A 72,089-nucleotide genomic window follows, 5' to 3' on the forward strand; every position below is an offset into this window, starting at 1 on the left:
TGCAAAGTATGCAGTTTTATCTCTGTCCACACCCTACACACAGCTTGGTAACTAAGTTTCCCTTATTAATGGTCACTTAAAAGACATTTAAAAATCACCACGCTTTTTCCTTGTCAGACAGTAACTTACCTGCCAGCACTGTATTTCAGTTATAGTTTGCAATTATTTCCCATTGCATAACTTTATGGTACAAAGCTTAAAGTCTTTGTCCTTCATATACAGAACTATGCTCCTTTTTAAAACTGAAGTGACTTCATGCCAAGAAGCATGAAGCTTCATTGATTTGAATTGGCATATAGATCAACTGTTGCAATAACAACCTCAGCATTTTAAAAATCAGTAACAAGAAACTTTTTTCTTAAAAGTATTCTACTACTCTGATCCCATACTCTACTAGCACACCCAGCAGTTTCACTGAAGAGTTAATAAAAAGAATGTTATCAGAAAAATATCATTGAAGTTTTAAATATATCTCGATAGAAATATGCATTTTCCAAACATCTCCACACACGTAATAGCCACTTACAATTGAGTTCACTCTCACAAAGCATAACTGCTAATGCATTTTATTATTGTAAGAACAATTTGTATGACTAATTCAAAAATCACACAAGCTTGCAATAAACCCGATATCTATTTTTAGAATAGCATTAACTTAAAATCCAAGCCTACTGTGAAGTCAGACTTAAAATTAGTTCATGTTTTTTTGCTATGTGGAACTTTTATTTTGAAGTGATTTAGTCTATCCTAATAACACCCAGCTTTTGGGTCTGCGTACCACATGAGAACCTATCACCTCCTGGACTGCACCCCAACTACACTGGGTAGCTACATTCCAATTATGACATCATTTAACTGAAACAGGTTCTGGTTCTTGGCATATATAATTACAACAGTATATCCCTGTTTGGTTTTTTTCCTTTTTGGGACTGTGAAAGTAACGCTATCACTCCATCAAACACTAACAGTTTTGATAAAGCCACAGTTTCAAACATAAAAATACATCCCAACAAGTAAACAAACACCAGAGAACAATTAGTCCGATAAGTGAATCAGCAGAAACCTAGCCCAAGGTTTCAGCCATCCACCGGCGCCCCAGTATGTGTAATCTATGGAAAATGAACCAACCCAACTCACCAGTTAAGTTAGCAACTTAATGGGACTTAAGTCTCCCCAGACAGTTTTGTTACCAGGAGGAAGACAGCCCAGAATACCTGCTGTCCCTGCCCGGTAGTTTCGCTTTCTGCTGCGGAGCGCGTGGCTCTGCAGCCGCCAAGTTTGCAGGAATGACCTACGACGCCTTTTTCTCCCCCCCCGCCCCCACCTGAGGAGGGGCCAACCGCGCCGCTGGCACTTGCCGCAGCCACCTGACATCGCTCCGTTCCGGCATGAGGACGAGCTAAAAATAATACACATCCGGGCCTACGCTGCCCGGGCCCAGGCGTCGCCCCAGGCCGCCCTCTCTAGACCCGCCGGGCAGCGCGGGCTGGCCAGGCCGAGGAGGCTCAACCTGGCCAGCTCCCCCAAATCCCATAAAGAGGAGAACCCGAAAGCACCCATGGCGCTAGGGAAGGAAGGGCAGGGACAAGGACAAGCCCTCACCCCGCTGCGCCTCCGCCCTGGGGCCAGAAGAAACGGGTAGCACACCCGGCAGGGCCGGACCCGCTCCATGTCAGGGCGAGGAAGGGCACCCCCTCCCCCGTCCTTTGCACACGGCGAAGGCCGAGGCCGCACTCACCTGCGGCGGGATCTACCGGCGCGCCCCCTCCCAGCCAGCGCTGCCCTCCGCCCACCTCCCTAAGCCTGCCCCAGCTACTGGGAAGAGTTTTAATGCTCCTAACGCGGCGCACCCCTAAAGGGCGAGCCAGGCCACGCGCACACACACCCGCAGACCCGCCACCCCCCAAACGCGCTCGCTGCCCCGCGCGTCCGCACCGAGAGCGGAAGGACAGTGGCGAGGCACAGTACAGCACCTCACCTCCCCCCAGCCCACAGAGCCCTCCAAGCTCTCGAGTGAGCTCCACCGCCGCACCGGAAGCACAAGCGAAGAGGAAGCGTCCGCGGCTGTTACCACACACCAGGCGTTGTCCGGAAAGCGGGGTGTTGAGACTATCCGGGCGGTGGCAGCGGCGGTACGCCCGCGGCGGATCGCGGAGTGGAGGCTGCTGTGGCCGGGCAGTGGGCAGCGGGCGGGGGTGTGGTGGCTGTCACTCGGCTGGTGAGTGAGCGCGTTCTTCTGCCGCTGGGGCTGTGTGTGCTGGGTGGCGGCGGTTCTGGTTTATTACTTGAGCGCAGCTTTCTGCTGCTCCTTTTCGGCGCGCGTGTCAGGCTGGAGGTGGCAGCTGCGCGGCGGAGCTCCTGTGCTGGAGCGTGAGGGGGCTGCTGGCCGTTAACGGTGGCCCGGGCCGGGTTCACGCCGCGCGGGGGCTGCCGCGGCGGTGTTCCGTTAGCGCCTGAGGGGGGGCGGCTTCGCCCGCTGCGGCGGGGAGTGGGGGCTTTTGGGAACCGAGATGCCTTCCCGCCGGTGGGAGAACTTCGGAGCAGGCGAAACAGAGCTCGGAACACCTGCAGGTGCTCCGTCATCCATCGTCTCCTCTTCTGTCTGCCGGCAGCGACGGGGAGAAGGCGGTTGCCGCCTCCGCGGAGCCGCGGCGTCCCAAGCCCCGCTCGTCGGCGGCCGTGCCTGAGAGGGAGCACTCGGTTTTCGAGTTAGTCTGTGGTGAATGTTGTAGTGGGAGTTCTAAAAACCCGGCAGTGGTGGATGGGGGATGCCGGGCAGGTCTTCGTGGCTTTTCTGGTCCCTTTCTACCCGCGGCCGTGATTTTGCGCGGTTTCTGTCGCGTGTGGCGCGCTTGTCTGCCAGTTTGCTCGGTGATCTGCAGGATGCATGCGTGTCCGGAGCGTTTGCTCTTTCGGGTGTTCGAAAAAATAAAGTAAACTTATGTTTACTTAATTTTTGAGGTAATTGTGTTACCGGTGAGCTTTCAGATTTGAAGTTTTAAGTTATATTTTAAATTAGTTCAGTTGTTAAAGTGTTAACTCGGTTTTGGATTTGTATCTGTGTTAAAACTCGCTTCTTTTTTGAAATACTGAAAAGTGCTACCTAAACTTAAGACGCACAAATTCCAATGCGAACACGTGAATGAACAGCAAAAATGTTAAACTTGTCAAACGCTGGCTGTAACTTCCCGCAGTGCTGCAGTGGCAAAGTGGGAAGAAGACTGACGTCTGTTGGGACAGATCTTGTGCACGTATCCGTGTACGTTACCTTCACTTAGGTGAGCAAGAACGTCGGCTAGGAAGAAAGAAGGAAAAGAGAAAGGCACCTGCGTTGTTACACTTTATTATGTGCACTGAATTTTCTTCTCTCCACACCACCTTGTTTTGTTTTAATCAGGTCCATGTGTGATCTCATATCAGATAACTCCACACCTTTTAGCATTAAAGGGCTACTTAAAACCTGCATGGTGTGTATGAATTGTGTATTATTAATCTCCTGCAATCTCAAATTTCCCATTTCTTGTTGGTTTTGATGTGATCAGTAGTTTAGTCTAACGGAAAATGATGCCATTCTGCTTAGGTAAGAGACGTTTACCAAAATTCATAGCATAGACTGAGCCAAACATATCTAAGGTATTTTATCCTTTCAGTGAAATTAGTTTGTTTTAGCATAAATCTATAAAGCTGTAGTCCTGCAGGTGCTAAAATGTAAAATAGTCTGTGTTATTCACCTTCTTCAATTTTGTGATATTTTCCCAGATTGTGTCTTGTGGGTTTGTTGTTGTTCTTGTCGTGTTGAGGGTTTTTTGTTTGTTTCGGGATGGCAGGGGGATTTGTGGTGTTCTTTTTGGTTGGTTGGTCTTTTTATTTATTTATTTTTTCTTAAAGCAGACCAGATTCATATTTTCCTATTTTATGACCATTGTATTTTTGAGAATTGTGGATTGGCTTAGTGTGGTGAGGAGTAATTGCCAAGGAAAGAAGGGAGGAAGTAGGAGTGGTTGATCTTTAAGGTACGGGTTGTCTACAGAGTTACACGGGGGAACTGAAGAAGGTAGTACAAGGTGAAGGCTTATGGCAATGTTAAGCTTGCTGTTAAATGAAGTCATGAATTCCGAAACTTAACTTCACAAGACTGTCTATCCTGCATGTTCACATTCTCAAATTGAGTTTTAGTTTGAGTTTTCAAATTAGCTTTGACTTTGTCTCCCTATTTACTGTTTTCAGTAAATGATTTGCTCACATGTATGTGAAAGTATTCATGAAGTTGTCACTCATCTACTTTCATATTTATTGATGAAACCACACAATACACTGTGTCTCTCTGCCTCCTGCATGCCTTAGCTACAGTGCTGCTGCCTCCAGTTGATTAAAAAATGGACTGAGATTAATGCACTTCTGAGCTGCTAAGTGATGTTTCCTCTGGGAGCATGCTGGTGGGGTTTTGTGTTCGTAAGACTTGCGTCTCGTTACCTCTTCTCATCTCTTCTGTCATATGGAAGAATGTGTATGCATACATATGTAGTCTAGCAGAGTTCTAGGAGCACTACATTATTGTAGCAGCTCTTGAAATTTATTCTGTAGATGTAAATGTCATGTTTATGCACAGTTTGTCTTCTAATCTTACCTGTTTCAGAATATACTAGTGGACAGGGGTTAGTGCTGGTAGGATTCTTCATATCAAGATCTAGCTACTTTTAACTCACTAAAGACCTTTTCAACTAACATAACTAGTTTTTTTCCTTTTTCCCCCTTGAAATTTCAGATTTGTTTTTTGGTTGCTCATCATCCATGAAGACACATTTTTTGTCATGGCTGAATAACTTTTAAAATTATTTTTGACAATCCATGTTCTCTGTAGGCAGTACCTTATTCTGTCTTTGTAAAACACAAGCTGAATACAAATTAATATAGGGTATATCTGTCTTATACAGAGTCTTTAGGCTGTCCTCAATTAATGTTTTGTGTTCAAAAATAATGTTAAAAATTGGTGTGTAAACATGGCTTTAAAAAGTCTAGTTTTCTTTTTATATACTTGCATATCGGTATATCTGGTTGCACATCAGTATAATGGACAGATGGTAGGGAGAGACATCTATATAGTCAATTGTGAATAGTGAGAACTCTGTATTTTTATTCAGATAAATTAAAGACCATTGGAGAAAAGTTAAATTTGGAAACATCTTTTAAATTCTTGAGTTTAATTCATGTCTTCTGAGTACTGGCTGTCTTGTGAACTGGATGACAAAAGGTATTGGAACTTGGTGAGGGGAAGATATAATGTAATGTATTCCTGCAGGAGAGAAGGAAATACTTGCTGAATTGTGAATCATTGACTTGACAGAACACCTTTTTCTTTAAATGTCTTCATAAAATTGTGCTGGATATAATGACGCTGGCCATTTCATGACAAAAAAAGATAATCCCACAATTCAACAATAACTGTAAAGTTTTGGAGTTAATTTCCCACTTCACTTGGTATTTAAAGCAGTACAAAATGACAGGGATGTAAGTAACTTGCATCAGTAACGGTAGGAATATTTTTTTATATATAGTGTAAATACCTTAATACAGTCATTAGTAAGGGGATCTGTGTTGGAGAAGATCTCTTAACACCGCCATACTGTGAGAATTCAAGTAGGATGAGTTTCTACATGAAATACCTTAAGTTTCCTGATTCACTGTAGAATAATACATCGTCTCTCTTCACTTTCTGTCCCCTAAATACTATTTCTAAAAACATAATTGCATATCGCACTAAATATAAATGTATATAAGATAATCTGTGTGTTTGCTAATTGATAAAGCTACACAACATTATCATTTTAAAACCAAAAGCTTAAATTTCTTTTTTTTTTTCTGTTAATCTTGTACACATGCACACACTCAGTTTCTGCTGATGCTTCAGCCTATCCAGAATCAGATTCTCACTGGAAGTTGTCTGGTAACACTGCATTTGGAAGCACAAACCCTCCTTGTAGCATAGTCACTGCCTGACCTCATTTGGGTATGCAACAGTACTGTTCTGTTCTGCTTTTTGGTGTTTTGAGTAGTGCTGAATAGCATCTCGTTTGCTGGCCTTAATGTATGCATGATAGAGAATTGGTCTTATGTGGTATGATTAAAATACCAACTGTAAGGTCATGTTCTGCTTTGTTTAGTATGCTTCAAAGTGAATGATTATGTAGACTGCAGACTGTGGCTAATGTGATAAAAGCTGTGTGAGTTATCTGCTTCCTTTCTGGTCTTTTAGAGTCATTGCAAAGCAGCTGTAGCTATGAGATGGGAGAAGAGAAAATTTCCTATTGATACAAGCTAATGAGTTAAATATGCATCTGGCTTTAGGTTAATAAGATTTGACCTCCTGTGTTGCAAAGGATTTTTTGTTTAGTTGAGTGTCTAAATATTATAATTCTTGAGAAATACTTTTTTAGACCTTGAGACTATTCTTTTGAGAAGAATCATTAATAGCAAGTAACATACTGTCTAGAAGAAGAAAGTTAAAACCATGTGGCTGTGTTCAGTTTTAACCAAATAACTAGCCTATTAATTGAAATATGTTTCCACGGATTTATGTAATTGAGCCCTGCAGTCTTTCACCATTACCATTACATCTAAACAAATAATTGCTTAATAATGTAAAGAATTTCTAATGTGTTGTGTGTCTGACAATTCTAAACCTATGATGACTTAATGAAGCTAATGGATACTCGCTGCTTCTAGGAAGATTAATTCTGTTAGAATTGAAACTGAAATTGTACTGTGTGTGCAGTGGGATTTCTTAAATACAAAAAAATAGGCACTTGTTAGATAGGAGTGATTTCTCCAGACCTTGGAAGAACTTCAGTTCCCATGCTTTTCTATTTTCATCTATTTTTGTCATCCATGTTTCTGTATGAGCAGTGGGCGTGGGGATAAAGACAGGCTAAGATAATTGGGGCTGTTCAGCCTGGAAAAAAAGAAGGCTTTAGAGAGACCTTGTAGCAGCCTTCCGGTATCTGAAGGGGGCCTACTCGGATGCTGGAGGGGGATGCTTCATCAGGGACTGCAGCAACAGGACAGACAGCCCGTCTGAACTCTTCGTAATCACTTAGATAGTGGAGATTGCCTCCTTCCTTGACAGTATAGCAAAATGTCATTTTCCAGTCACTGTAACTGTGTCTGTGGTAACGTTTGCTGCCCCAGTTTTTCCCCATACATCTCAGTTATGTAATTTGTGGCTAGAAAGAAAACAGGTTTAAAGATTTTTTTGACTTTGATTTTATTTTTATTTTATTTGGTACACTGAAACTGCCCTTTTGAATGCTTTTCTTTCCAGATTTAAATTTAAGCAGTTCTTGGAGCACTTCATTGTTGTGTACTTCACATAGCAATTTGAGTTCACTGAAGCAACTCATGTTTTGTTTCTTGGGTATCCAAAAGAAGCATTTGCTCTGGTTTCTGTACGTATTTAAAGCTGTTAATCAAAACCGAAAACGACATGTACAGCTTATTGTAGCATCAGGTTTTCAACTTGAGATCCTGTTGGTGTAAGGAAAAATGCCTAGGTACGTACCTGATTTTCTGTAAGTATATGTAAAGTCTGTAAGTGAATGATAACCTTTTCATCTGCAAAGAGAAATATGAGAAGTGGGAGGAAAAAGAGAGGGAAGCCAAGTTATTTTTACTGTAAATATGTCAGTTTATTGACTTGAAATTTCAGATTTATTCAAAAAAGCAAGAGGAGGAAACGGTAATGTCTGCCAAAAACAGAGTAATTAGTGGGAGTGGAAAGATGTCTAATGATTCTCACAAGTACTAAAGAGGAATAAACTAGTCTCTTATTAAACTGGATATGGACTTTTAAAACACTGTAGTAATTCTGTTTTGTCTTTAAAAGCATGTGCACTTACATATGGTGAATAAAAACCTCTTCATTAAAGTAACATTGTTTGTTCACAGTAACGTTAAAGGCAGCGGGTGTTTTTCATAGTAAAAACTCAAAGCTGACTCCACACTTCTGAAATAAAGGTTCAGATAATATCTGGCAAACTTTTTGTTTTAGTTGAAGATGACGGAAGAGACTTTTAGTTTAAAACTTAATGTGCTTGCTACACATGCACTGTCTAGTGTGAAAAGATATTGCTTCATGACCACATGCACTGTGGAACCATCTTTTTCCCTTGCCCTGTGACTCTGGCTGTTACTAGTCTAGTCACAGAATGCACAAACATGTCTGTTCTCCCAGTTCTTTCTATCCAAAGAAGCTATTAGTGAAGGTGTATGATCTCATTTTCATCCTGCAGGAAAGTTGACTTCTAAGTATCACAGGTGGGGAATACGTGTTGTCCATAACCCATAGTAGTGAAAAAGACGTTTTGCCTTCAATTAGGTTATTCGTCTGTATCAGAACTGAGCCTTCCCTCTTCATCTGCTCACTTGTTTTATCTGTCTCCTTCAGTGCCCAGCCCTTGCCATAAGATCTCCCTGCCCATGCTCTAGCGTTTCCTCTGCTGTGCCCATGGTGCTCTGTGCTCCCGCAGTGTGTACATATGGATCTTTGCTTCTTTTAATCTCCAGGCTACATTGCCTGCCTCCTTACTTCTGCCATCTGAATATGCCATTCCAAGGAAGTAGAACCGTGAGAAGTAACAATTGTGGCTTTCTGTTTTGAAGTAAGCCATAGTTCTATTGCTACCAGATCAAACAGAATATAACAGTAGTCTGTGAAATATCCCACCCTACATGAACTTGTCCAGAAGTGGTTTGGGTTTGGTTTTGTAGTTTGTTTGGTAGTTTATGTTGTTATTTGTGTTAGGTTTTTTTGAGCTTTGTTTGATTGTTTTAAGCCAGAAACAAGAGAATTGCTAATATATAACTTCTTCCCTCATTTCCCCCTGCCTGTCATGTGACAAACTCAGGTGGCTCAGGTGTGTAAAGAGCACGTCTAAATAGGTATTGGGAATTCCACAAGACCTGAGGTAACATCCCTAATAGAAGGGTAATGCCAGATAGGAGACTAATCAGCCTGAAACAATGTTTGCAATGCTTTGTAGCTCTAACTGTTCTGGTTCTTCCTGGGAACAAGTTCTGAAGTGTCATGTGCCGTGCATGCCTGAATGCAGCTCCTCAATTCACTCTCACCTGTGTGATCATTGCATGCAACAACTATACTTGTTCTCAATTTGCTGTAGGAGAGTGCCTTTGATTAGTTCTGCCCAGCATCTCTGAGGCATAACAAATGCCATGGTAGCACAAAAATCTGTGTGGATTTTAGAGCTTTTTAGAGTCTCCACTTTGCAAAAGCTACTTGGATCATCTGTAGCTGGCAGTTTCATCTGCTCTCCCTACAGCGCATGTGTTGAAAGAAAGCAGGATATTAGGTTTACAAGTAGATACCAAGAAAAACAAATTTCAGAAAAACAGGCAAGCAGGAATGTCTAATTATGGGGAATATGGAGCAGCAGGGCATACACAGGTGATGTCTATGAAAGTAAGAAACAAATTGACTGAAAGTAGATATATTTTGAGGGGATGATATGCATGAAGTGAAAAAATGCCATTGGTAATTTTTCATACAAGAATGCAAGGGAGGAAAATGTGCATACAATATCAGAGCTTAGTACATTTGTGAATTTGAAATAACTGATAGCAGGTCTCCATATATAAAGTGACAGCAAAATAGCCTTCAGCTTCAAGAGCTGAAGCTTTCACTCAGTCACAGTGAAAACAAGTTCTTGAAGTGATGGAAGCATATTTCTCAATGACAACACTTGGATATATTGTCTTTGGAAGCAGAAGAAAGCAACACGTTTTCAAGTCTGCATATAAAAATTGTTACAAGGAACTTGGTCTTAAACAGTATCATCTTCACCTGTAGTAAAAAACATATGGAGGCACATGTATGATAATATGAGTTCCCACAATCTGTCATTTCAGGATGGATAGAGTCTAATTGAATTGATATTCACCATCCTTTCCTAATCCTTATCTATGTAAATAGCATATCTTTGAATTATTACTTAATTCCTTAATTAAAAGGCTTTAGAAGAATCTCTAGTAATATTGCCAAAGCACTATGAAACACCAACAGAATTAATTTTTGCTTTCAAAAACTCTAGGATTATCTTGGGAGCTCAGAGAGGGTAACACCAATGAATAAAACAGTTTTAAAGAAATAATGAAAAAACCTTACTTGGTTTTAGGTCCTTTGGTAGTGGACAAGTCATTTGATCTATACTTAACCTGTGTTTTTCTATCAGACTCTTCCTACTCATAAAATAAAATCCAGTGATGAGTATGTGTCATCTGGCTATTAGTTTGTTAAAAGGTGAAGGTCTATTTGAATGTGATTAATACTTTTAACAACCATAATGTTTTGTGTACAAGCCATATAAGCAACTAGGTGGTCACATCATTCATCAGGCATGGCAGTCTGTGCTATCCTGGAGCAGTTTTGGTATAGATTTTCAGACATACTGGATCATTCATATTACTTTAAGGGTAAATGGTAGCATTTATCATAGACTGCCTATTTTTATTTTGTGAATATTTCAATCCAGTGTTTTTATGCTTAAAGGGAGTAGATCTGAAGTCAGTCTGCTGAACAAAACCAGCAATTTGGAACTGCTTTGCAGAGCTCACTTGAGTCAATGTGCTCTTGCTCGTTCACTTTAAATATTTATTATGGAGACTTTTTTTGCATATTTAAATTGCTACTAGTTTTATTTTCTTATGTTTTACCTGGTTGACTAGAGAAATAGTTTTCTTTTTTTCTATCTTCTAGATTATACAAAATATAGCTAATTAAGTCATGCTATGCTTTCTCCCTAGAGTCAAAGTATAATGTTCAGCTGGCCAACTTGCACGAGTCATTAATTTAGAAGACAAGCTATGGTAATTGGTGTCTTTATGCAGGCAATGGAAATGCTTAGGGAAATCGCTCATTTTAGAGTGTTTTATTTCTTTTTTTTTTTTTAGTTGTTTTACTATATTTCTAGGCCTGAGTAGTGTTTGGTTATGGCTGTGAAACAGAATCACCTGAGATTAACTATTTCCGTGGGAATGTGCTGATTTTTTTTTTCTTGGTTTTGAGTAAAAATCTGAATATTTTCATTCTGGAAAAATACAGAATTTTAACACTTAATCTTGGGCTAATATGCATGCGTGCAGATTTCATGTGTGCAAAATATGATAGAATTAAAGCCTTTCTATTTACCTTAATGGGTTTTGGACTATAAGTATATTGTACTGTGATGTCCTCTGTTCCACAGTGGAAACTTCTTAAATACTTAAATACTTAATTCTGTGTTCAGTAACTCATATGCAAAATGGACCACTTCTACACATAGTGTTTAAAATTTAATAGTTCTGAAGATGAGCAAGGACACTTTTTTGTGTGTTTTTGGTGGGGTGGGTGGGTTGGATTTTTGGTGGGTTGGTTTGGGTTTTAATTTACTGGTTTAGGTGTTTTTATTGGTTTGTTTTTCTTAATGTTTTGATTTGGGGCTGGTTTTGTTGTTTGCTTGGGTGTTTTTTTCTTGTGGTATTTTTTGTTGGCTCTTTTTGTTTGTTTTGTTTTAGGGTGTGGTTGGTTGGTTTTTTTTTGTTTGTTTGTTTTTGTGGTTTTTTGTGTTTTTTTTTTTTTTTACCCCGGAATATTTGCCTCCTGTTCAGGCACCAAAATAGAGGCCTCTTTTATCTCACATGCTTGTCTGCTCCAGTTTGCTCTCTGCTGAGCCCTGGTGTGCTGCACTTCCAGAAATCCAGCCCTAAATTTTGACATTATATATAAGAACAAAAAGAGAACATGTTCACAGGAAACATGCATTTGAGTTAAATTCAAATAGATTTTGCCATTTTGGCTCAATTTTATAAAATATGAGAAGTATAATATTGTTCATAGCTTCAGTTACTTAAAAATGGTAATCTCAACTTTTATGAAGTGAGACTGACCATGTTTATTAATATTTCCTGCAGGCATACAATGACTTGGCCCTGGCCTAATTGGGTTGTGTGATTAACTTTATTCCCCTCAAGGACTGAGCTACTAAACATGAAAAATTTTCTGAGCAGCTCAAAATATTTTTGCAATATTAGTTCAAGCCAAAGTGAAAAAAAAATACCAATTTTCAGGCCTTTTAAATAATATAAAAGATTCATAGTGAAGAGAACTTGATTCCTAGTGGGGCTTATATGCCAGCCATAAAACTCATAAAATGGTGACTGCTTCTGTTTCATACCTGACACGGTGCAGAGATTTGAACCTTACTTGCTTTAGTAAAGGCTTACTGAGCTTTACCAAAGAATCCTAAAATTACTGAACCAAAAGAGATTTTGAGATTTACCTTTATCTCTTTTCCCTTAACAGTTGTTCTATTTTGCATAGAACATAGGTTAAGTGCATGTTTATATAGTCTCTTCTTCTGGCTTTCCCTCTCATGCATCTTCCATGTGAGAACACTCCATTCATTAAGGTCCTTCTCAGCACTTTCAGTATTTAAGCAGTACATAGTTTCATGGCTCTTAAAATTGGGCCATAAAATGTGTAAGGTTGGAGATGTATGTGTGTATGTATACCTGTATGTATATGTTTAACATGCATACCTGTATGTTATGTTCTGTTTTTCAGAACGTGGATAATGGAGAAAATGTGTGCTGCATAGGAGGAACTTTGAAACTCACTCCTCTAGTTCATCTACTTTCCTAAGTTACAGCCAGCACTCTCCTGACTGCTGACGTGCTTGTCTAAGCTTCTCAAAGCAGCATAGTGGATACGGGTAGATCTTGAGATCTCCCCAAGCAGCTTGTTCCAGAGCTTCATTGTCTTTGCCAGCAAAATGCTGTCAGTAGAAGTCCAGTGTGACATTTTGTCACTACAATTTGAGACTTTTCTTGTCCCATCTACTATGTGTACACAATCAGAATAGTATTTTAATTTCTTTTCTTTGTTCTCCCTGCATCACTGATATTCAAGAGACTGAAATAAAACATCCCCCAACTGGCAAAAATCAAGCTTTTAAATCCACTTTGCTTTCATATGTGCCTTCCTCAACTGTCATCATTGTTATTCCTTTAAAAAAATAAGCATCTGATTAAAGAATTCATAGCTGGACTGGTGTCACAGTCAAGCTTAGGAGAAGATTACTTAGACAGAAAATACCTCTGTTTTTTGAAAGATACTGTTTGAGAACATAAGCTTTTATTTCACAGTAACCAGCTTGACCTCTTTGACAATTCATTAGCAACATCATAAACTCAAAGACACTGAGACATCCACCATTTGATTGGGACTTTACAGGGAAAAATTTCTGGTATGCATTCCTGGGTAAAGGAATCCCAGCAATTGTTGGAGTGGCAAATTGCTTATGTCAAAAAGCAGGTGAATATGGTTGCTGTTCTCTTTCTGAAACAATTCAGTGAAAAGATGGTGGTGAGATCTGTGAAAATCTTAACAACCTGAACATTTCAAGGTAATTACTGCTATAATTAGGTAATGTCATGATGTAACTCCTTAGGAACAGGTTAAACTCGTAAAACCCTTGAAACAGGTACAAGGAAATGTTTAATAAGGCCACAGTAAATAAATTTTTCCTAATGCAGACTCACTGAATGGGATTGTAAGCAGTGTTAGGGAGGTGTAAGAGGTTAAGGATCAGCTGTGGCCATTCAGGCTTGTAATTACAGCTGTGATAAGTGTGTTTTCAAGTCTTGCTGTACTGAGAGTTTTCTTAATCCATTATTTTACTAGGCCTTTCTTTGCCCCTCCTAGTACATTGTAATAATTCCTGAAACCCCATGAATCATGGAAAAACAAATGTTAGTCTATTAATTTCTGGTGATGTAGAGACATAAATTTAAGTTTTACCTATGCAAGTGCGTGGTTATGTCTGACATCAATGTTGTAGTAGATGCAGTATGCAATCCAATATTACAACTCTATACAACTGGAATATTTAAAGTCTAGCTTTTTAATATATCATTGGGGCAAAAAATATGTAGTGAACTTGTAGCCCATTATTATTAATAGTCTTGGTTGCTGCAGACTTTGGAAGCTAGAAAAGACGTATCCCATGTTTAATGTTTGCTGCAGTTGGCTTCCCTATATTTTTATGAAAACAAGGATGAAGCTGATGTCCCAACTGATTAGTTTGCTCTTTAACTCATGCAGAAATCCATGCTATTGAATGTCAAACAGGATTGGACACTTGATACAATTGAACTGCTTCCACCTGTGCACAGGCAGTTTCAAACAAGTCTGTGAGCATTGCTCTTCAGTTAAGAAAGCCTGTATATTCTGCCTTGAATGACTTTGAACAAAGAAGCATACTTAAAAAGAACTTCAGATGGATAATTTAATACTTCAAGTGATGTGATGTTTTCCCTTTAAATTCTACCACCATGCCTACTTATCTCCCTTTAAGAGCTGGGCTAGCCGTGATTTTAAACAGTACCGCATGTATCACAGGGATACACCTCCTTATTATGAGACAGAAAGGTGGCTGCAGTACACAGTCTAGTTTCTACAAGGTGTACAGTTGATCTCAGTGTGCTCCTTCAAGGATTAACATGTGATTAGAGATCAGCATTTGCCCATTTACACATTGGGATAATGTTATGTGGTGAATAAAAAAATGTTCATGTTTTGGTCAACATTTCTCATACAGCTGCACCAGCTTCAGGAGGTCTGAATGAGGCAAGCATCCTGGTTGATTGTTGGTTAATGAGTTAGATGCTGAGATATACTGATTGAAAATTTTTCCTGCTGTGGCTGTGTTAATGGACCTGGTTGGCACAAACTAGGTGTAAATTCCTTGCTTTGAGGTACAGCTGTCCGTCTCGCTTATTTAATAACTTAATTTAGATGTAACAATTGGATAACCTGTGGAAAGCTTGAAAACTGGGATCTTAGGAAGGCACAGGAATTCAGGTTAGCTTATTTAGTTTTCAAAGCCACGCTTATTAAAAAGATTAACCTATTTTTTAATAAGAATGTATATATTACCCATCAGTGTAAAATCTTAGGAGCGCATGACTCATAGCTTATAATACAAAAAATGGGAGTAGTATTATAGTATTGCTAACAAAAGGTAGAATTAATATCAACATACTACAGGAAATCATAGAGGAAACACCTAAGACTTAGTGGAAAACAGTCTCTTTTTGGGAGGGGCACACAATGAGGTTTCAACCCTCATTTTTCATCCTGGGTGGGGGAAATGACTTGATTACTTTCTATAAAGTATTGGAGTTTTTGAATGATAAAAACCTGTTCAAAAATTTTAAAAGTAAACCAAGCCAAAACCAAACCCCCACAAAAACAAAACCAACCAAAAAAAAAAATTTGACCCCCCTCTACACCATACCACAAATGTGTTCATACAGCCACAGGGGGATTTGTGTAGATGTGAGCCAGTGACCGACAGAAGTGGACTGTTTATTTGGTGCTTCATGTCTGCTCCTGTTCGTGTGAATTGCTTTAGCATTTAGAATAAGATCTAACAGGATACAGACTTCTCTGGGTGGGAGAATAAGCAAGATTATGACAAATTCAGCTCCCTACATGTGGTGTTTTAATGGCTTATCATTGAGTGGATACTTGAAACAGCATCATTTCTTATAAACACAAACCAATGAAGCTTGAAAGCTTGAACAGTGATCTGCAGAAGTGTGCTTCAAGCCCAGATTCCACCTTCCAAGCACAGCTTGAATAATGGACTGTGAACTGAGCTGTTTTGTTCATGGTGAGCCAAGAGGGATATATCAACAGCTACAGGTCTCCGAGGCCACAGTAAACAAAAGTATTAGAACAAAAATGTGAATATTCTTTGCAAGTGAAATGAGTCTTGTTTTTTTTTCTCCGAGGAAGCTATATTTCTTTGGTTGTTGCATATCTTCTGTTGTAGATAAAATACCTGCACAGCGGGGGTTCGTTTTTTTTTTTTTTTCCTTCTCTTTCTTTTTCCAACTTTCCCATTTATCCCTTGAAAACTGCTGCTGTTCCAAATATTCTTTCTGAACAATTTCAGTAACACATGCAAGGAGCAGAGGTTGCTTCTTGTCTTTCTACTCTGCCAGCTCATCCCATTTGGACAGTATGAGGCTACTACTGTTTCCTTTTTTTTTGTGCCTTAAGCTGCCAAGTTGATGGATGCTTATGAAGAAGCAAGGAGGAGGAAGGACTTGAATGATGATGTGGAGAAAATGTGAGGATTTAAGTGTCAATCCTGTACACTATGTCACACTAGCTGTTTTTTTCTCCTGTGCAGACATGGTATGAGCTGATCAGTTGCCTGTATTGGTGTCTGTAATCAGTGCTAAATGTTTCTCTGATACAGATTTTGATGAAATATACTTGCATATTGACTCCATTTTGCTGGCTCAGGACTAAACACTGAGTCCTGTTTCTCATCCTTTTGTCTCTGAAGTTTTTGTGGAAGACCAGCTTTACAGGCTGTTTTCATTTTGATTTTTGCATCAACTGTGGCTCTCTTGGTCAGGCTAAGCACACTTGCCAAAACAGCTCTTTCAACTAGTGTCAAAACGAATCTTTCATCAGTCCTGTCCAGCTTCAGCTGCTGTGCCAGGACACCTCTGTTAACTGCTGGTAATGGCCTGGCTAGCTCTGCCAGCATGGTCCCCTGGCCAGCTCCAGGGCAGCTGCCAGTGTTGAAGGTGCCAGGGCTGCCCGGGTGGCTGGGGAGCTCTGCTGGCACACTGCTGTGCTCAGGAGCTGGTGTGGGCCAGCGTTTAATACTGTTCTGTTGCTGGCTGTCAGGACTATGGCTGTCATGACAGTTTGTCTGATATATGCAGTTATTTCTGAGAGTAATTGTAGCTGCCTGGAAGCTCACCAATGGCTGCAGCTGCTGCAGTCTTGCATCTTCTGTGTGGAAATGGACTATGAAGCTGAAAAGTGTTAGAGAACCAAGGTCTGTGCATCACAAATAACAAACCTTGCAATGATGAATTGCCATTTGCAATTAATCAGGGTATGATATTTACTTTAAATCCTGGAGTTAATTGTTATTTCTTTTTCTAAAGTAATCTGTACTGTAAGAAACTAATTCTGATCTAAGTAGTGTTAATGTAAGAGAATAATAGCTCTCCTGGCAATAGTGACAATCCCCAAATGTAAATGCAGACCAGTGTCAATTGCAACTCTGAAGCCAATATTGTTTTGTAGGAAAGCAAGCTGTTTTGTATATTACACTTGCATTCAGTTTATGAAGTGATAGACTCCTTTTCTGAAATCCTGATACATTTTAATTGCCTTTCTTCATCTTCTTGACATACTTATACTATAGCCTGATTTTTTTTTTTCCTGAAGTCCTTGCAAAGGAAGCTGAACAATGGATTGAAAAATTTAACTTCTGCTTTGAACTTTGAAAATACTGTTTCACAGCTAATATATACCTTGTCTATTTAGTTATTCTGGGATGATATAAAACCTATCATTCTTCATTGCATTTTGTTAAAGACATTTAAAAATTTTCCTGAGCTGGTTGGTAGGCTTTTGAAATGCATTCAGCAAGTCTCTTCCAAAGAGACACAATTTTAAGGTACCTTTGATGCAGTATTCCTGATTCCTGCAAATCACTGAATAGCAAAGGGCTTCTTTTTTTGTTTATTCCTAAGTAGTTGCATCCTTTGATCCTTTAACTTTTGAAGATTTAAAATTGGCTGTAAGAGCTTGTATAATGCCAGGCAAACTATATAGTCTAATGTTTCATATCTCAAGTGACTTCATGATAAATACGGAGTTGCGAGAAAGTATATGGCTCTTAAAACGTTGTTCCAAACTCATTTACTGTAAATGCTTTCACAAAATGTATTTTTAATATTTTTTTGGTTCTGCTGAAACTGCAGTAGAATGCCTTACAGCAATATCTGTGACATAAGTGACAGCTTTCATCACTTATAAAACCATGCTTCAGTACATGCAGTAACGTCGCCTTTAGACTTAAACTCCAATGATTGCATCTGGCAGTTGCATATGGTGAAACTTAGCTACTGCCCTTTTAATTAAATTATACTTGGGAGCTTGCTGATCAACTAAATCTCACTGTAAGATAACAGAAATGTGACTTACTGTAAGCAAGAGAATTTGCAGTACATGCATGAGCAGGCAAGAAGTTATTCTTGCATCTAAAGTAACTTATTGCATTGTGCCAACTCTGCTACTTCTGATAGAAAATGACTTCTACAGAATTGGATCACACCGTTCCTTTCCCAAACAGCCCTAAGGAAATCTGAGGGAGGAAAAATAACGCTACTGTCACATTTAGGATATCTTCACTACATGGTGTTGGCCTTTTCACTGAAAATGAAAAAAAATAAATCCAAAAGTAGAGCTTGTCAGAATTGGTTCTTGTGAGCTTCTAAGACCAGACTTCACCTTCTGTGTCTACACATTGTCCTTCCATAGTAAAATCAGGTCAACATCTTCACCACAAGACCAACATGCATGAAAGTGACCTCATTGAGTAGTGTACAGGACTGACAACCAACAAACCAACAAAACAAACAATGGTCTATGTCAGATTGAGCTGCTTGTATGGAACTTCACAGGTAGACTCCCCTTTTGATCTACTGAAGATACTTCAGTCTCTAGCATAGAAGGTCTCCCTCATCAGGCTTTGTCAACTTTCTCAGAAGGGCCACGTGTATCCCCAGTTTGAGCCTTTACCACGAATTCTGCAGTACTTAAAATTTTCTCCTTTGCAAAGCTTGTTTGGCTTGTGTTTTCTTATTTACAGCTTTTGCTTTGTGGGGCACATTGTAGCTGTCACAAATAAAAGTACTCTGCCAGACAATTTCTAGAATTTCTTCTTCTAGACAGAAGAAAACATCTAAATACTAATTTGTCAAAATCAAATTTACAAGATTTGCTGCAACAAGGCTATTCAGAGGTTCACAGGAATAATAACACACTCATTTACTTAAGGGAAATTCAGCATTCACCAGGAATGTTAGACTGACCATCCTGAGGAGTTAAACCACCACTTTGTAATGCTGCAAAGAAGTAGCAACTGCAGTGGCCTTCAGAGCCATCTCATTTGTGTGCCTTTTCCTTGAAAACTGAAGCATGGGGTCGGAAGGCGGCACCCTGGAGTGTGTGTATATATATATATATTTATTTATTTAATTTTTTTTTAACCATGAAAAATTTGTGACGATAAAGTTTGTGGTCAGTGATTTGCATAGGATTTGTCCCAGAATTTCTGTCTTCTTTTAATTCTGTTTATAAAACAAGATGTGGTCTAAGCAGCTGTCTAACTCTACAGATTGCCATGTCTGTCTAGCAGTTAGTGAGCAGCAGTAAGACCCATCTGACCTCCAAGCACGAACTGGATGTATCGTACTTTTAGCTGGCCCCCCTTTTGCTGCCAGTGCTAAAGGAGCACAGAGTCCCTCGGGCATGTGACCGTGGCACATGTAATGGCTTTAAGCTGACAGAGGGGAGATTCAGATTATACGTTAGGAAAAAATCCTTCACTATGAGGGTGCTGAGGCACAAGTTGCCCAGATAAGTTTTGGTTGCCCTATCCTTGGAAGTGTTCAAGGCCAGGCTGTATGGGACCTTGAGCAATCTGGTCTACTGGAATGTGTCTCTGCCTGTGGCAAGAAGGTTGGAACTAGATGATGTTCAAGGTCCCTTCCATTCCAAACCATTCTATGATTCTAAGAAACAAATAGAGAAATTTTATGTGGGTCCTCATAATTGCAGGCCTTATAGTAGTAGTTTTTTTAAATAAGACCACCTTTTCTTAGTTGTCTAGGCATGATTTTAAATGTTTGCTTTAGGCTATTCAAATTTAAGTATTTTGGACATGGCTTCTTGGCATCTCTTTTTATTTTTTAATTGGAGCTGAGGGATTATGCTCGAGGAAGCTCAGTTAAGACAACTTTGGCTTGCATAATTACCTCAGCAGGTTAGTGACTTCGTGCCAAGCTCCATGAAAGTTTAAAAACATTTGGTACTTGATGGTAGAAATTGTCAACATTAAGGTTTTCAGCATACCATTTTCCTTTCAGGTTTTCTCAAAGCTGCTGGCATTATGGGGTCATTTTAAAAGATACGAGTGAAGACTCCTGAGGGGCATGCCTTGCTATATATTGGAAAGCAGAGTTCTGGTATGGTCCAAAGACTCTTTGTTGTAGTCACTATGTGCTAGAGGTTTACATACCCCAGTATTTTATATATTGTTACTGTGCTGCTTTCTAATGAAATTAACCTCAAGGTTTCCTGTTCAGAAGGCAATGACTCCGTAATTGACAGATGGTGATAAAATCCTATAACTTTATTACTAGTGTTTGTGCAGATTGAAATATGGATGTCATTGCACATCTCTGAAACAGATTCAGACAAGCTTAATGATTCTAGATGGGTCTGTAGAATCTCTGACAAGGTCATATGTTCACATAAGCTGAAGATAAAATTTTTTAGGGATAAATATTTTTTGCTACACAGAAATGTAAATACATACCGTAATATCAAGGCATTGACTTGGTAGCTCAATTTAACACATGTTGTAGCTTGTATTTATGTGCCCACCTGTTATCAAAAGGCATATGTAGTTTCACATGATTGTCACCTCTTCTAGTAACCAAACTACTTCTAAATAACCAAAGTACTTTGTAGATACCCTCATGTACTGCTTGCACTATCCACGATAGCCATAATTTAAATTGTTTTGTGGACATCTAGTTATTCTGTCATATCCTTGGGTATATTCTTCTGGCTATGAGCAGTAATACCTCATGAATTGCATATCTGTTGCTCTGAGAATTCGTACTTTCATTTACCTCCTATCTCCTTCAGTCAGGCTTTCTTGTATCTCAGCTGCACACTTAAGCATGCCCTAGTGGGTTGTGTAAGGAAACCCTTATAGCACTTGGTAGGACGTAGATTTCCCATGTAGGTGCTTGATTACAGCAGTTAGCCTTTGCACTGCTGTTGCCCACATACCTGCCTGTTTTCAGTTGTTATGTAAAACAACTATTTTTCAGATTAAGTCAACTCAGGTTATAGGTTTGTTTCACAGTACACGGGCTGTCATACCCTGTGCTGGAGAGAGAGAGAGCGTCTGAATGTTTGGGGAGAAAAGGATAAGGAGCAAAGTAAGCACCTGATGGGAGGAGGTGCCACATTAGTTCTGTGGGATTTTCTAGAGGTAAAACCACAATGCTGTAGGTGGAAGGATACTTTTGCTCCAGCAATGCTGGCAGGAGATGCATTTTTTGCCTGATCTTTAAATAAAAATCTGAAATCTTGGATACCTGCACAAAGCAGAAGGGATTTAAAAAAAAAAAAAACAAAAACCTGATTATTACATTGTTGTGCAGTATAAACTGCTCAAGTGGATGTGTAAGAATCTTGAGATTTGTGGTAGCAGCCCTGTTCCCCCGTTTTTGCAGGGCAGTGTGCTCGAGGCAAGCCTAAACTAGTCGGAGGGCTCTTCCTATGGCTGTGCACTACCTTTGCACATCCTTGGGGGTAGCCATGACAACCACCGCCTGGTCCTGGTGAACAGCTGATGATCTTGCTAACTGCTCCAGCTCAGCTGGTGATCAGTGCCTGCTTTTTGCAGGGAGTGTTTATTGATTTTCTAAATTGTTGTTCTAGTTAGGCAGTCCCTCCCTCTTTGATGTTTTGTTTGGTATGATTGCCAACCAGAAATCATGGAGACTAAAAGTGCCTGTGGCAATTACTGTGTTTACTAACTGACTGAGCAGTAGGGACTGAATTTAACCATCTTCTATCTTTTCATGATTAATCTGTCATAAACATGACACAATTCTGTTTGGGTATGAGGGAAAGGAGGAAGCACCCAACTCCTACCTAGATACATAGGGGTTTTTTTAGCTCTGATCAGTAGGGCCTCCTCCCTAATTAAATTCATCTCTCACATTATAAAATTGGTCTGCCAGACTTCTGTCTGTTCCTGTAGATGCTCTTCTTTCCAGAAGAGAATTAAATCAGGCCTGTTACCATATTTGATTTTCTTCCCAAGCTTTTCCTATCCTATGCTGATAGGAACAAATCAGCACTTTTTTCTCATTTGTGCTTCCCAAACCTTTGGTGTTTAACTTGCATGTAGCCAAGAGTAATCTTTGAGGCAACTAATCTTAATTTAAGTCTGTTTACTGAGAAACTAAGGCAATATATCACACCTTTATTTAGCAGGTTTTTAAAGCTGTATGTGAGTTTCTTTATAAAACCCACAGTCTGTAAAGGTGTAAAAGACAAATTATAATCCTTTGTTTTCCAACCTGACATGTACAAGGCACAGGAATTTAACCCTTGATTGAATTTTGGTACTTTCCTACATGGAGTCCAATTCTCACTGTTCCACAATCCATAGTACTTCATGTCTGTGAACTCAGTTTGAATTTGTTGATACTAGGATGAAATTCTTTCTTGTGAGGGTGCCAAGGCACTGGCACAGGTTGCTCAGAGAAGCTGTGCCTGCCCCATCCCTGGCAGTGTTCAGGGCTAGGTTGGACAGGGCTTTGAGCATTCTGGCCCACAGCAGGGGGTTGAAGCTAAAGGGTTTTTAAGGTTCCTTCCAAGCCAGACCATTCTATGCTATCTCTCAAAATATCTTGACTTAGAATGTTTGCCCCTTTTACATTTTTCTGAAAGCATATGTAGTGAATTGAATAGTTCAGAGTTTGTGGGTGTGAGGGGGTGATGTTGTTCTACTTCCTCTTAGTCATTCCAGCCTTATGCTTAGGGAAAGGCAAGAGCTATCAGTCCTGAATTCTAGTCTGTCAGTGTTTTTCTTCAGATGTTACTTAAACTGGTGTTCCCTCTGCCCGCCTACAGGATTACATCTATGGTGGCCACAGGGCAAACAGGAATGCTGCCCTTAAACTGAGCTGGTTGTGAGCTGTTGTAGAAAAGTGGTAGGCTGGGTTTCAGGACTTATGAAACCTTTACAGAAGGTTTCTGAAACTTTGAATGAAAAAGTTTCCTGGGAATTCAGCTAGTCATGACCTCTCTACAAGTACCTACCTAATGTCATATACCTGGAGTCTCTAAGTAATGTGTGAGGGAAGTGGAAAAAGAAAAAATCAAAGATATCTTTCAGTTATGTTGTCTCCAAGAAACTCTCAAACACTGCACAGAACAATGTCTAAAGGCAAAAGAGGCCCCCAGACAAAACAGGCATGTCTCTGTACCCGCAGCAGAACCACGCAGGAATATCAAACTGAGTGGAATTGATATTCAAATAAAGAAGTGTGTTTATGTTGGAGAAGCCAATTTACATTGATGTTGTGGTACAAGTCACCTGCCAATATCAGGTATAACTGTGCAATAAGGTCTCATCTAGAGGTACAGTTGATTCTCAGATGTTTGAAGCATTGTTTAGTGTTCTGTTACTGCTTTTTCCCCCCATGAACACTTGTAAGAAAGGACAAAACTAATGCTCTGACAGAACTGTCTAGCAAGCAATGGTTTGTGATGCACAATTGTTTTTCAAGAAGAGACTGTTGCAAGGAGAGTGTTTGTCTTTTTGCAGTAATTCATTGATTGCCTTGTAGGGGAGAGTGGTGTTCATGCATCCTTTAAGATAAAATGAAATGTAGATTCTGCCCGAGACTGGCCCCCAAACAAGAAATTTGTATCTTTAGACTTAACATCCTGTGTAATGGAGAAGTCAAAGTAATTCAAATAGCTTTTTTTGTGTTCATATAGATAGCCAGTAAATGCAAAATGTGTGCAGTAATATTTTAAACTGATAGTTCTTGATTATTTTTTTTTAACATTGTTCAATGTGAATTTTGACTCCTTTTCAGCTGATCCAGTATTTTTAGCTAGATTCCATTGATGCAGAAAGCAGTGACGAACTATACTGGTGATGACTCTGAGGAAGAGTCTAAAAAGACTAAAAAGTTTTATGATACTTATGGGGATTGTTTAAGTTCCTGGACATACACTACAGAATATTCAGCTTCATTTCCTTCACTTGAAGTATATTTGTGAATAGGGTACAGTCAATTTTAGAAGTGCTCTCCATACTGCTGCAGAAACAAAACAGAGTGCCCTCTGCTCTGAGGAGAGATGTTGAGAACATGCTGCACCATAGTGAGTGCTCAGCTGTTTTTTTGGATCAAGGCCTGCTCATGAAGAGGCATGCGGAAGCATAAACCAGAAGTAATACAGCCTAAAGTAAGGCAGAATCAGAGAAGCAGTAGCTGTTATGACTAGAATGATAATTAAGAGCTGGATTCCCTGTTGTCAGTAGAACAGTGTACATTTGTGCCAGAAGTGCAAGAAGAATTAAACTGAAGAATTTACCACAGACATTTCAGATTAGATGGATGAGATTAGACTGTTTTCACATTGGCTGGCAAGGACTGACCAAATGTCTGTCCTGCTTTACAGCCTTCTCCACGCTATAACCCACAGATGTTAAGTTTGCTTTAAAGCATCTTCCCTTGCATTGTACTTTTAGTCATACATTGTGAGCCACATTTTTCACAAATATCTTGAGAACACTGCCAGCAAAAGATCTGGTCACATCCTCTGCCTATACCTGGGTGTTCATTCCTGTCTCTCTGCCTCTCTTCCTTTTCCCTGGAACTTCACTATGAATTCTATTAAAAAACCTCTCTAGACTGAAAGTGGGGACAAAATCTGAGTTACTTGGCTTTAATTTACTCCTACTGGGAACTTAGATTCTGTACAGCTTAACCTCTTTTATTGCCATCCATGGGATTTAAGCAAGTATTAAAAAACTGAGTTTGTTTGGTTCTTTGTCATGCAAAATCATTTCAGTATGAATTTTATTTGTCCCCATCTATGTTCCTACTCTATTTTCTGTCCAACTAAATAATTGCAAATTTTATAACTTGATTGTCTCACATGAAGAGCTTTTCTGCAATGGTCAGAAGGACAGATGACTTTGATCTGTTGGGATTTTTTAGCATTGTCTGATACCAAATAGACTATTCAAATGCTAATAAAATAACCTACATGTTAAGCACTTAATTAAGATGTATAAATTTCCTCCCTTGTTCCCTCCTGCAGTTATTTAAGTCTGTCTGGCAGTAGTACGTATGACAAAAATCAGTGATGGAGTGCTAAATAGCTACCTCTGCAACCAAATGGGGAAATTTCCTTTTTTGAAATTGAAGATTCTTATATCTGTTGTAACCTTGTCAGGTCTCAAAGTGAACTCAAACAGTTCTTGATACCAGGAGGTGAAGTTTAGCTACATGTATAATTGCATCAACATTGAGCAACACTATTTTTTTGCTTGGATTAGGATGTGAGATTCCCCAGACTTGCAGGCCAGTTTAAAAGCCATGATGATGCTTTGGATTCATCCTCAATGAAATATGAACTTCTGCTTGTCTATTTTTAGAATATCGCTTTTGACACTGCTACTGTTTTTGACCTCCTGTGTGCCATAACTTTATAAACCAATTTTTAGGACTTGAGACTAATGCCTAGGCTCAGTCTGTCACAGTGATGTGCTGAATGAGATCTTATATTATGCATATAATAACACTGGGAGGGTGCTATGCTCTGCCTTTTTTTTTTTTTTTATTTAATCTAGAATGCCTGTGATCACAAGAAAAACAAATCCAGTTATTTCCTGTGACAGAAACACTAATAACCTAAGTTCAATAATAAATGGGCAAGTTTAAAAAAATTAACTGCTGTAAGAAAAGCAGTTATTGGGAAAGTTTGTGGGATGTTGATGTTTTGGACAATAATAAGACTGCCTCAGTCTTTATGAAATAAATAGCAGTGGTCATGGCTCTGGTTGAACTGTTTTCCATTGGACAGCGGTGAAGTGCTGTGTAGTTTTGTAAGTGTACTGAAATATGTAGTCATTAAGTAATAAGCACAATATGAAGCTGGTGCTTTAGGCTTATGTGAGTTATAGTGCCGTTCTTAAATGGAGTAAGAGCCTTCAGTGGAGATTTTTAATATCTTGCTAAGAATGAGAGAAAGACTGATCAGGTAGTCCGGAGAGATGAAGTGATGCCAGCATAGAGGAGGGCTTATCAGAAATTGAGAAAAGGGACATATTTCTTACATATATGGAAGCAATTGTCAGAAAAGAGATGTGGGGTAGGGGAGAAGCAAGGCTCCAGCAGCCGTATCGCCCTAGGATCCTGTCCTTCCCCTAAAGCATGATTGCTGCACCAGTTCACTTACTTAATTTTTTCAGTGCAAAAATAAACAAAAGGCTGCTCCGTAGATAGAGGACAGGAAATACCTTAACTAGTGATTGCATAAGCTGCTACCAAGGCATGTATGTGTATCCTGTTGCTTTTTATGGTTTCTCAGCTATAAAATATAAGTAATAATGCTTAAATTACATATTGTTCAGTGTTGTGTGAGTTAATCAGATAATGCTATGTAGGCCTTTGAAGATGAAATGTGTAATGTAAGTGTTGTATAAAGCTTACTAAAGGTTTCCGTCGGGTATTTGGAAGCACAGAGTAAGTGCAGGCACAGGAGAGCTGGGAAGCATAAGGCAGAGGCACTGGGGTTGGCTTACATGCATGTTGACTTCAGTCAAGCAACAGAATAACACATCCACACAAATTTGTCCCATGCTGACAAGACCTGCAGACTGGCACAGCATGTAGGCACTTCTGGACTAAAGCTTTTAGTCTTTCACTGTCTAACTTTCTCCTTTGGGAATCTTTGCTTTGTATGTGTTATAGAATAAGTGGTGAAGAGGAGAAATTGAAATGCAAGCTCTGTTGGCTTGGTATTTCTGACCCAAGACACATGGCAGTAGTGGGTCAGATGCCAAGGTAGCCTGGAGTTTAAAGGAAAAAATAGAAGGATGGAGATAGATGTACACTACTCCAGGAGCTTGAATTTTAATATCAGTAGTTGTGTGATGAGCTGAACTGTGGTAGGGTGAAAACTGTTGCTTACTGAAGCATTTTAGCAAAGCTTGAAGGATGGATTAGTCAGAAGCATTAATGCTAGCCACTTTTTGCTATTTTGTTTACTTCCTTGTTTCCCCAATGGATATTTGTCACTGATGTGTACAGTAACTTTATCCTCTAAAGATCTCTGAGGGGGTGTTGTCTCTTAGCTAGCATAACTACCTAACTTTTCACCATTATTTACTAACAAAAGGGATTCCATTGGTAACTAAGTAAAGATTTTTCTTTGAAAGAATTTTTGGCTGCTTGTCATGTGTTTTGCAACTGAGCAACATCACGGCACATTTCATTTGTCACCAGTGTCCACAGATTCTGTTATGGTGCTTGAAATAGCAATTAGCATTTGGGTCTTAGAGTGACTTAGATGAATAAATTATATCTTACTGGAAGGTCAAATGAAAGTAATGTGGATTTGTCGGTCTCCCTGGTAAAGAAGTACAGGAACACATACTGATTCCAGATCAGCATTGCTTAACAGTTACAACAACAGAATTAAAAAGTAGAAGCTGTTGCTATGTCTTTGAAGTCTTTTTCTGTACAGGCCATGTTTTGTTAATCTGTGGCTGAAAGACTTGAAAAACTTTTAGGTCCATAATGAAGTAGTCTATCTTTTTATGTGAATAGATTTTTACTTCTGTTTGAGCAGTATGTCTTTTCGTGTTGCTTCCAAATAACTGAATCATGCACTGAACTCCAGTTAGGGATTTTTTTTTCCCACAGATTTAAGACTAAAGTTTACTATTCTTTTTTTTCTCAAATTGAATGTATTATTACTTAAACAAGATTAATTTATTTTCTCTAAAATTTGTCTTGCAGATCTTAATATCTCAAGACATGTATTTCCTTGGACTGTTGTCTTTGCTTGCTTTGCAAAGCAAAGCCTTCAAGATAAATTTTCCTGATGAAACCATTGCTGAGCTTTCTGTGAATGTTTACAATCAGCTACGAGTAGCAAGAGAAGATGAGAATATTCTTTTCTCTCCTCTGAGCATCACAATAGCCATGGGAATGGTAGAGCTTGGAGCTCATGGAACCACTCTGAAAGAAATTCGGCATTCGTTGGGTTTTGACAGCTTAAAAAATGGTAAGTCCTTTTAATCATGTTTTACTATGGAGCTTTTTATCTGAAAGAAACATGGCAATGCCTGAACAATGATGGAAGTGGCCCAGTCATGTCCATGGGTTATTAATCTGTAGGCTTCTTGGCATCCTGTTTAATGGCCTGAGCATGCTGAAGCATCCTTTAGTGGGTTCTGCATAAGCTGAGAGATGAGAACATCAGGTGCTTGGCTTGGGCACCTGAATTTGCACTTGAGCAACCTGAAGAAGTTGCAGGTAACTGTTGATCTTGGTTTCTGTCTGCGAAATAAGCTTGCCTTTGCCTTGAGAGTTATAAGATTTTTAGAAACATCTGATTATAACGAAGCTAGAAAAGAAAAGTAGTAGCTCCAGGAATATTGCTTGAAGAAAATATGAAAAGCATAGTAATTTAACTGAAAATGTCTCTTTTACACAAATTGGTTCTTGTAGGTAGAACCTGTAGGTTCTTTACCCTGATTCTGTGTTACTAATGTTCTTTCTGCATTGCATATATACAGATATACAAGCTAATCAGCTTGTATATATAGCCACAAGCTGTAAGCGTTGTGGCTATTTCAGTACAATATGCCATGTGTTCCCATCAGCCTTTCTGAAGAAGCAGGATTCAGTTCTTCAGCAGAAAACATTACTACCATGCTGTCCCATTTGTAGTATGGGATGAGATAATTCATGGACCTGGATGTACTGCTGAATGTTAGTTTCAACTGTTAGTGCACGTGACTGTATTGTGACTGCAAATGGACAATATCGGTGAATGGCAAAAAAATTGCTTGGAAGAGGCAATTTCTGTTAATTTTGATATAAAAGTAATGGGTTTGAAACCCGAATGATAATTCTTACTCACATAATGTGCTGGACTTCTAAGTCTTTGATAAAAGGATCCTGGGGAGGGATTTCTGAATACAGTGTTCAAGATGTGTTCAGCAGTACCACTGCACAGGTGATGTCTGGCTGTGGAGACTACAGCACGTATTTGGTTCCACAGTGTGTCTCTAAAACATTAATAAATTATCCCTTAGCACAAGACATACAAGTGTGACTTGTAAGAATGATTATTTTATTTATTTTTTTTTTTAATTCCTCTTTTGATATTGAAAGAATTACTGTTGATAACTTTGTCTGTGATGGGATTCAAATGTCTCATTAATTATGCTAATTATAGATAATAGAAAAAATAACATGTTCTGCCTTGTAGATTGGTCTTTCAGATCTCAAGGTGTTTGGAAAAAAAGACTGCGAACTTCAGCAGAAAAAAAACCTTCCTTTTCTGAAACAGAAAATCTGTTTTTCTTTCCTCAGGTGAAGAGTTTACCTTCTTAAAGGACCTTTCTGATATGGCAGCTACTGATGAAAGTCATTATGTTCTGAATGTTGCTAATTCTCTCTATGTGCAAAATGGATTTCATATCAGTGAGAAATTTCTGCAGCTGGTGAAAAAATACTTTAGAGCTGAAGTAGAGAATGTAGATTTCAGCCAAAGTGCAGCTGTAGCTACCCAAATCAATAGATGGGTGGAGAATCATACAAATAGTAAGTCCATGTGATTCTTTTGTGTATTTCCTGCAGTGTTTGTGTTTCTGAAGTATTACAGTGGTGTTGAATTGTTGCCTTGGCTTTTATCTGTTCCATTTGACTACAGTATCTCCTTGCATAAAAAGAATTCTAGCATCTGTTCTTTGTGAAATTATAATTTTTTTCCTGTACAGTAAAGATCTCTCTTAAGTAATATTATCCATGGCTAATCATGTAGTAGTATCTGAATATTTTTTCACCTGCCTACTGTCTTAAAGCACCTGTAACATTTACTGAAGGAGAATGTTTGCATGGTAGGCTTTTTAATAGTATTTTAATACTGATTTTGGTATTAAATTACAAAAAAATAGGTAAGTACTGTTACTAACTGCAGACACGTTGTCTACAAAGGGGTTATTGGTGTATGCTTTGAATGGCTGGAGTAGACCTCTAAGAAACTCAGTTACAAGGTAGTAAGAACAGAGTACAAAGGATTACAGAAGATAATTTTAAACCACAAAATCAGACCCTGTAATATAATCTTTTCCAATGCAAGGAACTGTCAACAGGGCTTCACAACAAAAATTTGCAGCAGGGGAGTAAACACAAAATTACTGTTGTAAATAAGCATATTCAGATCTGCATGATTTAGGTCTTGTTTCGCCTGTGGAATCCCAAATAAGTGACATTTTCTGAATACATGCAGAGTCTCAAGGTATGGGAGTGAGGTTAGTCCCTTCTTGTGGGGATTATCGCATTCTACTTCATCTGACATGCTCTGGGGGTTGATATTTTAATTGTAATTCAACAGGGTCTCACTCCAACATCAGTTATACCCTTGTAAATGTGAAGGTACTGGAATCCTCTGTAATGACTTAACACATCACCATTTAGTCTGAACATTTAAGAGTCCACAATGCTTAATGGAAATGTATGGCACTAAAGTGGAAAAACACCTTATATATTGATTTTATTTCATTTTGAATGTTATCTGGGTTTTTTTCCAAGGAAAAATAACAGCTACTATATTCATACTAAATTCTGCCCTTTATCTGAAGTTACAGAAATAGAGGGAATGTAAGCGATGCAGCAGATTGCAGTGTTTTCAGAGAAACATGGTGTCTATCTGAAGAAAAAGCAGAATTCTTTCTTTTAGAAGGAACGGCAAGAGTTCTCCTACTTAACACCTGCCATGTGCTGACCGAGTTTGTAACCTTCCCCAGGAAGGAGCTATGTAGAGCTAACAAAGGCAGCTATGTGTCTCTTAGGGGTGGGTTGCGATAGTAACAGTACCTCAGCCTAGTCTCTGACCACTAGATCTCATTCTCTCCTGCCTGCTAGCTCATACAGTAGAGGCTCATTTTCTCATTAGAAAAGGGGTACAAGATGGGCAGGTTTCCAGTTCAGCGTGTTAAGCATGATGGGAGGGTCAGAGCAGAAAATACAACTGTCCAAGGTTTTTCTGGCCAGGAAAATTCTTAGTGTTACATTAGTGTATTAACAAGATGTGACTGAAAATACAGGGGAATATGATGTATTAAATATAAATAGAAAAATTGGAAGTGTGTTCCTTCTTAATCCTTTGTTTGTTTGTTTGTTTGTGGTTTTGTTTTTTCTTTCCCACTCACAGAGAATGAGTTTAGTGGTATTGGTCACATCATTTCTAAGAATGCTCTAGATAAAATGAAGTACAAATAGCAACCCAGAAGAAATACTGCCCTTTGGTACATAAATTTCACAGCAGTTAGTGTCATATGCTCCAGAAAGCAGAATTAATTTTTATTTTAAACCATGGATTAAGAAGTAATAATCTGAGAAATGTGTTTATTTTAACACGTTGCATTGCAATATCAGTTAAAAATAGAAGTAAGCAAGAAAGCTATCAGAAGTAAGCTATAATTCTTTAGGAATAGTGACAAATCAGACAGTGCACCAAATTTAACCAAGTCTAAATTATTCTTCTTAAAAGCAAGTCATTTAAGATGAATTAAAGCAGGTAACAGACTGTATTCTGATGTAAATGACTTGGGAGTTAGGAGCAAAGCAGCTGCCATGCTCAGCTGGTGTACCTCCCATGAATAGAGCAGATGCTAAATGGTTGGGGTTTTTTTGCTTTTCAAGAGCTAATGTCAACAGAACAAATGCTATGAATTTATGGGGGATTTTATAATTATTCCGTACTTAGAAGTCAGTAGGACATTAGTGAAAGTGAATACTTCCTTCAGAATTGGCCCAGGTGAAGGTTCCAATGGGTACACTTATGCACTTTAAATAAAGCATATGTTTTAAGTGCTTCTTTGTACTGGAGCCAGAGTTTGTAGAAGTTTTGATGTTAAGACAGTAGTGCTGAGCTGTATTATAGCACCAGTACAAACATTGCTTATGTGACCCCTTTTCCACTTTGTTCCATTGTGTGTATATTTAAGTAGTGATCAAGAAACAGTTGACTTAGCATGTACTTAATGGAAGGGTTTACACACCTACACTGTGATTTAGGTTTACAAACATTGGCAGTTTAATTTGAGATTTAATGAAACATCTGAATTGGAAATTACATGGTAGCACAGATTTATTTTTTTTTTGTGTTTTTCAAGCTGTCTTAAGTTTTCATTTAATGCTCAATTTGATATGCAGACTGACACTTGGTTTTCTTCTTAGATATGATCAAGGATTTTGTGTCTTCAGGAGATTTTGGTTCTCCAACTCATTTGGCTCTCATCAACGCAATCTACTTTAAAGGCAATTGGAAATCACAGTTCAGACCTGAAAATACAAGAACTTTTTCTTTCACTAAAGACGATGAAAGTGAAGTGCAGATTCCAATGATGTACCAGCAGGGAGAGTTTTACTATGGTGAGTTGGAGCTTTAGCAGCTTTAAAGCTAATAAATCTTTCCTGAATAGGTATGTTGCAGTAATACTCATTTGTGGTGTTGTCTGTTCTTTGACGTAGAACTTTAAATGTGGTGTTTTTCCAGTGAAATATCTCTGGTTTTGACATCTTTTTGTAGTGTGTGTTCTTGTGTGTTATAACTAGCTAGCAGCATCTATAAAGAGCTCTTTCTTGATTATTTTTTAGGTATGTGTGTGATGCCACATGGTGGATTTCAGAATGTTTATCTATTAAATTTAACCTCTTTACAATTCTTGAGCTAGTCTTGCTTCTTGCAAAATATTTTTCTTGTTCTGTGCTAAAATATTTAAACAAATGTTTGCTTGTTACTGTTGTTGTATCCTTAGGGAGCTAAAATAGGGGTTCTTTGAACAGCAGAGCAAAAGATCGTTTTTATCTCGAGCTTGAACCCCGAGTGAGTTCTACAGTGTCTCACACAGCAGTATTTTGCTCAGTCTCGTCATTGAAAAATTCTCTTGAATAGAAAATTGCCTGTTTCCATGAAAGTCTTGACAGCCTTAACAACTTTCATACTTCTCTCTAACCAATGAAGGTTAGGTAATAGGTTCAGAAGTGTGATTATTTACAAACTGTGTGATCGCTTGTTTCTGTAAGAAAGCAGATGTAAGCCTCAAATCTTATGATGAAAACACCAATATAAATTTCATACAGAAAAAAGAGGGTCACTTTTGGTTCTATACCTAGTAAATACTGCCTAGTGTTCGCCTTCTATTTTTTCCCTGTCTCCAGTGAAAACAGAAGAAAATACTTCTACTAGCTTTTGTTGTTGTTTTTCTCTTGTAGGAGAGTTCAGTGATGGATCCAATGAAGCAGGCGGTATCTATCAAGTTCTGGAAATACCATATGAGGGAGATGAGATTAGTATGATGATCGTTCTTTCCAGACAGGAAGTTCCACTAGTCTCATTGGAACCACTGGTTAAAGCCTCATTGATTAATGAATGGGCTAATTCTGTAAAGAAGCAAAAAGTGGAAGTATATTTACCAAGGTGAGAATATGCTCCCATGTCAATAGAAGGGGAAAGATTGCCTTCAAATTGATCGGAGTAGCAGAGTAGGTGAAACTTGAACACCTTGAACAAACCTGCAGTTAGGTAGCACCCACATGAAGGTTGCTTTGACAATAAAGTCCAGGGTGTGCAGTGCCGGGTGATCATTGTTTGAGCAACAGATGAACACTGTGTATTTGCATCCTTTTCATATATGAGTTCTAGAAAGGAAAATTTCGTCATTGGGAATATAGCCATTCTGAATGATGTTCACAATATTGCAGAACTCATTATGGCTAAGTTCCATTTAGACAGGAGCCATAGAAATATTGTAAGACTGAATTAACAAAAGCTAAAGTGTTTCATTTAGTTCCTAATTAGATTTCTATATGCTGCTAATTTTAAAAGTTGGTGTGTGTCTGCGTAGATACAAATGGTTGAGTGTTGAGAAGTAATTCCAATCAATTTGTCTTTTGTCTGTTTTCTTAGTTGTAATAACTGATGCTTTCTCTTTTCTTAGAGGAGCAATAGAATAGCAAGATGTTGCTACCAGAAGGGACGCAACTTCTGTCAGTTTATTTGTAGACATAAGTGGTGTATGCTCTGTAACTTATTTGCCCACATCTGTCTCTTAGTTATCTTGCCCAGAATTTGGTTTCATCTGCCTTCAAGTATTTTTCATGCTTGCCCTACACTTGACTTAGTAATGGAGTTGTTTACTACTAAATGTCACTGATGTATAGTTGGATCATGATGTCCTTTCAAGTGATTCATAATGATTTCATTAAAGTGTTTGTATAACAATATGGCATGAGTTTGATGTGGATCACTTCTATTTATTCTACTCTTTTGGCACTGTATAGTGAGTACATGGCAGCACTTAAAAATGCTTTAGATGGTGTTGAAATAATGTTTTCTTAGGTTAAGGTTGTTTTCTAAAACAAAACCAAACAAAAAAAAATCAAAAAGAACACCACAAAAAAAAAAGTTTTAAGTGAATTGTTTTAATCATTAAAATAGTTTTTTGTTGCCAGGTTACTTGCAGAGTTGAGAGGGACTTCAGACCACTTTCAAGAAGGTAACTGCAGCTGAGTACAATAAAACAAGGCTAGCCAGGATAAATTAGGTTGAGATGGACTCCACTGTGGCATGCTCCAATTCCAATTCAAGGTGGAATTTGAGTTCTCTTTTAAGCTCTTATGCTTAGTGTCAGAGTAGCAAGGGAGCAACAGCATCTTGGGGCTGGTTTTGACTGTCCCACAGAAAGAGTTCTTATCTTTTTTAAGCAGCATTTACTGTGAAGAAGTGGGAAGAGCAGCAAAGAGCTGCACTGCAGGTTTTATACAAACTGTACACTGTTCCTGTGATTTTTATTTGTTTTTCTCTTGGAGCTTCAGGTCCCAGGAGCTGTAGTATTAACAGTCCACTAAGATGCAGGGAAAGGGCATTTCTCCTGCAGGCTTGGGCAAATCTTAATAGATGTTAATGAGAGGTAAAATATGAGGGTTTTTCCATCCCTTAAGCTTTTCTTTTATAATTGGAGCATATCGCACCCTGTGCATCAGGTACTGAAGTTGGACATCTTCTCTCAAAGAATTTCTGGTGTGCGACATTCACAACAGAAGTCTCTCTGCGTGGATTATATAGGAAATCCATAAAAACTAGCTTCCAAATTCAACAAGCTGAGGCATCTAAAGTTAAATACATGAATGTAATTGAAAACATTTATGTTTATATCATGAATTAAATTTGTAGAGTTAGTTTGGGGGTTTATTTGGTTTTAACCAAAAGCAGAGGTTCCAGGATTCTCTGTAGCCGGGTTCTCAGACATGAGTTTGAGGCCTAGGTTTTGTGTGATAATAAAATGTCCTTATTTATTCCATCCACATGCTAGTCTGTCACTCTTACCTAAGAATCTCAAAAAATTTGGGAAGCGTTTCTGAATTAGGGCTATACAAAGGCAAAAAAACTTACAACCACTTGCTGATTACCGTCAGTATTTTCAGATTATAAAAGATGGCTGTCATGAGCTTGAAATTCCATATCGTAAATCTGCAGTTCCCTTACAGAAAATCCAAACATTAATTGCATGCTCCCAACGTGTTGGGATTTCTGTTAGGGATTCAGAGGTAATCTACAAGATTTTATCAATCCTCTAAATAAAAACTTAATAAATATTTAATATTCTGACTCAGAAAGGCATGTTATGAAATGTGGCCTGCAGGCTATGTCCACTGAGAAATTGAAAGCAGCAGTGGAATGGAATTAAATTTTTATACCCTGAAAGATGCTATCCGATTATAAAGTGAACATTTTTTAAACTTAAACATTTGTAATAGGACCTGAATGACTAGCCAAAGCAGAAGCAGAGTTAATCACAACTTTCCAATTTCTGTCTGCTTTATCTGTGTGCAAATAAAATTGTGTATTATTACTCTTAATAGCAAAGGAGAGATTGGTACAGAATTAAGTTATATGTTCTCATTTTCATTTTCAATCATTGTTTCCAGTTTAACCCAGACTAAAGTGATCAACATTTTAATCCACTTTTTGCATAGGAGTGAAACAGACCATGAATCTAATTTACAAAGGTGTCTTTCTAACAAAGATTATTTGAAGAGCATAGGAGAAATTAGTATCTAATAACAGGGCTAAAGTCTGCAGATGTTAAGGATTGCTACAGTATGCCCGCCTCTCCATAATGATTACCTTGCCTTTTTTTTACATTTAAAATACCATATAAATGCCTTAGATGATGTTGAAATGATAATGCCCTATACAAAACCTAAAGGTTCAGATACATAACTAAGGAGACTGTCAATGACAAAAATGCATCATTTTAATCTAATGCTTGTGTAAGTTTTAAATTTCATGAAAATACCATAATTCTGTGCTAAACTGTTTGTTAGTTTCTCACTCTAATTCTGCTTCCTAAGTATCTCATTCTGTTCTTTGTTTCATATGGGAGAAATCCAAAGATGGTGGAAAACAAAGGAAATATTTTTGTTAAGCTGTTTGGGCTTCATTTTACATGTAGGAAATAGAGAGACTTTACAAATGAGCAGTGTAAAAATAAATATAGAGCTAACTCACATGTTCACGTCTCCTTGACTTTGGGTAAAACCTGGTAGGCAGAGTTACTGTCCTTTATTAATTCCTTTCTGATCTGTGGAAGCATACATCAATGAATATGTATGTTAATGAACCTTCTAGAACTGCTTAAGTGTAGAAGGTTTCCTCTTGACTCAACAGACCAGTCATTCTGTTCTGGTCCTATGGTGAAAATCTCTCATCTTATCTTCAGTGTCTGTTTCTCAGAATTCCCTTTGTAGTTTCTAATGCTCCCAGTTGCAACTATTTCATGACTTCTGAAACTTCATGACTTGAAACTTTTTTCTATAGTATTTTTAAAATCAGAAGCACCTTGTTTGTTAAAAAACATATGACCAGCTGGTTTATTATATGCGACAAACACTACAAATAATCATGTGTCAGGACTAGTTTCATGTAGCTTGGCATTTCCAAAGTCTGAGGTACAGTAAATGCCTGGCTTGGGAAATGAGACTGAATGTCTCTTACGTATTTTAGGTTGTCAGCTTTGATTTTGAATACCTACATCGCTGTCTGTAAGGAATGCAAAAAAATCCAAATGTGACTGGAGGATAACTCACACCAAATTTTTACATCAGATTTCATAGCCTGAAATTAAATTCCAAAGTGTAAAGCAGCATTATTATTGTTCAAAAGAGGATAGTTCTGATGTCAGCTAAAATATTTGAGATGTCGTTAATACCTTATCTGTAACTAGCTGAGCTTCATAGCATGCGAGAAAGGAGGGAGATACTGGTTTAAATAGTGGTTTAGAGTGGGGGTTTTACCATATGACAAAAACAAAAGGGGAGAAAGGAAGTAATTAGTTTTATTTTTGTAAAGGGATATTTTGGTATTTATACAGCTGATGTGATATTTTTGGTGTCCTTTATTTGCATAAAAAGTAGAAACTCACTTGTATAGATATTATAGAGACCTTTGCTCATCTTAATACATTTAATTCTAACTGTGGTGAAATAAAAGCCAAAAACCGAAAAATATACCACTGTGAAATTTTTATAAAATACATTTTAATGTACATTTTTTTGTTCTGTTTGTAAGGTAGATAACAATTGGATGTCTTTTTCGAAATGTTATAATATAGTTTTAATGTAAAAGGAAATACTTCTGGATTTATTCACTCTGGAGTTATTCAGTGTGCACAGTCAGGACCGCTGTACTGGTTAAATCTAACTAGCATTAGGAATCGAATCTCAATTCTATCTTAGGGTTTTTACTTAAGTCTTTAAAATAGATCTGGGCATACCTTACAGGTGTGTAGTGAGAGTTAAAACTGGTCTATAATTTTGGAACCTAGAAGCAGTCAACAGAGAGTTTGTGGGTCAGGGTTAAAGGGAATATAGCTATGGGAGACATTACTGTGGGGATCTGTTACAGACCGCCTGATCAAGGAGAACCTGCGGATGGAGCACTCTATAGACAGATAGGAACAGCCTCATGCTCGCAGGCCCTTGTTTTCATGGGTGACTTCAACCACCCTGACATCTGTTGGAAGGACAGTACGGCCCGGCACAAGCAATCCAGGAGGTTCCTCGGTTGTGTGGAAGACAACTTCCTTCTGCAAATAATAGAGGAGCCGACAAGGAGAGGTGCCATGCTTGACCTCGTGCTCACCAACAGGAAAGGGCTCGTTGGAAATGTGACTCTCCAGGGCAGCCTTGGATGCAGCGATCATGAGATGGGCGAATTTGAGATCCTCAGGACAGTGAGAAGAGTGTGCAGCAAGCTCACTGCCCTGGACTTCAAGAGAGCAGACTTTGGCCTCTTCAGGAACCTGCTTAGGAAGGTTCCATGGCATACAGCCCTAGAGGGCAGAGGGGCCCAACACTGTTGGTTAATATTCAAGGATCACCTGCTGCAAGCTCAGGAGTGTTGCATCCCAACCAGAAGGAAGTGCAGCAGGAGGGCCAGGAGACCTCCTTGGATGGATAAGGAGCTCCTGAGGAAAACTCAAATGAAAAAAGAGGCTTATAATAAGTGGAAGCAAGGACTGGCGGCCTGAGAAGAATACAGGGATGTTGTCCAGGAAGCTAGGGACCAAGTTAGGAAAGCTAAGGCCCAGTTAGAATTAAACTTGGCTAGGGGTATTAAGGATAACAGGAAGGGATTCTACAGGTACATAGCAACTGTAGGAGAGGAACTGGTTTGAGACCATCTTAAAAATCTGAATGTGCACAAGTCCATGGGTCCTGATGAAATCCATCTGCGGGTCCTGATGAAATCCATCTGCAGGTCCTGAAGGAGCTGGCAAATCAAGTTGCGAAGCCGCTGGCCATCATATTTGAGAAATCATGGCAGTCAGGTGAAGTTCCCGATGACTGGAAAAAGGGAAATATAACACCCATTTTCAAGAAGGGGAAAATGGATGACCCGGGGAATTACAGACCAGTCAGTCTCACCTCTGTGCCTGGCAGAATCTTAGAGCAGATTCTCCTGGATGGCATGCTAAGGCACATGAAAATCAACAAGGTGCTCAGTGACAGCCAGCATGGCTTCACTAAGGGAAATCCTGCCTGACCAATTTGGTGGCCTTCTATGATGGGGCTACAGAACTGATGGACAGGGGTAGAGCAGATGATGCCATCTACCTGGACTTGTGTAAAGCGTTTGACACTGTCCCATACGACATCCTTGTCTCTAAATTGGAGAGACATCAATTTGATGAATGGACCACTCAGTGGATAAAGAACTGGCTGGATGGCCGCACACAAAGAGCTGTGGTCAATGGCTCCATGTCTGGCTGGAGACCAGTAACGAGTGGTGTTCCTCAGGGATTGGTGTTGGGACCGGTCCTGGGACCGGTCTTGTTTAACATCTTCGTCGCTGACATGGACAGTGGGATTGAGTGTGCCCTCAGCAAGTTTGCCCATGGCACCAAGCTGTGTGGTTCAGTTGATACGCTGGAGGGAAGGAATGCCATCCAGAGGGACCTCAACACACTTGTGAGGTGGGCTGATGCCAACCTCATGAAGTTTAACCATGCCAAGTGCAAGGTCCTACACCTGGGTCAGAGCAAGGCCAGGGACAGCTACAGGTTGGGCAGAGAAGAAATTCAGAGCAGCCCTGTGGAGACTTGGGGGTGTTGGTTGGTGAGAAAATGAGCATGAGCAGGCAGTGTGTGCTCACAGCCCAGAAAGCCAACGGTATCCTGGGCTGCATCAAATGGAGTGTGACCAGCAGGTCAAAGGAGGTGATCCTGCCCCTTTACTGTGCTCTTGTGAGACCTCACTTGGAGTATTGTGTGCAGTTCTGGTGTCCTCAACATAAAAAGGACGTGGAACTGTTGGAACAAGTCCAGAGGAGGGCCATGAGGATGATCAGGGGACTGGAACACCTTCTGTATGAAGACAGGCTGAGAAAGTTGGGGCTGTTCAGCCTGGAGAGGAGAAGGCTGCGTGGAGACCTCATAGCAGCCTTCCAGTATCTGAAGGGGCCTATAGGGATGCTGGGGAGGGACTCTTCATTAGGGCCTGTAGTGACAGGACAAGGGGTAACGGGTTCAAACTTAAACAGGGGAAGTTTAGATTGGATATAAGGAGGAAATTCTTTCCTGTTAAGGTGGTGAGGCACTGGAATGGGTTGCCCAGGAGGTTGTGAATGCTCCATCCCTGGCAGTGTTCAAGGCCAGGTTGGACGAAGCCTTGGGTGATATGATTTAGTGTGAGGTGTCCCTGCCCATGGCAGGGAGGTTGGAACTAGATGATCTTAATGTCTTTTTCCAACCCTAACCATTCTATTATTCTATAAGCCAAGGAAATTTGAATGAATGAGCAACTTGTAGGTTTTTCTCTTGAGGCTTAAACCGTGGATAACATCTTGAGAACATAGTTTTTGACCAGTAGTGTGTGTGTCCAGAGCTTTCTAAGAAAAGAAATCTAACAGGACACATCCCCATTTTCTAAAATCCTATTGAGTGTTTTCAGGTCATCTCATGCAAGTACCTACATGTCATTCATTAAGGTAATGTCTTCTTGGGTTTGTTTTTGGAGTGGTTTTTTTTTGTGTTTTTTTTTAAAAAAAAAGACAAATGCTGCCACACTGATGTGGAATATGCCAGAACACCATAAGAAGGTTCCTCCAGTCCATAAATTGTTGTTGGTCTCTTCTGATTCTTTTGAGAGCTGTCAAAAGAATAAAACCACAAGAATTAGTCCTTCTGGTTTTATTCAAGGCATATACTGGAATACATACGGACTGGTTACACAAAGACTTGAAATGCCACCAGTGATTTATCAATGCTGAGCTATCTTCACATCTTATTTAACGTGCATAAAATTCTTCTCTGGGCAATGATTAACATCTATTCCATCATAGATTTTTTTGGCTTCTAATGCCATTTCTAAGTTCATTACAAATGTAGATTCTGTATTAGATTTTTTTTTTTTTTATTCTGTGTAAATGTTGTAAGTGAGGAAGATTCACTTGACTCTTATCCAGTTGCTTTTTGATGTCCAGATTATTCTTTTTCAAGCTGCTAAGGCTTTCACATGCCAAGGTGTCACACAGCTTTTCATCAGCTGTTCTCTGCTCAGAGTTCTGGCTATATTTTCTCCTGAAAAGAGTATGTTCTTCCTTGTAGCTGAGGAACCTTAATCCTGGAGAAGGAAATTGCACAGAAGCACCTATTAATTTATTTGGTTCCAGCACAAGTAAGATCTGTCAGCAAGGACTGCAGTATAACTGCAGAATTGTTTCTGACTGAACTGCTAGCTGGAGAATCTGTAACAACACCTGATGGACTATATTTTGTGGTGTATAGTTATAGCCAGTCACTGTCAGGAAATGTAAATCACTAATAATTTGATAATTCTACAGAGAATCCATAACTCTCCCATAACAAACATTTATGATTAGTCTTTTGTATTTGTAGACTTACAGTATTTTCTGGTTTTCTTCTTTTTAATATAATTCTGACATGTTTCTTTGTTTCTCCAGCCCTCCAGTCTGTTTCTGGCCACACACAAAGAACTTGAGTCTTGTCTTTTTTTTTTTTTTTTTTTTTTGTCTTACTGACACTAGGCATAACTTAAAATGGTTGAAGAGCAGTCTTTATAGAACAAGCTTTTGACCAAAATCTTGCCCTCAGGATAAATCTCGTTTTGTCCTTCTAGCACAGTAACATAACCTAGAACATGGCTTTGCAAGCTAACCCTGAAATCCTACCAGCTTGTACTCACATATGTATTTGCATTAACTATTTGTTTTACCTGTTCTTTATTCACAATCAAAACCCAGTTAAAGTTTTGCCACAAGAGTAATTAGAAGCTGAATCAGAAATGTTTTATATTCATGTTCATACCTGCTGGTCTTTGCTTATACTGTCTAAACAAAAAGAGTATCCTTCTTTCCTACTCCTTTGCCAACAGCTTTTTCATGAATTTGTGCTGTTCTTTGCATTATTTGATACTCTATTCTAGTATGTGTACAGGTAAAGTCAGTTTTTATAATAAACCTGTTGTATACGAAGTCAACATTTACGTTAGCTACTTCGTAATTTTACACTGAGTTTTTATCGTCAGGGGCTGTACCTAACCTTAGCATATTTTTGCTTCTGCATTAGAAAAAAAAGAATTGAGCCATACGAGCAAATTAAATTGAAGTGTTTTCATAGAAGGTGTGTCACTGTAGTACTAGCACTGAATCTCCTACTTTACATTACTTACCTCAGTGTTTCAGTTGTCGTTACCTCACTATTGTTATTGTCATAACAATAAGCTCTGCTTATGTCTGGGCTTTTTTTAATTTTCTGTTAAATTCTCCAGGTTCACAGTAGAACAGGAAATTGATCTGAAAGATGTCTGGAGAGGTCTCGGAATTACAGAGCTGTTCAGCAGTAGTGCTGACCTCACTGCAATGTCTGGTAAGAAAGAGGTTCTTGTGTTGTCTCCAGGAGTATGAGGAAGTACTGAAATCATGTAAAGATAACCAAGCTCAAACCAAAACCTGCTAGCAGTTTTCAGATCCTTCATTACTTTTGTATGATGTAAGAGTGTGCTCACTGTAGGAGCAATTGAGACAGAGGACAAAACTATCAGGGGGGTGTATTTGAGGTGTGAGATTTTTGACCTGGGAAAGTTCACTCTGAGTATTTCAGAATTGAATCTCATTAGAAATGTAGCAAAAGTATAATATGATGCAAGAGGCAGGTCCACATTGGAGCAATATATGTCTTCAGTGACTTGATGGCAAATGGGATTCACACAGCAAAGGGCTTGTCATCTTTTATCTCCAGAGGCTGTTTTTTCATAGCCTTAGGAGCATTAAGCTGTTGTACAATTAGTCATCTCCCCAGATACCTGCTTTATAGAAGCACCATAGGAAAGAAAGAGTTCTGATAAAAGCAATTTAGTCATGTATGTTGACAACACTTTATTTTCAGAAGTTAAAATATTCAATGCATTTAGAAATTCAGGTAGAAATGAGATATTTATGCTTTTAATATCTCCTAAAAGTTATTGAAGTGGCACAAAAGGTAATTGAGTCATCTTTGCCTGCAAAGTGGTTTTACTTTTGTGTGACAAAAGTAGCCAACAAGCAGTGTATTTAGCATGGTCTGTCTACACCCAAATTTTGGTAAACCCAGTTGTTCTCTATCTAGAAGCATGTGCCTGTATGAAATTGCTGTCATTGTTCTTGTAATATTTGCTTATATACCACTTCCTGTATGGTGCTCTATGGATTACTGCCTAATTGGCCAGATAGACCCTTAGCTGATGGGAAATACCTGTCCTTAATTTCCTGTCTCTGGAAGCAAACACAGCTGGGTGGTTTATTCAAAATAGTGGTAATGAAGGCAAATATTCCTTTAAAATCTACAGCAGAAATATTTGCAATTTTCATATCCTTTTTATTTTTGCTGTTTGAAATATTGTTTATAGTATATCATGTAGATTATTCCACTGTTTTGCTGCTGTGAAAGTGAAATTGTGGGAAAAGCTAGTTAGACAATGCACAAAGAATTTAAATAAACAAAAAATCCTACTTTAAAGAAATACCATTTTTCTGAAGAAAAAAACCTTCGGTTTTTCTGGCAGCACAAATAAAAGCAAGCTTTTCAATAAATTCTGATCTATATATGTTATTTGCTGGAGAAAAGGTACTATGGAGAATACACATGGAGACTGAACCACCAAGTCAGTGTTTGTCTCTAATATAAAATGTCATGTAAAATTCACCTCTATATAGGGGACTAACTCTGTGGTGGAGAGGCTAGCAGAAAGATTGGAATGTGCTTGTGTTTTAATCCACGTGACTGATGATTTGTTTCATGTTGTACATTTTTGACAATTGTTCTGTACAAAATCAAAATATCATGTTTTGCATGACTGAATTAGCACCTCCGCCATTTAAAGATTAACTTGTTTGTTAAGTAATGTAGAGCACTGTATAGAGAGAATTTGTGAGTGGTACTGTAACTTTCTTGCTTTTCACTTAAAAGGGCAGGTGCTGCTAGGTGATGAAAAGGTCATTCATTAATTAAGAATTAGAACATATTTTTGAAGTAATGTCTTTAATGAAAACCTTACTATTGAAGCTATGGAAATTAAATTTTAAGTAATTAAAGACAGAATAATTATCCTATTTCTAGTTTCCACAATGTAAAATGGGGAGGGAAGAGGAAGGGGGAAAAATGTGAAGAAAAATGCTGAAAGCATGACGTACATGAATAGTACGTCAGTTAACAGGGAAGTTTGAAACCAGTAGTTTGCATGCATCTCAGTGTCAGGCTTCTGGAAACTTCATGACACTTCCTTAAACCTTAAGTGAAAGGTTTACATTTTGAACAAAATGTTTGTCCGGGCACTTAATTTAGGCCGATCGCAAATCATAAAAAAAAAAAATCTAAGGAGATTTTTGAGAAATTCTGATGATTTTTAAAATACCTTCCTTCCCCTCCCATTGCTCTTGCTTTGGATTATTGTCAAGGAAAGCTGCCTGCAATTTCAACAATAGCCATAATCCTACAATCAGATCCAGGCACAGATTGTTGACTTCAGTGGAATTCTATGTGGGTTTAGTGGATATAAATCAAATTGCAGGATTACAGACTTATTTTTCAATATTTAGAATTTTTTGCTTTTTGCACTTAATCTGAAAAAATGGAAATAGACAAGTCAGCTTTACCTTCCATGGTGTCTAGATTGGTAGCAGGCAAAGAGAAAGTATTAATCTAGATGCACATTTTAAATGTTACCCTCTTGCAGAAATTGTCAACACAGGTGGGTAGGAGGACATTCCTATTTGGCTGTCTAATTCGTGTATTCTGACTCTCACTTTCAGCAAAAGACTTTAACAGGTTTTGCTTGTATCTCTGATTCTGTCAGGTGTACAAAATAATCTTGAAACAACTTCTAGTATGTGGGGTTTTATAATTTACACAGCATGGAAACTTTCTATTTGAGTATTTTGACACCACTTACAACTTACCCTTGAACTAATTTAAATACTGATATTCCCCTTCTCTTTCAAATGCTTATAGTATTTCTTGTTGTTGTATAATGCCTTAAATGGCAACCGCCTTTAACCTCAAGGTGACCTGAATTTCTGTGAGCAGCACAGTGATATTAATGAGTTACTTTCATAATATAAAGTAATTAGAAGAGCATCAGTAAATAGCTCTTTGAAGTCTTGACTGATACACATATAATTTTTCTGGGACAGCCTAAGCTAGAAAAGCCAATAAACCTGCATTCTTTTTTAAAATGAGACTTGAGAGCAACCAGTTGGCAGCTGTGAGTAGGAGTTTGCAAGCATATGGAGTGTAATGACAAGTGAAGTGTGATGCTAACGGAGTCATGTACATTAGAAGTAAGCTTCAGATTACTCCCACACGTTAATGGATATCTAGGCTGTGGTCCTGCAGAAAGCTTAAACTTTGATACTAAATCTCCAGGAGACTTTTCTGAGATGCTAACAGTCAAATCATATTGGTTCTTATGAAAATCCAGATTCAAAGAAGCTACTAGAGAAAAATGACATCATAGTAGATACTCAGGTAAGCCCCACCTTATCCAGCAAAAGCCATAACAAAAACATGTGTAATAATGACAAGATGGATATGATATTGAGGTATTTCAGTCAGTGATTTGACAATCAGAGAACAAAGAGAAAACTACCTGAATACTCAGTGATGACATTATGCTTTGATGGGAAAATAGAATCATTCACTTCAGGGAGAGATGAATGAGAGGGATGTGATAGTGGCAATATAAAGGGAAGAATCTAGAGAAAGTTAAGTGGGCTGTGGACTTACTCCTTTCACCATCCAAGAACAAAGGTATCCAATGAAGCGAAAGTCAACAAATTAAAACCAAATAGAAAGTATTTCTCTTATGGAAAATGTAACCACAGAGATCATTACTGGGTATTCCTTGAGGTCATGAGATTGGTGGGATTAAAACAAAAATGCTTCAGAGCAATCAAAACCATCTATACTACACTTGAAGAAAGGCATTCTGTATATTCAGTGGATTAGAAACTTGGGCAGGGTATAAGGCATGTGCTGGGTGAGAGGATATTTTTCTCTTCCAAGTTGTGCTGTAGTTTTTGTCTGTAAGGCTTCTTTAACCTTGTTATGAAACAACAATAATGCTATCGCTGGCACAGTATGCTAAGCTGATTGGACATACTGGGCTCCTCTGTAGTGGCACTTCTTGTATTCCTGTCAATTTAACAAAACGGTGGTGGTTTGGTTTTGGGGGGTTTGGTTTGGTTTGATGTTGGTTTTGGTTTTTTTTTCTTGTTGTTTGGTTTTGTTTTTTATTAATACCCAGATATATTTACAAGTAAGCCTGCTATTATATCTGGTGGTAAATATTAGCAATGTTTATGCTGTCTATAAACTTGTCAGATGGAGACCACAATTCTGAGATGCTAAGAGTTCTGACCAGAAATATACCTTGGAGTACCATAACCACCACCACGCTATGCAAAATAAAGATTTCAGGAATAAGATATAGAGTACTGCTGTGAATATTACAGGTAACAGGAGCAGGCCTAAGTACTGTAATCAAAAAGGTGATCGAAATACATGATTAAGCAAAGTGGGTAGTTCTTTGACTGTCACTAAACACAGAATTTTATTTGGGTTTACAATAAGGAACTCCAAACCAGTATTTTTCCATAAAGGCTGCAAAGTTACTTTTTTCTTTTGGTATGTGCAGTATAGCTCAGATGTTTAATAGAGCTTTGAAATGGACTCATGCAAGGATAGCAAAATATAGCTTGATAGAAGGTGAAATATGTGGGACTGACCAGTGAACTCACAAAGAATCCTGGTAACTGACATGTTCACAAAGGCAACACTCTCATAGCATGAGACATGCACAGCAGGAATTACCGATTTGTGGATCTGTTGCCGTTTTTGCCTTGCGTATCTATCCACTGTTACCCAAGTACTCTTGCACATCCAGTGTTTGTTCTAAAGCAGTTTTTGAAAACTTGAGTCTTAATGGGTCCATAATGGAATGGAAGCTTTAGGGGATGATGACTATTGAACACCTGATTGTACTATTTACTTAGATTGTCATTTATTCGTCACAGGTAATGCTTGAGGTTTAAAGGTGGTGTTAGTGGTGGAGCGCAACCAAGTTATGTTTTCAGGTGGCCTTTCTGTTAACAGTTACAGAGGCAAAAGCTGTGAGGATTGTGTTAAGTGTTCAAGATGCTGCAAATCCTTTGTTTTAAAGTAATGCAGTTGGAGCTTGCAGTTGGAACTTCATCCTAGCTTTCAAGACAGCATTACTGAAGGTTTAGAACTGAAGCCTAGAACTACAGTTTTTAGGATTCTAGGACATTTTACTACACACAGTCTCAAAGGGGATGACTTTGGGCTTTTGCTGGTGAGATTGAAGTTAAGCATCTGGGCCAGGAAGCTTAAGAGTGTATGTAGGAGTAATGAGATCTGCTGGGGAGAGACATTTTAAACTGTTGTCTCTTATGGTTTTAGCTTGCACTAGTATTAGAACTAGTGGTTGTCTTTGAGAGCCAAAATAAATGGGTAACAATTACATGAATGGTCCCAAGCTTTCCTTTCTTAGTCAGCCTTCAGCTAGTTTTGGTGTTGAACATTTTGTGACGGATCAGAAATACACAATGGTACAGCTCTCACTGAAGTGATTAGGTTAGATTTTCATGGTTGTGTATCTCCCTGTTGAGAAAACCTTTATTCCTTTCTTAACTGCCAGTCGTGCTCTGTCATTACTGTGGATTTTATGCAGGTATGGTAAATGTATATCTAACCCTTATTATGTCTTACTGATGAAACTTAGTCAGACAGCTCAAATGGTGTTACGTGTCTTGCTTCCTGCAAGTTCCTGAGGATTACAAAAATCTGATTATTTAGTCACTAAAGAAAAGTAATGAAACATCCACTGAATTGAGTAGGCTTGGACCAAAAATATTGACAAAGAAGGATGGAAAATGAACAACTGAAAAACACCTAGTTCCATGGCAGTTTTTGCATTAACTATTTATCTTCAGCTTCTTTTAAATATAATTACAAGGGAGAAAATACCTAATTTTGCTGGAGGAAGTTTATATTACACCCAATGCAGAAATAAAATTGTTTGTTACACGCATTTGCCATATAATGTCATAATCATTTTTCCCAGTACTTGCACTTAAAATCTTCTGTTAAGGGATTGTCTTCTACTCTGTCTGGTATGCTGGTGCTCTAGACAGTGCCAAGCTATTTTAATACCATAGTGTAGGAGAGGGCTACAAATTTCAGTGAGGTAAATGGTGCTATTTTAATAGTATAATAAATAGTATTGGCAGAAGATATTTTAATGCAACTGCTATGTACAAAGCTCTTGTACTTGCCTACTTGGAACAGAAGGTGGGTAATAGTCTGGGGGGTTTTGGTAGTGTTTGTGGGGTTTTTTAAATACTTCAGTCTTACTGTTGAGCCACTTGAAGTATGTTTCCTTTTCCTCTCCAGATAACAAGGAACTTTACCTTGCAAAGGCATTTCACAAGGCATTTCTAGAAGTTAATGAGGAGGGATCAGAAGCTGCTGCTGCCTCAGGTACCTGATTGAAAAGCAGAACTAAATCTAATGTCTGGTTATTTTGTGTTAGTTAATTTTTCAAAACTGACTTGCTGTAAGGGCAGAAGAGCTAAATAGCATGTAGCGTGAAGACACAGCATAGCTTGTATACTGCTTTTCAGAAGAGAATTCTGGAAATTAAAAATGTTAGCTTTTTTGGTTTTTTTTTTTAATGAGGTGTGTGGCGCAATGTTTCTTTTCTGTGGAAAGATTAAAATCTTCCTTCCTTTGCTTCTAATTGTCAGGAGGGTGCAGACTGCAGCTTGTATTTTCTTTACGGAACTTCTGTATTCATAATTTTTTATCTGGTAATTGAGATGGCCAGAGGCATTTGATCCAGAATAGTTAAGAGGAGAATAAGAGTTGTGGCAATTGCGCTTTTACAAGCTTGTACACAGAGATGTAAAATTTGAAGCACTAAGTGCAGAAACATAGCTGGCTCTTACTCATGCTAGGAGGCCAGGTAGTTGGTGTAGTTGGTTATGGTATGTTCCTGAAAATAAGTTACATTAGTTGCTAATATGTATCGTTAGGTGATTTCTAATTGCCTCTACTTGTACCAGTCTCTGAAGAAAGGAAGAGTTACTTCCCTGGTTATGAATGTCAGTAACTGGGTTAAATTGTAACATGTACATCATGTAATTAATCTATCTGACTCTTCAGTTAGATTTTTTCATGGTATTTCGTGGTGATACTTAGTGCTGAGTGTGGAACTTCAGTGTCTGTTCATGAGCTTCACAAGTATCTCTCATGAAGAGTAGGAGAATGTGCAGTGTTATTTAACAAGTTTTCTATGTTCTTCTTCCTTTAGGAATGATCGCCATTAGCAGAATGGCAGTGCTGTATCCCCAAGTTATAGTTGACCATCCCTTTTTCTTTTTGGTCAGAAACAGAAGAACAGGTGAGCATAATGCAGACTCTTCCACATTTTTCACAGTGCATCATCAAGTATACAAAAGAAAATCACGTATTTTGATCAGTGAACTGGCCTTATATAATAAATTTTCCTTAATTTGCCTTAAAATACCCAATATTGAAAGATTCACCTTTTCTATGTCTCCTTAATGCTTCTCCAAGTAAGGTATCAAAATCTGACATAATCCTGGAAAATATTCACAGCTCTGTGATTAAAAACTCCAGAGAAGAAAAATTCACCATTTTTCCTCAGAGAACACAGTGTTACTGCCCTGAATATCTATAATCACACATTCTGTGAGAGCTTCGCTGTAGTAAGATGAGTTAGATATGTTCCTGATACTAAATGATTTGCATAATAGACAGATATTAGAGCTATGAATAATTCTGTTGTGCTCTTGAAGCGTTCTGTGGCAAGCAAGGGAATAGAACAGCACTCACTAGCAAACTGGGCAATGATTAAGGAATTCCTTAGTTTCATATTTGTAATTTGTTTTAATGATGTGCATGTGACTGGATGACAAAAGATTACTATGCATCCACTGACTATCATATGTGTGTTCCAGTATTTTTCATTTTCTATAAGCAAACTGGTAGCTTCAGTTAGAAGGGCTTTTTTCCTATGTTTGAGATCCCTATCATAAATATCAATGTATGTTAATCCATTTAGATTGCACTAATACTTACAGCGTAACTAGGTAGAGTCATTTCTGTACAAGGAATGATACCAGCTCTTGCAGTGTTTTTAACCAAATCTATGTTGAGGATCACTGCTGTTGTAGACCAAATTAAGCAAAAATGTTTCTGAAGGAGAAGGTATGTTCTTTTCCCTACTGTGGTGGTCAATATACAAAATTTTCCTCAAAAAGAAAAGTTTAAATCAGAACAGAGTAGAGCTTGGTAGTTTTTATGCAGTTCTTAATGTTCATAGGGGTTGCTGTTGCATGCAGAAAGAGGAATTGCCAACAACTATAGTTAAATCCTGAAAGCCTTTTGCTAATTCAGACATCTGAGAAGCCTTTTGAAAAAACAATCTATGATGGTTACTCTTCTCAAGAATACCCTAAGTGTTCGTGATTGATCACTGTATTTAAATAGGTTAGAAATGTGTAAAATAGGAAAGATGTAAATGGTGATTAAACAGTTTAGAGGAGCAGTATTTATATATGAGTTCCTTGTTGTGGGTTGCATGCTCTAATGTGGAGTAAATCTGTGAACATGAAGTATCTATTAATCATTAACTGATTGGTGTGGAGTTTCTGGGGCTCACTTTTAATTCTGTGAGGAATGATGTTGAGCAGGCATGTGGGGCTCAGAAGTGCTCAATAAGGTTTCTCTGGTTAGGTATTCACATTTCAGTTAGGGCCAGCTGCCACCTTTGAAGCACCCCAGCCTACTGTGTCATAACCACTAAGATGTCAGGAACAGTACTTCATAGGCCCTCATCAGAACCATTGAAATGAAAATGAACATTTCTGTTGATTTGTGATGGGTTTTCAATCAAGCCTTTAGAATAAGCAGAGGGGCACTGAAATGCAGAAGACTTCCATATTCTTGTCTGTCCTGTATCAGTTCTGAATACAAAAAGGTCCTCTTCTCTAGGGGTATTGATCCACTGCCTTTCATGGCTACTAAGTCCTCCAAGGCTTATATTCCTATAAAAATTGTGAATCACATGCTCTCTAACTTAGTATTCATCATCTTACAGCCTCAACTTTTCCTTTTGGTTCTGACATTTTCCCTTCATTCCTCCCTTTCGACAGGTACTGTGTTATTCATGGGAAGGGTAATGCACCCTGAAGCAATGAGTGCAAGTGGCCATGACTTTGAAAAGCTTTAACCACCACCAGCTACCAAAAGAGGAGATAAGCACATAAAGTTTGAAGTTAATATGTTTAAGGTTTTCTGTGTTTTCCCACAAGATATTGTTTAAAATGCTTTCAGATCTAACTGTGCAAGTCAATTTCCAGAGGAAAGCTTACAGTATTACAGTAATGCTTCTGTTTCTGTCATTGTGATTGTTGTGTCCTTAAAATAAAATTGTGTACATGTCAACAACTGTTTCTTGTTCTAGAGAATTGTAAAGCAAAAAAATGCAAATCCATTACTGGTAATTTTTTTACAGTCCAAAGACTGACTTGCTCAATGAGACAGGAGTGGAATGTGTGCAGCTTTGAATAATGCAAATGGCAAACCTTGATGATAATTTATAGTGTTGAAGAACTACATCTGGAACATGTAATAACTTCCTGTTCCTGTAAAAATAGTAAACCGACTGCAATACACTGTCTCATCAAAGTTAATGGAACAACTTAAGCCTAGTCAATTTTATTCTATAACATGACCTGTGGTAGACTTTGTGTGAACTCTCTCACATGTGATTCTGAAATGTTGCTTTTATGAATGCTCCTGCATGTTACTCTGCCGTTGACCTTCCAGAACTGTTGATGCCAATAAAATTTGATTGCATGAATATTTGAGACTAGTCAGTGTAGAATAGCTATGTATGTGACCAAAGTAAAATAGTTCAATAGTAACGTCATTCATGTGAATGTACTTTTCTCCCCAGAAGTTGTTGTTCTACTCTAATCTAAGCTTTGCAGTATCTCACTTATGAGATCTAGAATGAGCTTTCTTCAAAGTAAAACAAAAAAAAAAAAAACGTAATTTTAAGTGTCTAAAAATATTCTATTCATAAATAAATTCTAAAGGAACAACATCATTCTTCTGTTCCCTAACTTTTTATTGCGAATAAAGTGACAGAGAGGAGAGTGACACATACCACTAGCAGGGGAATTAGTTGTTGTTTCCATTTACAAGAGGAGAAGTACCAGTTGTCATGGGAAAGGCATATAATTATTCCTCCCTCACTGTGCAAATATAAAGTGAACAAATGTTATTAAAAAGGTAAGAGAAAATAGGAGGAAAGAAGGGAGGAGCTGCTTTGAAACATATCATAAATACAAACTTTTGGATAATAAGTGGGTTTCTTCTCAGTCAATAGGAGTTTTCTCTTTTGAATTCTATGGGAATAAATGTGTATTGGCTGAACTTTAGTTGCAGGCTTCTCTGGCATATATTCACTTCAGAACAGCATAGATATTGCTACCAAAGTTATTCATGCAAGAACTTCCAAAATCTGACACAATTTTATTTTTTTTTTATAATGCTGGTGAAACTCATGCAGGTTAAACTGCAAAGTGATGATGTTCTCCATGGAGGCTGATTACACTCCCTCAGAAAGGACATTTGAGCACATTTCTAGCCCTGCCTCTTTGCATTGTTTAGTTCTGTTGCACCGAAGAAAAAATGAAGCTTCTTAGTGTATTAGTGCTGCTTATTACCCTTTGTGTATTATAGTCTGGATTTGGTGAGACAGGTTTTGTATTCAGATTTAGACAAAAGAAGTGTAATTTTTATTCTGTATAGCTAGAGATGTTATGCTTGGGAGGGAAAACAAGAGCGCTTCTAAAAAGGAGCAGGGAGTAATTTTATCAACATGTAGAACTAGTCTCCCTGAAGGTAAAACCAGCTCCCTTGACACAAGGGTTGGTTCTTCATCTTTAAAATGACTCTATGAACATCATCTAACATCTGTAAAAGTAACCCATGTGCTAAGGATCTCTGATTTTAACCTTATGGGAGCCTTATTTTTAAGCTATTACATTTTTTGTAGGCTATTTTTTGAGATTTTCACTCTGATTTAGAAAGAAATAAGAAAGCAGATGACAACCCTCACTCATGTTATTTTCAGTTCATAGAAAGTTCTTCCAGACCAATTTTGTGTTTTCTTTGCATTAGTTCCTTGCAGCATAGATGTTTCTCACCAAGGGAAGGACTGAAGATAGACTGGAACTAAAGCTGTGGAATTACAGAAGGACAGCTGCCAGTCAGATTTATAGAGGATATCAGGCAAGTGTACAGTCTTCCCTAGCAGTTAGGCTGAGCATAGGTATAAGTGGAGTGATGCAAAATTGCATATTCCAAATCTGATTTTGAGAATTACCTAAATGGGAATATGGGAAAACCAGCAGAAACAAATACAAGCATTAGTTATTTTGCTTCATACTCTCCTAGTCTTTACAGATACAAAATAGCCATTTCATGTTTTTTTGAAAATTGAGAATTACCTGGTTTTCAACAACATGAATTGATTTATTAGCAAATGATGCGATGATGTTAGTTGTAGACCACAACTAGAACAGCTCACAGTACTGGTTTTAGTCGTGATAGTATCTTAAGTATTGTTACCAATTTACTGAGGTACATGAATACTATTCCATTGTGGGTTTTCATCTGGATTTTGTATAATGTTCCTTTCAAAAACTCTATTGCTTTTCAAGACAAAACCCAGCAAAATAATTTTGTCTTTTTGTGTTTGGTATTTTGTAATGGGAATTTGTCAATAGTAGCTCTTACGTGTGTAGACTTACAAAAAAATTTTAACAATTGTATTTTGTGTTGGAAGCTATATCAGAAAATAAATTACTGAAACTTCTATAGTTGTGCTGTGTAAGTGACCCATGATGTGACACTGTCTACTGAGATCCTTCTGTGATGCAGATGGAGTTAAAACATGAAATGCAGTTGCCTGATGCTATCATCATCTTCTTTCTTTCTTGCATATATGTACTGGAGTCCAGGTGGAAATGCTTTTCAGAGCTGCAGTTGGAAAGAGTAGTTTGCCTATGAATCCTTTCAGTAGCAGTGCTGCCACTGGAGACTGACTTATTAAATAAGATCCCATTTGTACATGACCTTGAACACCATGTTTTCTATATTAGTGCTGCATTCTAAGAAAAAAATTGTTGTATAAATTAGAATGGTTTTGATGCTGTTTCAGGCACTAATTTTCACTGTCCTTTCACAAGCCTTGATGGTGGCAACATAAACTGTTGTCTACATTTCTCTGATTCAGGTGTATATTTCTAAAAAAAAATAAGATCTTAGTGCTATACCAGAAACAAACAACAACAGCAACAACAAGAAAAAAGTTAAAGCTTTTATGGCTAATTTTTATTTTTCAATGCTGGTCAAAAGAAGAAACCACAAGATGTCACTCTATCCTAAGAAGTTGAGAAATACTTTCCTATTGACAGTAATCTTATGGAAGTGTTGAAAAGCTGAATATCCTAAATGGGACTCAGTATATTTAAGTTTTGGTAAAATTAATGAGAGTGCTTGAGTTTGAGAGCATAATTAGACCCAGGTGCCTGAGATTAATAATAGGCGGCAGGGGGATCAAACCCCCAGAAAACTTGCTTTGTGTTGCAGACTTTTCTCTGGTTCTCGAGAACAGATTGCTGCATTAAGTTTGTTGCTCATAGGGGACTTTTTTTTTGTCCAGTTGATAGCCTGCGCGATTGCATTGTGTACTTGGTGGGGGGTGAAATAAAATAAAAGGCCTGTTCTTTCAATCCATCTCCATGGACAGCAGTAGAGCTGTACTGTGGTTACTTCAGAAAGTCAGTTCTGCAACAGGAGACATTTATTTTGCTACAAAAGAGAAGTAACTGGGGTTAAAATCCTTGATATGACATTCTGTTGTTGTTCTCTTTTTACTTACCTTTCTTTATTTCCCCTCTCCCTTGTTACCTTACATACGCTCACTAGAATTTCTGCAGGAGCAGATTGCCAGTCTGTTCTCCCCTTGTACATTGAGGTTACACCACTGTCAGTGTTCTACTCTCGCCCTGGGGAGGAGGCAATATTGTTCCTTTGGGGATTTTCTAAAACAGACAAGACATACTTCAAAAATGGTGTTTACAAGTGAATTCTTGAGTTGTGTCCCTTTTAATGGGCAATCTTTGCTTTGTCCTTACAGTGGAAAACAGAAATATGTGGATTGAAGAGACATGGATAATTTACCCCCAAACCCCAGTGCCAGGGAGGAGGAAAATTGTACCTTAGTAACTCAGATAATACCAGCAAGAAGCGAGTTCACTTCCTGTGTAAACTACTCTGTATCTACTGACACAGTTGATGAGAAATTGTAGATTAATTTAGCTTGTAAAACTCTGCAATTCCCAGGAATTTTGGATCAAGCTGCAGTAGTTACAGGGGTCCAGAGAGAGTGATGATTTTGCCTGCCACCTGGGGACTTTTGTTAACTGGTTCAGTAGCTTGCCTTTCGCATCCAGCTGGCCTTGGTTAAGGACTAAAGTTGCATATGAGAAACCATTTGTGATACGCAAGCATATTTGGTAATTTAAACCCAACAGCACTACAGCTCTGTTAGCCCATCTACGAGGGCTTCTCAAATGGTGTTCTCTTTATATAGTACTGCTCTTACAATAACATTCACATGAATGTTTTTCATTTCACAGCATTAATTAGAAGCCTGAGTCATGGACCAGTTGTTCTAGGCATTAGGCAAACTGAATGAAGACAGACAAAAGTCATGTAAGAAAATGCAGTTTAAATTGCAATTTATAGACAATAGCACAGTGCAATAGTCAAGGCTGTGTAAAGCTAATGAAGGATATCAGATTTATTCACAGTCGCTCAAGCGGGCTGGTAGATGGAGAAAAGTGGTAAAGATAAATGTATTATCTAAACAATAGGTGACTCACACTTTACTGATAAGTTTATTTACTGTCTCTCTCATAAACCTATATCTTCTTTTCCATATGGAAGAGTCATCTTCTGGGCAAACTGAAGGAAGAATTCCTACAGAAAAATGATTCTGTATTTGTGTAAAAATGCTTCTGAATGAGGAAACAAAAACAGAGAGGAAAGCTGATTGTGTCTAAATCATGTTGTCTGTGCTCCCGTTAACAGGTTAGAACTGGCCATAGAAAAAATCCTGGTTTTTCTTTAAGAACAATTTCTTTAGATGGGTTTCAACCATTCCTTCAAGTATTCTAATGCTACCAAAAGTTTAGACCAAATCATGGTTTGACATTTGTACTCTATTTACATGTATTTGTTGAGTCATGTTTTAAAGCCAAGTAACTTACACTGCTAAAATGCTTACAAACAATAACTGTCTGATAGCATTGCGTGAACAAAATGAAATATGTCAACACATGCTAAGGAATAAGACATCAAGAAGTCCATCTTGCCCTGAGATCTGTAAGGATCATGGTCTGGACAATGTTAAATGTCACCAGTCACCAGCAGTCTGATACAAAAACCTATTTGTTTTAGGCTTTTGTCATTGTTAATGTATGTTGTAAATGGAATGTTTCTAAAGGTAATAGCCAGAAATCTGACACATTTTAATGCAGAAATTAATAACATTTCTTAAGTTTATTACAACACAAACACTGGTCTTAAAATTCATTGGCTTTCTTTGAAAATGTTTTTTTTGGGTCAGGCTGCAACTTGGAATTACCAGTGTGTAGTAACAGTCTGTCGTTTCCCTGTATAGAACACTCCTGCCAACTCTGAACCAAGGATATGTCTTCATCAGCTGAGCTGCTATGAAGCCCTCAGTGAAACCCACAGAGAGGTAAAAGAGGTCAATTCTGATGTTGTTGCTGCCTTTTTTACACATGCCTCTGCTGATTTTTCCACTACAGAATTTTCTCCTTGGTCTAATCAAAAAGAGAATCAGAGACAATGTACTGCAGTTTGTAAGTTCACTTCAGGGTTTTTTTAACAGAAGTTATTTGTGAATTCTCACAGTATTTTGGAGTTAGTTGTACTTGTACAGTTTCATAGGATGCAAGCTGAACCAGCTAAACTTGAATACTTTTAATTCATTTTCCAGTGTTGATCCAAGTTTAAAGTGTAAACCTCTATGTGACAGTGATCTGAGGTATTTTCTTGATTACTGATCTTTTGAATCATAGCACGTGGGACAGAGATCTTGGAATCATGAGTAAAATAGCTTGCCTTGTATCAAGCACTTACAAAAGCTGAGGACATAGAATAGTTAGGGTTGGAAAAAGACATTAAGATCATCTAGTTCCAACCCCCTGCTATGGGCAGGGACACCTCACACTAAACCATGTCACCCAAGACTCTGTCAACCCAGCCCTTGAACACCGCCAGGGATGGAGCATTCACAGCCTCCCTGGGCAACCCACTCCAGTGACTCACCACCCTTACAGTAAAGGACTTCCTCCTTATATCCAATCTAATCTTCCCCTTTTAAGTCTGAACCCATTACCCCTTGTCCTGTCACTACAGTCCTTAATGAAGAGTCCCTCTCCAGCATCCCTATAGGCCCCCTTCAGATACTGGAAGGCTGCTATGAGGTCTCCACGCAGCCTTCTCTTCTCCAGGCTAAACAGCCCCAGCTTTCTCAGCCTGTCTTCATACAGGAGGTGCTCCAGTCCCCTGATCATCCTCGTGGCCCTCCTCTGGACTTGTTCCAACAGTTCCATGTCCTTTTTATGTTGAGAACACCAGAACTGCACACAATACTCCAGGTTAGGTCTCACGAGAGCAGAGTAAAGGGGCAGGATCACCTCCTTCGACCTGCTGGCCATGCTCCTTTTGATGCAGCCCAGGATGCGGTTGGCTTTCTGGGCTGCAAGCACATACTGAAGCCGGCTCGTGTTCATTTTCTCACCAACCAACACCCCCAAGTCCTTCTCCGCAGGGCTGCTCTGAATCTCTTCTCTGCCCAACCTGTAGCTGTGCCTGGGATTGCTCCGACCCAGGTGTAGGACCTTGCACTTGGCATGGTTAAACTTCATGAGGTTGGCATCAGCCCACCTCACAAGCGTGTCGAGGTCCCTCTGGATGGCATTCCTTCCCTCCAGCGTATCAACTGAACCACACAGCTTGGTGTCATCGGCAAACTTGCTGAGGGCGCACTCAATCCCACTGTCCATGTCAGCGACGAAGATGTTAAACAAGACCGGTCCCAACACCGATCCCTGAGGGACACCACTCGTTACTGGTCTCCAGCCGGACATTGAGCCATTGACCACAGCTCTTTGTGTGCGGCCATCCAGCCAGTTCTTTATCCACCGAGTGGTCCATCCATCAAATTGATGTCTCTCCAATTTAGAGACAAGGATGTCATATGGGACAGTGCTGAACGCTTTACACAAGTCCAGGTAGATGACATCAACTGCTCTACCCCTGTCCATCAGTTCTGTAGCCCCATCATAGAAGGCCACCAAATTGGTCAGGCAGGATTTCCCCTTGGTGAAGCCATGCTGGCTGTCACCAAGCACCTTGTTGATTTTCTTGTGCCTTAGCATGCTTAAAATCAAGCAAACAATCAAGTAGTGTCCCAGCACCCAACCAAAGACCAAAAGCTAAATCTGATCGTCATTTGGAGCCTGTTCCAAATCCCTTTGCTGTCAAAAAAAAAAAAAAAAAAAAAAAAAAGTTGCTGTTAGTTTCAGTCAGTTTGGACCAAGTGCAGATTTCTCTCAGGTTATGACCTGCAGCATGAGTACTGGGTGGGAACTGACATACCTGTGATTTTTTTCTGATTAGCAAGAACTCATTTTTTTGCCCTATTTGCAAAAATATGTTCTGGCCACCTACCTTATTTTCTAATCACTGGAGTTCTAATCACAGTGTCTCTACAAAAACAAAGCAAAAATTGCTATATTCATGCAAGGTGTAAAAATTATTAGGTGTTTTTTGTGTTTACATACATGCAGTCACTCCGTTTAAATGTGAACATGAGAATGACAAATGTTACTATTTTACTATTATGTTATAAAAAGTAAGCAAAACCCAACCAAAGTATCTTAGCATTAAACCGTAAGATGACACAGTAGAAAATAATGAAGCCACTGTATGTCTCTTGGTTTAGAGGCTGGTGGGTTTTTCCTTGGTTCAGGATGCCTATAATGGAATAAAAAGTGTGTTTGCCCCTCTCACTTTCTCAGTAGCTAGCTTGGCTAGGTTCTTGTCTTTAGGTCCTTGAAGTTAAATGAGATTAATTCAGGGCCCTTGAAACAATTGGCAGCATATTCCTCTACCTGTAACATTGCACAGAGAATTCATAAGGTAAATAAAAGTAGATAGATAAAGGCAGAAAATCCTGGGGAAATAAAGGGATATCAGGTCTTAACACAGTGGGCAGTGGCCAAGCTCACCAACCATCCAGCCCGTCAGCTTAGAGGGTCCTGAAAAGGAGCCATGACCCACGTTTGAGTAGATGGCAGAACTCATTCCTTTACGTGCTGCCTCTGTGTTTGCATGTAATTCTTAGATACCACAACTTGGTAGGTTTATTGGCAGTGCACAAAGAAGTATCTTTAAGACAAGTTAATTCAGGCTCTCTTAGCCTTGATAACGCCTGCTTAAAATCTGCTTCCTTCTATGAACAGCAAGAATACAGACATTATGTTGTGATAGTTCCATTACAAGTGACTTCCACAAAGCAATGTGGAAGGCTATTTTTTCAGAAGGGCCATTAACCATCTGGCAGCCCATTTTCCACCCTTCAGGGTAAGCATGATATTCTGAACAGCATTCAGGAAAAAGGCAGATCGACATCTTTGCTGTTTCCCCAGGAAATACATCCTGATGACTTCATAGACAAAGATTTTCAAGTGGAAAACATGTTTTATGTTTGTATCTCCTTTGGCACTGTAAAGCCCTGCTTATTTTATAGACTTTCTGTACAAAGCCTTTTTTTTTTTTTTTTTAATGGAGCTTGGAGATTATTAATTTTTCAGGTGTGTTTGCATTCAGGACAGACATAGGGAAGACTCTAATAAATTAAGGGGAATCTGTGACAGTCGAGTGCTTTTGTGTGTCTTGAGTAAGAATGGCAATAATGCTGCTGGTGACTTAAGCTGCTCTAATGCTGTCTAAACCTGCACAGGCACAGCAACCAGGACTTAGTTTTTCCTCAACACAGTATAAAATCACAAACTTTACTCCTGTCCTGAATCTCAGAAATCTCAGGAAAATGCTGTTTGACTGGCTTGTCAGCTCAGATCTGAGATCTGGAGAGAGATGGTGGCTCTGCCTCTCCTGTGAGGCTGGTACTCCTTTTGGCTTCCCCTCTCTCCTGTGCCTGCAATGTGGTACAGTCCAGTGGTTTGCATGCCTGTTATTCCTTTCCATGGAGGGGAAGATGCACAGGGATGATGGTTTGAATCACCTGGTTTTGTTCCAGTGTGCAGCTGAGGTGCTGCCAGTGCATGCACTGGACTCAGAACTGGTCTCTGGTTCACCTATTTGACTGTAGCCCAAGTGATTCATTCCACAGAAAATAACACTGCTGGAGCAGAGAAAGTAACCCTCATGCTGAGTGACCAACAAGTACAATTGGCCTAATGCTGTTGCAGCAGAGAAGGAAGAATCCTGCTAGTTTGGCACTGTATTAAGTTCCCTGCCCTTTTAAACTTCTGTGATGTCTTTCTGAGACTGAAAATTGGAACGATACGATGTTGTAAATTGCTGATCATAAACCAAGATGGAGGCTGAGGTGCAGCTGCCTACTATGTCCCAAGCTACTGTCCTAGTCACTGAGTCACCTTGTTGGGCCAAAGTGTCAGTGGATTTATGTGATAGGAAAATCCAGTAAACAATCAAAGCATTTAAAAACAAGCCAAGAAGTATGAAGCATTTGGGAGCAGCAGCTTATGTTCCCTCAGAGGTGTAACACGATTTCTATAATCATAAAAATATATTAAATTTTGTTTATTTAAACCAGCCTGTGTTTTGCTGTGAGCATTAATCATCTGGTGTCACACAATAGCGCACTAAATGTCACACACTGAATCACTTCTGCGACACTGTTATGATTATTCTGGATGTAATCCACAGCTGTAGAAAGAAGTACCTCATGCCTTGCTAGCTGTAGAGCAAACACGCACTTGCGGCTTCATTTTGTATTCAGTAGCTCTACAAAACAGCAAAGGCAGCATGTAAAATGAAGAATACTGAGAAGCTCAGCTGCTGATCTTTCACAATTCAACTGTAAAAGCTATGAGGTCTAAGACATTGAAGTACAAGTATCAGCAGAAATATTAACCTTAATCAAGAGAATTGCACCTGGATTTTTAATAAGTTTTGTTTGCCTGAAGAAGCAACAACAGCACATAATGTTTCCTGCTGAAGACAGGGCCCCCTTCTTCTCCCAGTGGGAGTCAAGGGAAAAAGAGAATTCCTATTTCCCAACTGCTGGAATACAACATTGAGCTGGCAGAGCAAGACAGAGAAGAGCAGCTGAAAGACGGGTATCGTTTATGTCTGGGACTAGTTCAGTGGTCTGGCAGGTCTGTGACTGGAGAATATAGTAATATGAAGTAATTTAACAGCACCTTCATAACGCCCCTTTACACCAGCAGTGGACTTAGCTTCTTTGAAGTCCAAAGATCAGGAAGGAATAGTATGGGATTTAGTTTGTTTTTTTTTTTTTCTTGCAGAAAAGCTGCTGCTTTCTTCCATCACCTCATCTCTGTTAAAGCAAAAATGTAAGGGGGGTGGGGATGAGAGTAGGGGGAACAAACCTATGAAAATATAGGTTTGTCTTCAGAGGGGATTTTGGATGAAAACAGCTAAAGCAGAAGGAGGCACTGGATGAAGTCATTCTGCTTCAAGGCAGCAGATTGCCTTTACTGGACTCTGATTAAAATTAATCAGTTGGCAGGAAAGATTTATACATATTGAAGGTAACCACCCTTATCAGTGATTACAAAAAGATGCTCTGGGAAGACTCACCAACATATTTAGTGTCCTATAGTACCAGAATTTGGGTGGAAAGACAGCGTTGTGGAGAGCAAGGGGAAGGTGCATTGTCTGGCTGAAGATACTATATTGTCTTCCTGCGTTTTGAATATGTATGAGTCAAGAATCCCTTCTCTACTGAAGTCGGTAGATCTGAATTAAAATAAGTATTTTTATCATGCCTTGTGAATGCAAAATGTTTGTTGCTCAGAAATCCCCATTTGGTGATGCTATCACTCACCTGCTTAGCAGCAGATACAAATGCTTCACAATGGAACATCAGTCCCAAGAATTATAAACGCCCCCAGTACTTCTGGAAGGAGAACGTTGTGTAGCCCGCAGGATGCATATACTGTGATACAGCAAATGCAGTCTCCGACTTTGACCAGAAACACATTTTCATTACATTTAATTTCTTTTGGCAAGACATGCCAGTGTCCAACTTTAAATGCAGGAACTGTAGACAGCTATAGTGCATCTGTCTCCTTCCTATAAAAGAGGCAGTGGAGAGAAACAAGGCTGCTTCTCCTTTCTTGCAGCACAAGGCTGCCAATTTTTTCTTTTAACTGAAAGCAAGTGGGAGTGAATTATTTGGATTTCCTGACAAAAAACTGCATGAGCACAACACCTTTAATAAGAATAGATGGTTCTCATAATGTTTCTTTCTTCTTTTCTCCATGGTCATAGGAAGCCCTGCTTTCTGTTTTCATCTGGGGAACATCTTTATTATTGTTGCAGACAGTGAATAACAAGACATTCATTTAACTACTTTTTTTCTTTCTTTTTTTTTTTTTTTGCGATAAGACTCGGGAAAAGAGTAGAGTTTAAAAATCAGAGATGTCAGGAACAAGTTCTGCCTGTAAATACACATCCATAGTCCTCAGCTCCTTCTTTGGTTGCAGTGGGGGCAGGGGTATCTGAATTTTAAAAGACTAAATTAAGTTTATCATGCAACTGTATTGCTTTTGCATGCTTTCCTGTTCTTTCACTCCTTTTTTAGTATATGTAGAGCTGGGTAGTTTTTACCATGTTGGCCCAGCAATGAAGTAGCATCAATCAGAACAATCAAACTGCTGTTCAGTAAAATATATTGTATTATTGAAGCAAAAGAAAGAACGGATAGATGTTTGAAAGAGAGCAGGTATGTTTTAAAGCACGTTTGTAGTGAAATTCAATGGTCTTCCATAAAATTTTCATCTCCATAAGAATACCTACACTCTTGTTTCCCTGCCTGTCTGTACATTAGTTACATATATGTATGTATGTGTGTGTAAACATGCACACACCCATCCACACACAAATATATATACATGTACAAATATGCATAGCTGTAAATATGCACATAAAATGGGTTTGCTGTGCAGGTGGAGTCTGGTATGTTGTGTGTGCATGCATGCAACTAAATATAATTCAGAATGCAAATGAAACACGTGCATATCTGAGGAAGGAAGGTACTGGGGAGAAAGGGAGGGAAAAGTGAAAGGTATTTCAGGCAAAAGAAAAGGCTGCCCAGTATAAAAAAATTTGAGAACTGCTGGTATTGATAATGAGACTGAATTAGTCCAATGTATTATGAGTAGTTTTCACATTCCACACATATAGAGATTATGTCTATTTATCTCACATATCTAACATATGACAACTTCATAAAGCCAGTTTAATAAAGGAGTGTTCTAGTGACTCCTAAGTGTTCCCATATTTGCTAGATCTGAGTTTCAAGAAGGCAGGGGTTTGATGAATGAAGTGAAATAATTTTTGCAGTATAACTCAGGTAATCAACTCTTCACAAAGAAGGAAACATAACTCTAGCAGTTGGCAGCAGTTACATAAATGAACACAATAATTTATGGAAATATGGTGGCATCTGCAATGATGAAAGGCAGGAGAATAACTAGACATTCTTCTTCAAATGACACAGTTTAAAAGGAAGTTTACAGGACTGAAACAGGAAATTGTTTATCAAAATGAATTAAAAATGATTTTCATATGATTAAAATTACCTGATGAGATATATGTTCAATAAATTAGGAAGTACTTAATGAATGCTGTGTTCCATCAGGAATTATTAACAATTAACATATGAAAAGGTGAAACATGAGATTCATAATAAAGATGTGGATGGAGGCAAATGAGAGTGCCCTCATTCCAAAGTTTTCTTCTCTCGGTAGCTTTATCAAATGCCTGTTCTTGTTTGTTTTGGCAGCTTTGGATCACATACTTAAAATTTTGAGAATTAGACAGAAATGGCATTTGGACAAGTGAAGACTGACAGAAAGCTCATTAAGATGGGTGGCAGTTTGCCTATCAATTTCAATGAGCTCTAAACCGTGACCTCTGTAAAAGAATGCTTGGTTCAATCTCTTGTGAGAAATCTGGCAAGTATCTGGCATATACCGTTTGGGTTTTCTTCTGTATGCATCATACAAGTTTTATTCTGCTCCAGCTGAATTCAGTGGCATTACTCTTAAGGGCGAAAAGGATAAGCATAAGTTTATGTGCATCTGTGGAGTAGGGATGCAGTAATTTTATTCAATATAAAAAGGCATGGTTTAAGATGAAAGGGGAACTATATCTCTTCTCAGACATATAATGGGAGAAATCACCATTGAACATCAATCAAGAGAAGTGCTGCATACCACTGACTTCACTTGGGATACGATTTAGTTTTCTCTTTCATACATTCACAGGTATGTTGCCAAATGTGAAAGAAGGCAAGTTAGGTCTTTTTTCTTTTTCTTTTTTTTTTAAAAAACATAAAAAGAAGGAAGAAACTTTCAGGAAAAAAATTCTCAAAATGTAATTTATTTGTGATCTTTCTTTACTGTCAGTAAAAGCCTACATCCAGAAATTATTGACATACATTTTAGTAGAAAAGTCAGATTTGATACTGCAATAAGAAGTCTCTACTAAACCAGATGAAAATGTCATTCTTCACTCCATAAACATCTGTTTTTTTGGCTTGATTCCAAAGACCATAAGATCTGTGGACAGACTCAATCTTCAGTGCCAAATATTGTCATTATGACTTGCAAGCCCATTGTTCTTCCAGAAAAGAGAACCAAGTTTCAGTACTTGTTGCTTGGTTACAGGCACTTCAACCCTCTTGTAATTCCTGGGTTTATAGCACCTTAGAAAACCAGACCAGTTTTCACTTCAATTATTTACGCAGCTAGTTGTGGATTCTTTTTTGCCTAGTAACCCTGATGACATGTTTCACTAACTCTGCTCTTCTTCTATCCAAGGGTTTATTCTGCTGTACTTGGGTTTTCCCTTTTCATGCTCTCCAAGTCCTGGCACTGAGAGTCAAATAGTTTACAAGTATCCTGGATGGGCAGGACAGAAAGAAATTTGTTGCCTAGGTAACTCAGCAAAATAACCAGTTAGTTTATGTAAGTGTGCCTGCTTATCTGCTGAAGCACAGATGAACATACATGCATTCAATACTGTATTCCTTTTGTAGTGCTTCTTATGAGTATGCATGCAGATTATCCTAATGAAATATTCAAAGCAGTTTTCTCTAACTGATTCATCCAACACAAATGCCATGGATTCCTGGATATAGTCAAACCAGGTAAGATCAATATAGAAATTAACTTTCTGCTGTTGCTCTAATGTTAAGTTTTTAGATCTTACTTTATTGATGGCATCAAACCAGTGGTGTGATACCACCAATTAGTGTCAAGCTAACACTAAGAATTTTACATAATGAGCATGAAATTACATTGACAAGCTGATTTTTACAAGCTCCTGTGTCCCTTAATCAGAAAAATGTTGTAATAGAGAAGTATAATCTAAGTATTCTTTAAAGATGAGTCCTATAATGTCAGATAAGAAAAACTCAGCCATTTAAACTCATTGACTTTAAAGCCAGAATGTTCATCTAGTCTGATCTTGAGGGAGTCAGTCTCTATACGAATCCTGTATGAACAATGATATTCACGTTATTGGAATTTTTGCTGTTGACCACCACAGCGCAGGATTTCACGGTACAAGTATTTCACTTATTTCTGTATAAAAGGGGGAAGAATAATATTATTTCCTTTCCCTTATTTTTGTCTGGCTGCTCTGTTCAATTAGACTACAAACTTTCTGGAGCAGACTCTATTTTACCTGCTTTCTATGGTGCCCCGAGCTATAGGGCCTCTTGTGGACTACAGCAGTCATAATAATTTTAATTGTTTCCATTATTAATCAGATGTCAGGATGAGATGTATTCTGGCCACTTCATACATATTTCATGTAACTGTAGGACTTGCAGGGAAGCATCCAATCAGTTGAATGTAGATGGGAGAGACACATGGTTGAGACTGATTCTGACCCTGTATTTGTCCTGCTCAGGCATTTCAAAGACAAAATTAGTGTTCAAAATTGGATAAAGTGGGAAAAAAATGTTTCTTTCTTGCAGGCATGGGGCTTGCTGCTGAATTTCTTAGGAGAAACATTTTTATGGGCAGATTGTAAAGATCTGAAAAAATTGTATTTATAACAGAAAGGCCAACTGAAATATCATATAGGGAGTTTTTCATGTGCTTTATGAGGAATGCATTTGCCATAGAAGATCTGAAGTCCATTAGACTGTGATGTGGACCAATACCTCTCATTTTATATACCAAGGAATAGAGCAAAGTAGAAAGCCCCCAAATTACAGTCTTGTTTAATTTAGGAATACTTTTTTTTTCCTTAGGGGATAAAGATAACCTCAAGTAACCTCAAAAACTCTTGATACCCCATCCTCTGCCCACCTGTAATAAACTGAGCTGGTACCACCTAAAGTGGAACGACTACTTTGTTACATTTCAGATAATGATCTGATAATTCAGTATTTGGAGCAACAAAAACCCTCAAACTTTCAGATAAACATTATGTTCCAGTGGTTTACTGGCGCAGTCAAGTTTGCTAGCAGAATTTCTAAGAGAATGTTTTGGAGACTTCAGTCGATGTTGGGAAAAGCATATGCCTTTCTATACAGAAAGATTTTATAATGATCAGCCTTTATAACAACAGAGAAAAGAGAAATTAGAAGGAAAGGGAGGATAGGGAATAATTTTTCTGTGAAGAAATTGAAGGTAGAAAGTCTGAACCATAGAGGTTTGTGACTACAGGGAATTTCCAGTTGCATATTCCTGGGCAGAGGGGTTTTTCTGTGTGCGTTCTTCTGTATTGATGTTAATTTATTTTTTCCATTTTCTTTATGTATGAAGCCTAAGAGCTCAAGTGAAGAAGGAACTGTGCCTGTTTGTGGGAGATGCAGATCAATAGGGCATGATTGACTGCTCTATTATAACTTTACACAGCAAGCACTAAAACTTGGTTCCCATAACTACTGTTAGAGTTTAAAAGCCAGCTGTAAATTTCAGCAGGGACCAGTCAATTCAGGTAACAATATTGGGCTGTTGCAGTTCCATCAGTGGCACACTGCCAGCGTCTACACTTTGAGTGAACCAACCAAACATCAAATGCATTTTGAAGTGAACAGCTTCACTAGACTTATTCTCTAAACTTACAGCTTTAGTGTTTTAAGAAACATATATTATAAAAATAGACACATAAAAACTGACCTGTCAGTTCCCACCAAGAGAAAAGTCTCTTGATGGAAACTTGAAGAGCAAAGCCTGGGAGATTGTTCATAAAATGGCTGAGCACGTTCAAGTGAGTCAGTTATTCAATAGAGTGAAGAAGTGCTCATGAAGAACTTTCACGAACATTACACAAAATATGAGATTCTAAGTATCTCTTCTTTTCATCCAAAGTTCTTGGATAAAATAATAAGACTTTTAACAGCCATTAATGAAGCAGGGCATATTTTAAGCAAGGAAAAGATGAACTTCAAGTAGGCAAAAATGTGACAGCAATTCAGAAAAGTGAAGTCTCTGGAGTGAACACACCAGAGATTCATCTAACTGATCATATATCTTGCTACAGGTATCACCAGCCTATCTTTAGCCACGTTCTGGAAAGACAGTTCATTGATACCACCTAGATCAGCACAGGAATTTGTTTGATGTGCTTAAGAGATCGGTAACAATAGCTCCTAACGTGACTGCGTTGCAAGGTGACAGTGTTTCCTTGGTGACAGTGAATCCATACAGCCCCAGCCAGGATCCTGGCAGGTTACGTTTCTTCAGAGGCTGTAGAACTACTGTTCTGTGAAGGTGTAAAGATGGGAAGATAAGCTTTGACTGTAGACAAGTAGCCTTATGCAAGATGTGAGGATTTTATGCAACAGCAAGACATGTCTGAAAGGTAGGAGGATGAAAGAAGAGAAGTAACTATAGTCATTGCACAGCTGTCTTGACAAGCTTTGACAACAAAGATAGAGTTACAGGATTGAGTATCTTTTTAAAATATACCAACCTGTATTGCTGATGGAGATGGTTGTGCAGAAATCAGGAAGAAAAATGTTTTTTCTCTTGGTGTCATTAGCTGATTACTGAAAGACAATAGGTGTCTCAACAAAAATGTGTAATTTGTTGTAAAAATGTGTGAAAACCACATTGATTGAGATGTGGAATTTGTATCCTTGCAAGTTAGATCCATGAACAGCTGCATGGAACGTTAGTTAATATGCTAGGAATGTATAATTACGGTGATAAGACCTAATTATTTTAATTATGTCTTTTGGGGGGGCAATTTTATGATGCATAAAGCAAGATAATTGATGATACAGCTAACAGCAAGGATACGTTGTAGCCATAACATACAGGTGTGCTTGTCACTGAATTATGCTCAAAAGAATTGTTTCAAGATGTCTCATAAAATTCCTTTAAAAATTAATTGAAAGGTAATAGAGCATAGAAACACTATGTCCAAGTCCTCTACTATTCTAAGTTCAGACTTCTTATGATAAATATTTGTGTACAAGCAACAGCTGCAATGTAGCAGTAAATTGTGTGAATTCTGAACAAAGCGCAGCCTGATTTCTAAGTTTGCTGTCTTTTAAATACCTATACAAATTGGTTTTGTAATTCAACCCCGCCGTTCATTTATGTTGACCGACTTTGGCACGTTCAATTGACTGAAACGACATAAACAATGGGGTGTTTGTATCATGCAAGCAAACAGCTATTTGTGCAAGTGGTTTGGACAGGTCCGTAAACAGATCTCCTATAATCTCATAGAGCCTATGCAAATTCAGCAGTTCTAACCTAGATATAAGAACTCTTTGGTTTAGTTTTGTTTGTTTGTTTTCTCTTTTTTAAAGATAATGTTAAAACACATTAGATTTAGATCTTTTAGAATGGTCCATATTTTCACTTCTGTAGTAGCAGGACTGAAAGAGCTTGGAGCCCTTTGCTGTCTCACCAGATTTCCACTGAGATTACAAGGCAAAACCTTTTAAATCCCAAATTGCAAGTTTGCTTGCTCTTCCACTGAGCTTTCCATTTGCCATTTTCTGTAAGGCAAAGCTGAACCTGTGCTGTAGTCTGAGATGTTTATTTATCAAGTCTGCCAATTATATCAGGAGAAAGAAGTCTTCCGACTGACTGTCTTTTCTTAACAGCCAAGTACCTAAAATAGTACACAGGAGTAATGTTTTTCACACAAAATATCTTTCACTGGTGTAGTTTCAGAAGTAGCTCAGTTATAGCTCTTCAAAGTATTTAATGTACTTTTAATATATTCTAGCCTTAAAGTCAGCTGGACTCAAATGCGCTTGCACTGCAGTTAGGAAATGTACAGCATTTTGTTGCCTATGAAAATTTTGCCAAGATGTCAGTGGGAGGAGAAGCAGACCCATTTCATGGACGCACGACTGACCCTGACATCTTGATAAAGTGTGACTTTAATCAGAGAACTCTATAGGAGTGCATGATTTTCCAAGATATGCCCTGATATCTCATAAAACATGTTTTGAAAAATGAGGTAGCTGTTCTGTACTCATTCCTTCCAGTTTAAAAAATATTTCAGCCACTTAATTCCCCACTGGGACTTCCACTGAAGAAAATGCATAAAATACATTTTGTTAGTCATGAGTAATTTTGCTTACCCCCATTGCCCTGCTATTTCAAAGCACTCTTTAGGCACTTAAAGTGAGATCCTCCTCATCAAACTTCAGATGCCCTGAAGTGGTGTTCACTCTCAGGAAAGCCTGTGGGCTCCTCATGTAGACAGTGCAGACTGTGGTTCTTTCCAGATAAGAATAATAGGAACTGAGGATCAGTGTCTGAACATAGCCTCTTGTCTCCACCGACTGTAGAGGGAGCCAAGAAAATTTGTGAAGCCTGGTTTTGCAGGCTGTCAACACCAGTTGGGTGGGAGAAATCATAGTTCAGCCAGATGGAGGATTTAGATGTTTGACACTGTCTTGAGCATTCTGAATTTTTATACATGGACTTGATATTAGTGGCAAAATTGTAGCCATGATATGAACACCTAGACTGAGGGTCAGGCTTAGAAGTTGTTCACACACAAGTTTTTTCCGCCTTACCATTTTAAGTTTCCTTTCTGATTCTCTTTTATAAGATTCTTAAAATATAGTCAAGTATCTTTGCTTCAAAGACATTACAGATACCCTCCCACAAAAGAAGAGAAAATGGAGGAATGAAATTGCCACAGAGGGTTTCCATTAGTGAAATTAATTCCTCTCTCATAAGAATTTAGGTCTATGATTTATGGTAACAACCAATTTCTCACTGCAGGCAAAGGGAGAGGAAATGACTCAGCCTGGACAGACATCATGAATCTAATTTTTTTTTCCCCCTAATGCTTGACATAATCTAGTGTGCGGCTCCCAGAGGTGTCATTGGAGATTCATATCCAGCCAAAGGGCCTCACAATCAGGGCAGAATATGTTGTTACTTTCATGTATTGTGTGATCTGTAATTGTTTAAAATTGCATCCTGCCTCATTCACGGACATTTCTTTTGCATTAATTTTGCAGCAAAATAGTAAGGAAAACAAAGAAAGGGAGAGAAAAACAGTGTTACACTCACTCCTTCAGAAAGATCTGTGACATCATGTTAGGGTCCAGCTGGTGCTTATTAAACTCAGGCAGTTTTGAGAAGGAAAATATTTCCTTCTGTCACTCTTTCCAATAGAAATCTCACTACTCACCAGATTGAAGAAGTCTTATCATCTACCACATATTGATTCTGGAATTTTATGTTTTATTTTCTATCAACAATACAGAATTTTGTGAGTAGGTTTCTGCCAAAAGATCAGAATAGTTACTGTGTTAAATGGCTCAGCTAAAATATTTCATCCCACATTTCAAGGGACTAGGACTGTATACTCATGTCTCAGCAAAGGAGGTAATATCTAGCTGAGAGGAAGGTAGGTTTTGAAAAGCCCTGCATTTATAAATAGTCATTTGTTTACGTGCTAACAGATGTATTTCCTCACTTGCAAAACTGAGTGTAACATACCTGTTTCTTAAATATAAAAGAATATTTACATATTTATCTGGTACAACCTCATTGAACATGCAAGGAACCAGAAGCAAAAGAAATATTGAGATAGGGCTAAGTGAAAGACCTCAGTAATTTTTTTTGTTATACGTGTGAAAGCCTGCTGATCTGTATCAGCACAGATACATGAAAATGGTCTGTTTGCCTCAAGATGAACTCTAAAAATGCCTAAGTAATTAGATGATATTTTCAGAAATGCTGAGCTTGCTCAGCTTCTTTTAAGTTGCCTGCAGTTTGTTGTGGCTGATTTGATTCCATTTAAAAAAAAACAAAGCAAAATAAAACAAAACAAAAACTGTAAAGCATGAGGGGAGTTCTAGTTCTTTATGTCAGTACTGTTAGGTGCAGTCTGTGTGTACTTTAAGGCAAAAGCCAGGAAAGATATAATATTGTTTTTTACCGATGTTTAAAAAAGGCAAAACAATCTTAGTATAGTCAACAGTACCTACCACTTCATGATTATTTGCCAGTGATCTTTAATCATAGGTTTTAACTGATGTTCTGTTTAGCTTGTCTGTTACACTCAGTAGGAAATTTTTATTAGCATCCTCACTAGACCATTTTAAAGCTGCATTTTTATTCTCCA

At 38.5% G+C, this 72,089-nt stretch overlaps 3 protein-coding genes across 6 annotated transcripts in view; 2 read left to right on the top strand and 1 right to left on the bottom strand.

The window, feature by feature from the left end:
- The window catches only part of PDCD10 (programmed cell death 10), a 13,881-nt gene extending 11,786 nt beyond the window's left edge, over nt 1-2,095 (bottom strand). The window contains exon 1 of one of the 2 annotated variants that reach the window (XM_062603324.1): nt 2,079-2,095. The gene's annotated coding sequence lies outside the window, so the exon portion shown is untranslated. Of the gene's footprint in view, nt 1-1,978 lie in introns of both variants that reach the window. The other variant, XM_062603323.1, reaches the window with a different exon arrangement.
- A 25,601-nt stretch (nt 2,096-27,696) lies between these two features.
- SERPINI1 (serpin family I member 1) lies at nt 27,697-53,994 on the top strand. The gene is made up of 8 exons (XM_062603405.1): nt 27,697-27,991; nt 29,308-29,538; nt 32,179-32,373; nt 33,217-33,421; nt 42,295-42,392; nt 48,474-48,560; nt 49,393-49,482; nt 51,260-53,994. Exons 1-8 carry the CDS (start codon nt 27,742-27,744, stop codon nt 51,334-51,336), a joined length of 1,233 nt encoding a protein of 410 aa, XP_062459389.1. The 5' UTR covers nt 27,697-27,741; the 3' UTR covers nt 51,337-53,994.
- Nucleotides 53,995-64,944: 10,950 nt separating this feature from the next.
- Nucleotides 64,945-72,089, top strand: part of LOC134155725 (uncharacterized) — a 15,042-nt gene continuing 7,897 nt past the window's right edge. Inside the window, exon 1 of one of the 3 annotated variants that reach the window (XM_062603193.1) lies at nt 64,945-65,667. In XM_062603193.1, the coding sequence (XP_062459177.1) occupies nt 65,636-65,667 (32 nt within the window). In that variant the 5' untranslated portion in view covers nt 64,945-65,635. Of the gene's footprint in view, nt 65,668-67,812; nt 68,340-72,089 lie in introns of those variants that run through there. The other 2 variants (XM_062603191.1, XM_062603192.1) reach the window with 2 other exon arrangements.

Source organism: Pezoporus occidentalis, unplaced genomic scaffold, assembly GCF_034315485.1.
Source record: "Pezoporus occidentalis ecotype Australia unplaced genomic scaffold, CSIRO_AGI_Poc_V1 ctg8, whole genome shotgun sequence".
NCBI lineage: Eukaryota > Metazoa > Chordata > Aves > Psittaciformes > Psittacidae > Pezoporus > Pezoporus occidentalis.

What these genes read in the sequence shown, in the direction of transcription:
- SERPINI1 (XM_062603405.1), top strand. Translation starts at nt 27,742, where the DNA reads ATGTATTTCCTTGGACTGTTGTCTTTGCTTGCTTTGCAAAGCAAAGCC. An exon ending in GTGGAAGTATATTTACCAAG is followed by an intron (nt 33,422 to 42,294) that starts GTGAGAATATGC and finishes TAAATTCTCCAG; the next exon opens with GTTCACAGTAGAACAGGAAA. An exon ending in TGACCTCACTGCAATGTCTG is followed by an intron (nt 42,393 to 48,473) that starts GTAAGAAAGAGG and finishes TTTCCTCTCCAG; the next exon opens with ATAACAAGGAACTTTACCTT.